Below are 72089 nucleotides of genomic sequence, written 5' to 3' on the forward strand. Positions count from 1 at the left end.
GTGTATGAGCAGGCAGTATATGGTACACACAGTGTATGAGCAGGCAGTATATGGTGCACAGTGTATGAGCAAGTAGTATACAGTGTGCACAGTATATGTGCAGGCAGTATATGGTGCACACAGTGTATGAGCAGGCAGTATATGGTGCACACAGTGTATGAGCAGGCAGTATATGGTGCACAAAGGGTATGAGCAGGCAGTATATGGTGCACACAGTGTATGAGCAGGCAGTTTATGGTGCACACAGTGTATGAGCAGGCAGTATATGGTACACACAGTGTATGAGCAGGCAGTATATGGTGCACACGGTGCATGAGCAGGCAGTATATGGTGCTCACAGTGTATGAGCAGGCAGTATAAAGTGCGCACAGTGTATGAGCAGGTAGTATATAGTGTGCACAGTGTATGTGCAGGCAGTATATGGTGCGCACAGTGTATGAGCAGGCAGTATACATTGCGCACAGTGTATGAGCAGGCAGTATATGGTACACACAGTGTATGAGCAGGCAGTATATGGTGCACACAGTGTATGAGCAAGTAGTATACAGTGTGCACAGTATATGTGCAGGCAGTATATGGTGCACACAGTGTATGAGCAGGCAGTATATGGTGCACACAGTGTATGAGCAGGCAGTGTATGGTGCACAAAGGGTATGAGCAGGCAGTATATGGTGCACACAGTGTATGAGCAGGCAGTTTATGGTACACACAGTGTATGAGCAGGCAGTATATGGTGCACACAGTGCATGAGCAGGCAGTATATGGTGCTCACAGTGTATGAGCAGGCAGTATACAGTGCGCACAGTGTATGAGCAGGTAGTATATAGTGTGCACAGTGTATGTGCAGGCAGTATATGGTGCGCACAGTGTATGAGCAGGCAGTATATGGTGCACACAGTGTATGAGCAGGCAGTATACAGTGCGCACAGTGTATGAGCAGGCAGTATATGGTGCGCACAGTGTATAAGCAGGCAGTATATGGTGCACACAGTGTATGAGCAGGCAGTATATGGTGCACACAGTGTATTAGCAGGCAGTATATGGTGAACACAGTGTATGAGCAGGCAGTATATGGTGCACAAAGGGTATGAGCAGGCAGTATATGGTGCGCACAGTGTATGAGCAGGCAGTATATGGTGCACAAAGGGTATGAGCAGGCAGTATATGGTGAACACAGTGTATGAGCAGGCAGTATATGGTGCACAAAGGGTATGAGCAGGCAGTATATGGTGCACACAGTGTATGAGCAGGCAGTATGTGGTACACACAGTGTATGAGCAGGCAGTATATGGTGCACACAGTGTATGAGCAAGTAGTATACAGTGTGCACAGTATATGTGCAGGCAGTATATGGTGCACACAGTGTATGAGCAGGCAGTATACAGTGCGCACAGTGTATGAGCAGGTAGTATATAGTGTGCACAGTGTATGAGCAGGCAGTATATGGTGCGCACAGTGTATGAGCAGGCAGTATATGGTGCACGCAGTGTATGTGCAGGCAGTATATGGTGCACACAGTGTATGAGCAGGTAGTATATAGTGCTCACAGTGTATGAGCAGGCAGTATATGGTGCGCACAGTGTATGAGCAGGCAGTATACAGTGCGCACAGTGTATGAGCAGGTAGTATATAGTGTGCACAGTGTATGTGCAGGCAGTATATGGTGCGCACAGTGTATGAGCAGGCAGTATATGGTGCACACAGTGTATGAGCAGGCAGTATATGGTGCGCACAGTGTATGAGCAGGCAGTATACAGTGCGCACAGTGTATGAGCAGGCAGTATATAGTGTGCACAGTGTATGAGCAGGCAGTATATGGTGCGCACAGTGTATGAGCAGGCAGTATATGGTGCACGCAGTGTATGTGCAGGCAGTATATGGTGCACACAGTGTATGAGCAGGTAGTATATGGTAGTGTATGAGCAGGCAGTATATGGTGCGCACAGTGTATGAGCAGGCAGTATACAGTGTGCACAGTGTATGAGCAGGTAGTATATAGTGTGCACAGTGTATGAGCAGGCAGTATATGGTGCGCACAGTGTATGAGCAGGCAGTATATGGTGCACGCAGTGTATGTGCAGGCAGTATATGGTGCACACAGTGTATGTGCAGGCAGTATATGGTGCACACAGTGTATGAGCAGGTAGTATATGGTGCTCACAGTGTATGAGCAGGCAGTATATGGTGCGCACAGTGTATGAGCAGGCAGTATACAGTGCGCACAGTGTATGAGCAGGCAGTATACAGTGCGCACAGTGTGTGAGCAGGTAGTATATAGTGTGCACAGTGTATGAGCAGGCAGTATATGGTGCGCACAGTGTATGTGCAGGCAGTATATGGTGCACACAGTGTATGAGCAGGTAGTATATGGTGCTCACAGTGTATGAGCAGGCAGTATATGGTGCGCACAGTGTATGAGCAGGCAGTATACAGTGCGCACAGTGTATGAGCAGGTAGTATATAGTGTGCACAGTGTATGAGCAGGCAGTATATGGTGAACGCAGTGTATGTGCAGGCAGTATATGGTGCACACAGTGTATGTGCAGGCAGTATATGGTGCACACAGTGTATGTGCAGGCAGTATATGGTGCGCACAGTGTATGAGCAGGTAGTATATGGTGCTCACAGTGTATGAGCAGGCAGTATACAGTGCGCACAGTGTGTGAGCAGGTAGTATATAGTGTGTACAGTGTATGTGCAGGCAGTATATGGTGCGCACAGTGTATGAGCAGGCAGTATACAGTGCGCACAGTGTATGAGCAGGCAGTATATGGTGCGCACAGTGTATGAGCAGGCAGTATATGGTGCACACAGTGTATGAGCAGGCAGTATATGGTGCACACAGTGTATGAGCAGGCAGTATATGGTGAACACAGTGTATGAGCAGGCAGTATATGGTGCACAAAGGGTATGAGCAGGCAGTATATGGTGCGCACAGTGTATGAGCAGGCAGTATATGGTACACACAGTGTATGAGCAGGCAGTATATGGTGCACAAAGGGTATGAGCAGGCAGTATATGGTGAACACAGTGTATGAGCAGGTAGTATATGGTGAACACAGTGTATGAGCAGGTAGTATATGGTAGTGTATGAGCAGGCAGTATATGGTGCGCACAGTGTATGAACAGGCAGTATACAGTGCGCACAGTGTATGAGCAGGCAGTATATGGTACACACAGTGTATGAGCAGGCAGTATATGGTGCACAAAGGGTATGAGCAGGCAGTATATGGTGAACACAGTGTATGAGCAGGCAGTATATGGTGCACAAAGGGTATGAGCAGGCAGTATATGGTACACACAGTGAATGAGCAGGCAGTATATGGTGCACACAGTGTATGAGCAGGCAGTATATGGTGAACACAGTGTATGAGCAGGCAGTATATGGTGCACAAAGGGTATGAGCAGGCAGTATATGGTGCGCACAGTGTATGAGCAGGCAGTATATGGTACACACAGTGTATGAGCAGGCAGTATATGGTGCACACAGTGTATGAGCAAGTAGTATACAGTGTGCACAGTATATGTGCAGGCAGTATATGGTGCACACAGTGTATGAGCAGGCAGTATATGGTGCACACAGTGTATGAGCAGGCAGTATATGGTGCACAAAGGGTATGAGCAGGCAGTATATGGTGCACACAGTGTATGAGCAGGCAGTATATGGTACACACAGTGTATGAGCAGGCAGTATATGGTGCACACAGTGCATGAGCAGGCAGTATATGGTGCTCACAGTGTATGAGCAGGCTGTATACAGTGCGCACAGTGTATGAGCAGGTAGTATATAGTGTGCACAGTGTATGTGCAGGCAGTATATGGTGCGCACAGTGTATGAGCAGGCAGTATATGGTGCACACAGTGTATGAGCAGGCAGTATACAGTGCGCACAGTGTATGAGCAGGCAGTATATGGTGCACACAGTGTATGAGCAGGCAGTATATGGTGCAGTGTATGAGCAGGCAGTATATGGTGCACACAGTGTATGAGCAGGCAGTATATGGTGCACAAAGGGTATGAGCAGGCAGTATATGGTACACACAGTGTATGAGCAGGCGGTATATGGTGCACAAAGGGTATGAGCAGGCAGTATATGGTGAACACAGTGTATGAGCAGGCAGTATATGGTGCACAAAGGGTATGAGCAGGCAGTATATGGTACACACAGTGTATGAGCAGGCAGTATATGGTGCACACAGTGTATGAGCAGGCAGTATATGGTGAACACAGTGTTTGAGCAGGCAGTATATGGTGCACAAAGGGTATGAGCAGGCAGTATATGGTGCGCACAGTGTATGAGCAGGCAGTATATGGTGCACACAGTGTATGAGCAGGCAGTATATGGTGCACACAGTGTATGAGCAGGCAGTATATGGTGCACACAGTGTATGAGCAGGCAGTATATGGTGCACACAGTGTATGAGCAGGCAGTATATGGTGCACACAGTGTATGAGCAGGCAGTATATGGTGCACAAAGGGTATGAGCAGGCAGTATATGGTGCACACAGTGTATGAGCAGGCAGTATATGGTACACACAGTGTATGAGCAGGCAGTATATGGTGCACACAGTGCATGTGCAGGCAGTATATGGTGCACACAGCGTATGTGCAGGAAGTATATGGTGCACACAGTGTATGAGCAGGCAGTATATGGTGCGCACAGTGTATGAGCAGGTAGTATACAGTGCGCACAGTATATGTGCAGGCAGTATATGGTGCACACAGTGTATGAGCAGGCAGTATACAGTATGTGCAGGCAGTATACAGTGTGCACAGTGTATGAGCAGGTAGTATATAGTGTGCACAGTGTATGAGCAGGCAGTATATGGTGCGCACAGTGTATGAGCAGGCAGTATATGGTGCATGCAGTGTATGTGCAGGCAGTATACAGTGCGCACAGTGTATGAGCAGGTAGTATATAGTGTGCACAGTGTATGTGCAGGCAGTATATGGTGCACACAGTGTATGAGCAGGCAGTATATGGTGCACACAGTGTATGAACAGGCAGTATATGGTGCACAAAGGGTATGAGGAGGCAGTATATGGTGCACACAGTGTATGAGCAGGCAGTATATGGTACACACAGTGTATGAGCAGGCAGTATATGGTGCACACAGTGTATGAGCAGGCAGTATATGGTGCACACAGCGTATGTGCAGGAAGTATATGGTGCACACAGTGTATGAGCAGGCAGTATATGGTGCGCACAGTGTATGAGCAGGAAGTATACAGTGCGCACAGTATATGTGCAGGCAGTATATTGTGCATACAGTGTATGAGCAGGCAGTATACAGTATGTGCAGGCAGTATACAGTGTGCACAGTGTATGAGCAGGTAGTATATAGTGTGCACAGTGTATGAGCAGGCAGTATATGGTGCGCACAGTGTATGAGCAGGCAGTATATGGTGCACGCAGTGTATGTGCAGGCTGTATATGGTGCACACAGTGTATGTGCAGGCAGTATATCTTGCGCACAGTGTATGAGCAGGTAGTATATGGTGCAGACATTGTATGAGCAGGCAGTATATGGTGCACACAGTGTATGAGCAGGCAGTATATGGTGCACACAGTGTATGAGCAGGCAGTATATGGTGCACAAAGGGTATGAGCAGGCAGTATATGGTGCACACAGTGTATGAGCAGGCAGTATATGGTACACACAGTGTATGAGTAGGCAGTATATGGTGCACACAGTGTATGAGCAGGCAATATATGGTGCACACAGCGTATGTGCAGGAAGTATATGGTGCACACAGTGTATGAGCAGGCAGTATATGGTGCGCACAGTGTATGAGCAGGTAGTATACAGTGCGCACAGTATATGTGCAGGCAGTATATTGTGCACACAGTGTATGAGCAGGCAGTATACAGTATGTGCAGGCAGTATACAGTGCGCACAGTGTATGAGCAGGTAGTATATAGTGTGCACAGTGTATGAGCAGGCAGTATATGGTGCGCACAGTGTATGAGCAGGCAGTATATGGTGCACGCAGTGTATGTGCAGGCAGTATATGGTGCACACAGTGTATGTGCAGGCAGTATATGGTGCGCACAGTGTATGAGCAGGTAGTATATGGTGCTCACAGTGTATGAGCAGGCAGTATATGGTGCACACAGTGTATGAGCAGGAAGTATACAGTGCGCACAGTGTATGAGCAGGTAGTATATAGTGTGCACAGTGTATGTGCAGGCAGTATATGGTGCGCACAGTGTATGAGCAGGCAGTATATGGTGCACACAGTGTATGAGCAGGCAGTATATGGTGCGCACAGTGTATGAAAAAGTAGTATACAGTGCGCACAGTATATGTGCAGGCAGTATATGGTGCACACAGTGTATGAGCAGGCAGTATACAGTGTGCACAGTGTATGAGCAGGCAGTATACGGTGCGCACAGTGTTTGTGCAGGCAGTATATGGTGCACACAGTGTATGTGCAGGCAGTATACAGTATGTGCAGGCAGTATATGGTGCACACAGTGTATGACCAGGCAGTATATGGTGCACACAGTGTATGAGCAGGCAGTATACAGTGCGCACAGTGTATGAGCAGGCAGTATATGGTGCACCCAGTGTATGTGCAGGCAGTATACAGTATGTGCAGGCAGTATATGGTGCACCCAGTGTATGTGCAGGCAGTATATGGTGCAGCCAGTGTATGTGCAGGCAGTATACAGTATGTGCAGGCAGTATATGGTGCACACAGTGTATGTGCAGGCAGTATATGGTGCACCCAGTGTATGTGCAGGCAGTATACAGTATGTGCAGGCAGTATATGGTGCACCCAGTGTATGTGCAGGCAGTATACAGTATGTGCAGGCAGTATATGGTGCACCCAGTGTATGTGCAGGCAGTATACAGTATGTGCAGGCAGTGTATGGTGCACACGGTGTATGAGCAGGCAGTATACAGTGCGCACAGTGTATGAGCAGGCAGTATACGGTGCACACAGTGTATGTGCAGGCAGTATATGGTGCACCCAGTGTATGTGCAGGCAGTATACAGTATGTGCAGGCAGTATACAGTGCACACAGTGTATGAGCAGGTAGTATACAGTGCGCACAGTGTATGATCAGGCAGTATATGGTACACACAGTGTATGTGCAGGCAGTATATAGTATGTGCAGGATGTACATGGTGCGTATAATATGTATAGGTATATGTGCTGTATATATTATATATAACCATATATGTGTACATGGTGTATAGTACTGATATATATGATGGCACTTTCTATGTTTATTGTTCCTGTTGTGAATATTTTAGATGTGTATTATGAGTTCTCTGTGAATATATATGTGCCGGCAGTATATGCTGTATGCAGATGGACACATTCTTCTATGGATGTTTATTATCAGTTCTCTCTGTGGTTTCCTGTTTGTCGCCATATATACATGACACCTTACAGGGCCCATTCATGCAGCGATATCTCATCTCATTTTGCTCTTCTATTTCCTTCCTCCCATAGGTGAGATAAGATATTGTGACATAAGGGGGCTTCAGATGAGATGAATGAGGGTCTTTACAAGGTCAAAAGGATCTGGAGGTCACTCAGCAGCTATTAATACCGCTATGGATTCCTCGTCCGCCCCTCACTTTACGCTCCTCATTGATGTCTGTCAGTGCAGGGATATTATACCGGAGGACGGTCAGGGACGGTATGAGACAAAGTGGGGCCCCAAGTGCTGACATATTGCACATCACACAGAAACATTTCGGTTGTATTTACATGCGCGGAGTTCAGGCCGTTAAGTGTGATCGTCAATACTGAAGTCATCCGACGCTCCCGGCCTCTTTCCACCGGCTGAGGAAATATGATGGGGACAGAACAATCACTAATGGATCAATCTGTCCCCATACAGTATCATGTTATCAGCAGCACGTCTACAGTTTACACCGGGCGATATGCTGCTGAGAACAATGATTTCTGTTCCGGCATAAACAATCCAATCACTGGATGAATAGGCAGCATTTTGCTTGCTTAGTATAGTACACCCCATAGGGCTCCACATACTATAATGCTTCCTAAAGTCCTCCATATAGTATAATGCAACTCATAATCCTCCTTATAGTATAATACACTCCTCATAGTACTTCCTATAGTATAACGCAGCCACCATAATCCACAAAAAACAAAAATTGAGCCCCCATATAGTACATGCAGTATAATATACAGCCTACAGTCCTTGATAGAGTATAATGCAGCCCCATAGAGTATAATGCAGCCTGTGCTTCAGTCATCTCATGAGAGAGGATCGGAGCACTGAGCACTGACACTCAACTCTGACTTACAGCAGAGCTGGAGCTGAGTGTCATTAGCAAATTGCATCTGATGTGATACGCTAGTGTGACCCTGGCTTTAATGATAATATTCTTGGTGGTCTGGTGTATCTTCAGAGTTTATGATAATTTTCCTGGTGGTCTGGTGTATCTACAGGGTTAATGACAATATTCCTGGTGGTCTGGTGTATCTACAGGGTTAATGACAATATTCCTGGTGGTCTGGTGTATCTACAGGGTTAATGATAATATTCCTGGTGGTCTGGTGTATCTTCAGAGTTTATGATAATTTTCCTGGTGGTCTGGTGTATCTACAGGGTTAATGACAATATTCCTGGTGGTCTGGTGTATCTTCAGAGTTTATGATAATTTTCCTGGTGGTCTGGTGTATCTACAGGGTTAATGATAATATTCCTGGTGGTCTGGTGTATCTTCAGAGTTTATGATAATTTTCCTGGTGGTCTGGTGTATCTACAGGGTTAATGACAATATTCCTGGTGGTCTGGTGTATCTACAGGGTTAATGACAATATTCCTGGTGGTCTGGTGTATCTACAGGGTTAATGACAATATTCCTGGTGGTCTGGTGTATCTACAGGGTTAATGATAATATTCCTGGTGGTCTGGTGTATCTACAGAGGTAATGATAATATTCCTGGTGGTCTGGTGTATCTACAGAGTTTATGATAATATTCCTGGTGGTCTGGTGTATCTACAGAGTTTATGATAATATTCCTGGTGGTCTGGTGTATCTACAGGGTTAATGATAATATTCCTGGTGGTCTGGTGTATCTACAGGGTTAATGATAATATTCCTGGTGGTCTGGTGTATCTTCAGAGTTTATGATAATATTCCTGGTGGTCTGGTGTATCTACAGGGTTAGTGATAATATACCTGGTGGTCTGGTGTACCTACAGAGTTAATGGTAATATCCCTGGTGGTCTGGTGTATCTACAGAGTTAATGGTAATATCCCTGGTGGTCTGGTGTATCTACAGGGTTAGTGATGATATTCCTGGTGGTCTGGTGTATCTACAGGGTTAATGATAATATTCCTGGTGGTCTGGTGTATCTACAGGGTTAATGATAATATTCCTGGTGGTCTGGTGTATCTTCAGAGTTTATGATAATATTCCTGGTGGTCTGGTGTATCTACAGGGTTAATGATAATATTCCTGGTGGTCTGGTGTATCTACAGGGTTAATGATAATATTCCTGGTGGTCTGGTGTATCTTCAGAGTTTATGATAATATTCCTGGTGGTCTGGTGTATCTACAGGGTTAGTGATAATATACCTGGTGGTCTGGTGTACCTACAGAGTTAATGGTAATATCCCTGGTGGTCTGGTGTATCTACAGAGTTAATGGTAATATTCCTGGTGGTCTGGTGTATCTACAGGGTTAGTGATGATATTCCTGGTGGTCTGGTGTATCTACAGGGTTAGTGATAATATTCCTCGTGGTGTGGTGTATCTACAGGGTTAGTGATAATATTCCTGGTGGTCTGGTGTATCTACAGGGTTAATGATAATATTCCTGGTGGTCTGGTGTATCTACAGGGTTAATGATAATATTCCTGGTGGTCTGGTGTATCTACAGAGTTAATGATAATATTCCTGGTGGTCTGGTGTATCTACAGGGTTAGTGATAATATTCCTGGTGGTCTGGTGTATCTACAGAGTTAGTGATAATATTCCTGGTGGTCTGGTGTATCTACAGAGTTAATGATAATATTCCTGGTGGTCTGGTGTATCTACAGGGTTAATGATAATATTCCTGGTGGTCTGGTGTATCTACAGAGTTAGTGATAATATTCCTGGTGGTCTGGTGTATCTACAGGGTTAATGATAATATTCCTGGTGGTCTGGTGTATCTACAGAGTTAATGATAATATTCCTGGTGGTCTGGTGTATCTACAGGGTTAGTGATAATATTCCTGGTGGTCTGGTGTACCTACAGAGTTAATGGTAATATTCCTGGTGGTCTGGTGTATATACAGGGTTAGTGATAATATTCCTGGTGGTCTGGTGTATCTACAGGGTTAATGGTAATATCCCTGGTGGTCTGGTGTATCTACAGAGTTAATGGTAATATTCCTGGTGGTCTGGTGTATCTACAGGGTTAGTGATAATATTCCTGGTGGTCTGGTGTATCTACAGGGTTAGTGATAATATTCCTGGTGGTCTGGTGTATCTACAGAGTTAGTGATAATATTCCTGGTGGTCTGGTGTATCTACAGGGTTAGTGATAATATTCCTGGTGGTCTGGTGTATCTACAGGGTTAGTGATAATATTCCTGGTGGTCTGGTGTATCTACAGAGTTAATGATAATATTCCTGGTGGTCTGGTGTATCTACAGGGTTAATGATAATATTCCTGGTGGTCTGGTGTATCTACAGGGTTAATGATAATATTCCTGGTGGTCTGGTGTAGTTACAGGGTTAGTGATAATATTCCTGGTGGTCTGGTGTATCTACAGAGTTAATGGTAATATTCCTGGTGGTCTGGTGTATCTACAGGGTTAGTGATAATATTCCTGGTGGTCTGGTGTATCTACAGGGTTAATGGTAATATCCCTGGTGGTCTGGTGTATCTACAGAGTTAATGGAAATATTCCTGGTGTTCTGGTGTATCTACAGGGTTAGTGATAATATTCCTGGTGGTCTGGTGTATCTACAGGGTTAGTGATAATATTCCTGGTGGTCTGGTGTATCTACAGAGTTAGTGATAATATTCCTGGTGGTCTGGTGTATCTACAGGGTTAGTGATAATATTCCTGGTGGTCTGGTGTATCTACAGGGTTAGTGATAATATTCCTGGTGGTCTGGTGTATCTACAGAGTTAATGATAATATTCCTGGTGGTCTGGTGTATCTACAGGGTTAATGATAATATTCCTGGTGGTCTGGTGTATCTACAGGGTTAATGATAATATTCCTGGTGGTCTGGTGTAGTTACAGGGTTAGTGATAATATTCCTGGTGGTCTGGTGTATCTACAGAGTTAATGGTAATATTCCTGGTGGTCTGGTGTATCTACAGGGTTAATGATAATATTCCTGGTGGTCTGGTGTATCTACAGAGTTAATGATAATATTCCTGGTGGTCTGGTGTATCTACAGGGTTAGTGATAATATTCCTGGTGGTCTGGTGTATCTACAGGGTTAATGATAATATTCCTGGTGGTCTGGTGTAGCTACAGGGTTAGTGATAATATTCCTGGTGGTCTGGTGTAGTTACAGGGTTAGTGATAATATTCCTGGTGGTCTGGTGTAGTTACAGGGTTAGTGATAATATTCCTGGTGGTCTGGTGTATCTACAGGGTTAATGATAATATTCCTGGTGGTCTGGTGTATCTACAGAGTTAATGATAATATTCCTGGTGGTCTGGTGTATCTACAGGGTTAGTGATAATATTCCTGGTGGTCTGGTGTATCTACAGGGTTAGTGATAATATTCCTGGTGGTCTGGTGTAGTTACAGGGTTAGTGATAATATTCCTGGTGGTCTGGTGTATCTACAGGGTTAGTGATAATATTCCTGGTGGTCTGGTGTATCTACAGAGTTAATGATAATATTCCTGGTGGTCTGGTGTATCTACAGGGTTAATGATAATATTCCTGGTGGTCTGGTGTATCTACAGGGTTAATGATAATATTCCTGGTGGTCTGGTGTAGTTACAGGGTTAGTGATAATATTCCTGGTGGTCTGGTGTATCTACAGAGTTAATGGTAATATTCCTGGTGGTCTGGTGTATCTACAGGGTTAATGATAATATTCCTGGTGGTCTGGTGTATCTACAGAGTTAATGATAATATTCCTGGTGGTCTGGTGTATCTACAGGGTTAGTGATAATATTCCTGGTGGTCTGGTGTATCTACAGGGTTAATGATAATATTCCTGGTGGTCTGGTGTAGCTACAGGGTTAGTGATAATATTCCTGGTGGTCTGGTGTAGTTACAGGGTTAGTGATAATATTCCTGGTGGTCTGGTGTAGTTACAGGGTTAGTGATAATATTCCTGGTGGTCTGGTGTATCTACAGGGTTAATGATAATATTCCTGGTGGTCTGGTGTAGCTACAGGGTTAGTGATAATATTCCTGGTGGTCTGGTGTAGTTACAGGGTTAGTGATAATATTCCTGGTGGTCTGGTGTAGTTACAGGGTTAGTGATAATATTCCTGGTGGTCTGGTGTAGTTACAGGGTTAGTGATAATATTCCTGGTGGTCTGGTATATCTACAGAGTTAGTGATAATATTCCTGGTGGTCTGGTGTAGCTACAGGGTTAGTGATAATATTCCTGGTGGTCTGGTGTAGTTACAGGGTTAGTGATAATATTCCTGGTGGTCTGGTGTAGTTACAGGGTTAGTGATAATATTCCTGGTGGTCTGGTGTAGCTACAGGGTTAATGATAATATTCCTGGTGGTCTGGTGTAGCTACAGGGTTAATGATAATATTCCTGGTGGTCTGGTGTATCTACAGAGTTAATGATAATATTCCTGGTAGTCTGGTGTATCTACAGGGTTAGTGATAATATTCCTGGTGGTCTGGTGTATCTACAGGGTTAGTGATAGTATTCCTGGTGGTCTGGTATATCTACAGAGTTAGTGATAATATTCCTGGTGGTCTGGTGTAGCTACAGGGTTAGTGATAATATTCCTGGTGGTCTGGTGTAGTTACAGGGTTAGTGATAATATTCCTGGTGGTCTGGTGTATCTACAGGGTTAGTGATAATATTCCTGGTGGTCTGGTGTATCTACAGGGTTAATGATAATATTCCTGGTGGTCTGGTGTGACCTAATACTTCTCATATCACAGTGTTTGCAGCAATTCTTTCTGTGCAGACAATGCAGACTGATACATTGTGTCCGCTCTGATATTATGGAGCTGTCAGGATTTGTGCAGCTGTTGTACGGGGGCCACAAATGTAGCTGTCACATTATCTGTCTGTAGGTTTTTACAGGCTGTCACTTATGACCTTGACTATAAGTTCGAGCTGAGAGCACGAAGGGGTTAATATACAATCTTTTCTGTCGCCCTTGTCCCCGGGATCTATGGATCACTCCTTTGTATACCTTGTATTTGGGATTACGAGGGAAATTTAATTTCTAGGAACTTTATCGGGTTTAAAATGGGGCAAAATCCGCAGCTTTGTGTAATCCGTACTTAGTGTAACGCGGAGCGCCCTCACCCCATCTCTGTCTGAATGCGGCCATACAAGACCCCTGTATGCGAGACGACGCCTCCACAACAGCATGATATCACGTCCCCATCCTTGCCATTTGTCTCTATTGCCTAATTTTTTTTTAATTTCACTTATTTTTTTATTAGATGGCAGAAATTTCTCTTGGAAACCATCAGCAAGCAGGTCAGCAGGTCAGCTTTTATGATTTGATGTTTTTATCGTTTATTTTGTCTTATTCATTTTTCACTGTAGCAATAGCCCTCAAAACACCATGGGGGCGACGATCAAACAATACCGGGGTTTGTTTACATGGTTATTTTTAGATGTTTTATTTGTCAATATTTTTTTGTTATTTATTTATTTTTTTTAAATTGGTAAACGAATAAACAAAATGAAAAAAAAAAATAACGCATGGATGTATTCCCACAAGTTAATAGTCACTGTTACCACAGCGCAAAATAGTGCCGCCAAACCATATGTAAAGATTTTAGATGCATTTTTTTTGCTGCAGTTTTACCATCAACTTTTTGAATTTGCAGCCGCTTTATTGCGCTGTGCACACGTATGCAGAAATTTCCTGAGAAAAACCCGACTCCTTCCCAGGAAATCCGCAATTTTTGTTTTGTGTTTTTATTGCATTTTTTGTGCTTTTTTTTTTTTGTTGTTGTTGTTGCGGATTTTTCGCTTTTTTTTTTTCCGCAGCACTTGCTATGGCGACAGCGTGCCCTTGCTGAGTTAGTAGCGGGGTCTTACGGCGTCCAAAGGGGTAAGATGCAGCGCGCTGAACGTCGCTTTGGCCTTTGCCATATCTGTTTATCGCCATCCATCCGACGCGTCCATCACTCGCTCACATCAGGACGCCGTAAGGGTTTATACGTGCAAAGAATTTTACAAAAATTGCGGCAATAACGACAACAATACTGCGACACGTGCAAAGCAATGTGATGAGCTCACGATCCAGAGAAACGATCCAGTCTATAGATAATGATACAGTGATATCTGTAAAGCGCGGCGGGGATCTATAATAATAAGTCCACAAATATCTATATATCCATCTGCCATGGTTGGGCCTGGCTACCCTTCCGGTGCCCTCTGTGCCCTCCATGTGCAGCCTGCAGTGTGTACGTGGGGGGAGCAGCGTTCTCACACGGTGATTGGCGGATTAGGGGTCATTTGTGATATAAGAATGGATGGAAATGAGCATTCCGTGCTTTACATTCCATGGCAGCTGCTGGCCTCGGATTTCAGCTACTTACAACTTGTGACCAATTAAAAAATAATGGTACCTTAGTGCATGGACCCAGTGTACACCCCCAACCAAAACATGAGTGACTCCAGCTCCAGTCCAGACCAGATGATTGGGATTTCACTTATCCCCTCCATGTGACCCCCCCCACTATACAATGACCTAGAATGAGCCCCGTGGACTATATAAGGAGCCGTCCACCACCGAGAAGACAAAACGAGTCATAGGCACCGCCAAGCTACAACATGGGACTGTCTGACAGCGAGAAGGCCGCCATCTCTTCCCTATGGGAGAAAATCGCACCAGAGGCCAGTATACTGGGGGCCGAATCCATGAGCAGGTAACTATCTTAGAGGGCTTCTGTACCCCAGGACCATGGAGATGTCGAGAGGGTCACCCTTCTTCTTCACCTTACATTGCCTCCAATAGGGTGTGATTAGGAGGGTGGTGGGCAGTGAGGAAGAAGACGTGGAGGCTTTAGTGTCTCAAAAAAGTGGAGGGTACACTTTTTTTTAGTTATTATCTGAAGGCACTGAGTTATTATCTCACAGTTTGACAAACAAAGTCAAAGCTCTGAGATAATAAGGCAGAGACTAATATAATGCAGTAGAGTCTGATGTAATAAAGAAGGTTGAGATGATAAAGGAAAGTCATATAGAAAAACTGCAAGCTGAGATAATGAGGCAGAGACTATATAATATGCCATGGTTAGATAATTATACATAGTCTATTTAATACATAAGGGTGAGATAATAAGGCAGCGTCTATAAAATACAGCAGGGTGAGACAATAAGGACAGAGTCTATTTGATAAATCAGGGTGAAATAAGGTCTAGCCTATATAATACAGCAGAGTGATATAATAAGGCTGAGCCTATGTGATACGTGAGGGTGAGATAATAAGACTGATTGTATACAGTACGCTAGGGTGGGATAATAAGGCTGAATCTATATAACACATAAGGGTGAGATAATAAGGCAGAGTCCATATAATACAGCAATAATAAGGATTAACCTATATAATACAAGACTGTGAGATAATAGGGCTGAGCCTATGTAATACACCAGAGTGGGATAGTAAGGTCAAGTCTATATAATACATAAGGATGAGATAATAAGGCAGAGTCTGTATAATACATAAGGATGAGATAATAAGGCAGAGTCTGTATAATACAGCATGGTGACATAATAAAGCAAAGCCTATATAATACAAGACTGTGAGATGATAAGACTGAGCCTATCTAATACACCAGAGTAGGATAGTAAGGTCAAGTCTATATAATACCTAAGGAAGAGATAATAAGGCAGTGTCTGTATAATACAGCATGGTGAGATAATAAGGCAGAGTCAGATATATATCATATAAGGCTGAGATAATATAGTCGCGCTCATTTCTTCCTAGTTTCTTTTTCTCTATTTGTTGCTCATGGGTGCCGCTATCTCACTTATCCTTAACCCTTTCATGTGTACAGTAATTCCTTTCTTCTTTCTTCCTAGGCTTTTCCAGAACCACCCGGATGCCAAGTCTTTCTTCAGCCGTTTTGACCTGACTCCTGGTTCTCAGGATCTCTTAACCCACGGAGGAAAGATTTTCAACGCTCTCGGAGACGCCTCCAAAAATCTGGACAGTTTGTCCAAGTACCAAGACCTCCACACCAACAAGCTGAAGGTCACCAGAGGGCACATGAAGGTGAGGGGCACGACTCCATGTATTCACGGATGTGCAAAGCGCCAGAATTGGTGCAATAGATGTTCCTTTTCTGTGCGGCTGCGGGCTGCAATTTTTAAGCTGGAGGTGGGCCAAAGGGGCAATATCCATGGCCCCTTACCAGCCTGAGAATACCAGCCCTCAGCTGTCAGCTTTAGCAAGGCTGGTTGTCAAAAATGGGGGCCTCCACGCTGCTTTTTAAAATTATTTAAATAATTAAAAAATACGCCGTGGAGACCCCCCTATTCTTAATAACCAACCTTGCTGAAGCTGACAGCTGAGGGATGCAGCCCCCGGCTGTGAGTTTTGCCTGGCTGGTCCCCAATTGTAGCAGTGCTGACCCCCCGATTGTATCAGTGATGACCCCCTGATAGTGGAAGAGAAGGACAGGACTGTAGTCGTGACCTGTATTCCGGTGGCAGCTGTGTCCAGTCCTTCCCCTACATGAAACAATACTCTTCTCCTCAGCATACCTGCATCTCCAGATCCATCTTCACCCGGGCACTTCCCAGGCCATAACGGTCCCTCTTCTAGGCGACCCCCATCAATGGAGACACAGTCCGAGACAACTTAGGATTTCGCGCGTTACATCCACAGTTGGTACATCATAACATTTACTTCCTTCCTGATCTTTCCCTTGCTTGCTGTCACTTCTGTGCAGTACACGCCCAGACCGGACCGTACTAGCCTGCTTCCCAGTTCCTTCCTGGCCTGACCTCACTATAATGACATTTCCTTCAGCCTGTTTCGCCCCAGACACGAATTCACCAATCACTAGATCTGGTGGCCCCCGGTGAAGCATCCGGCCCATCTGTACCAATCTCGTCGAAGCTCCAACTCCTTTCTTTTCTTTAGTCCAGCCAACTTCTGCCTTAAAAACATTGGCCCAGGCGATGAGACGCCACATCTTCCTTTTCCTGTTCTGACCCACTGCTAAGACCTGCAGTGGCCATGGGTAACGTGGGCAATAACGACTTAATATTACATGACTGCCAAGCTTTCCGGGCCTATAGCCCATGTGGACACTTGGGCGCCCTGGTACCGCAGACAATTATCATAAAACACATCTGTAAACATAAGACAATCAGAGGGAAGGGGAGCATGAAAGACATCATATCTTACCCCCTTACAATTGTACCAGTGCTGACCCCCTGATTGTATCGGTGCTGACCACCTGATTGTATCGGTGCTGACCCCTTGATTGTATCGGTGCTGACCCCCGATTGTATCGGTGCTGACCCCCTGATTGTATCGGTGCTGCTGACCCCCCTATTGTATCGGTGCTGACCACTTGATTGTATCGATGCTGACCCCCCGATTGTATCGGTTCTGCTGACCCCCCGATTGCATCGGTGCTGACCCCCCCAATTGTATCGGTGCTGACCCCCCGTTTGTATCGGTGCTGACCCCCGATTGTATCGGTGCTGACCCCCTGATTGTATCGGTGCTGACCCCCTGATTGTATCGGTGCTGACCCCTTGACTGTATCGGTGCTGACCCCGATTATATCGGTGCTGCTGACCCCCCGTTTGTATCGGTGCTGACCCCCCCCCCCGATTGTATCGGTGCTGACCCCCCGATTGAATCGGTGCTGACCCCCCGATTGTATCGGTGCTGACCCCCTGATTGTATCGGTGCTGACCCCCGATTGTATCGGTGCTGACCCCCTGATTGTATCGGTGCTGACCCCCTGATTGTATCGGTGCTGACCCCTGATTGTATTGGTGCTGACCCCGATTGTATCGGTGCTGCTGACCCCCCGATTGTATCGGTGCTGACCCCCGATTGTATCAGTGCTGACCCCTTGATTGTATCGGTGCTGACCCCCCCGATTGTATCGGTTCTGCTGACCCCCCGAAACAATCAGTGCTGACCCCTTGACTGTATCAGTGCTGACCCCCGATTGTATCGGTGCTGACCCCCGATTGTATCGGTGATGACCCCCTGATTGTATCGGTGATGACCCCGGATTGTATCAGTCCTGACCCCTTGACTGTATCAGTGCTGACCCCCGATTGTATCGGTGCTGTCCCCCTGATTGTATCGGTGCTAACCCCCGATTGTATCAGTGCTGACCCCTTGACTGTATCAGTGCTGACCCCTGATTGTATCGGTGCTGACCCCCAATTGTATCGGTGCTGACCCCGATTGTATCGGTGCTGACCCCTTGATACAGATCAGTGCTGACCCCCGATTGTATCGGTGCTGACCCCCTGATTGTATCGCTGCTGCTGACCCCCCGATTGTATCAGTGATGACCCCCTGATAGTGGAAGAGAAGGACAGGACTGTAGTCGTGACCTGTATTACTGCAGCAGCTGTGTCCAGTCCTTCCCCTACATGAAACAATACTCTTCTCCTCGGCATACCTGCATCCCCAGATCCATCTTCACCCGGGCACTTCCCAGGCCATAACAGTCACTCTTCTAGGCGACCCCCATCAATGGAGACACAGTCCGAGACAACTTAGGATTTTGCACGTTACATCCACAGTTGGTACATCATAACATTTACTTCCTTCCTGATCTTTCCCTTGCTTGCTGTCACTTTTGTACAGTACACGCCCGGACCGGACCGTACTAGCCTGCTTCCCAGTTCCTTCCTGGCCTGACCTCACTATAATGACATTTCCTTCAGCCTGTTTCGACCCAGACACGAATTCACCAATCACTAGATCTGGTGGCCCCCGGTGAAGCATCCGGCCCTTCTGTACCGATCTCGTCGAAGCTCCAACTCCTTTCATTTCTTTAGTCCAGCCAACTTCTGCCCTAAAAACATTGGCCCAGGCGATGAGACGCCACATCTTCCTTTTCCTGTTCTGACCCACTGCTAAGACCTGCAGTGGCCATGGGTAACGTGGACAATAACGACTTAATATTACGTGACTGCCAAGCTGTCCGGGCCTATAGCCCATGTGGACTCTTCGGCGCCCTGGCCCAGTCTGACTAAACTGCTCTTCATCACTAACCTTAACTCTCAGCAGCCCATCCTACAATTAACCCTTTAAGAACCTCCTATCAGGCCCCACTAGTATGCCCCCATCTAGGGGCCCACAATGTAATTACAACTACCCGGTCTATAGAGGACCTATATACTAAGAGTGCCCTCCTCTAATGTCCCAAGGAGGATACACTAACTTTCCCTGACTGTACATATACAAAGAACAAATAATATATATGCAATAATATAATACAGGAATACAAAACAATATATACAGTTCTTCTATACAATGGTAACACATTCAGGTGGCAATACCATAAACAATGAGCGGTAATACATAGTTATACATGTAGCAGTACCGCAGACAATTATCATAAAACACATCTGTAAACATAAGACAATCAGAGGGAAGGAGAGCATGAGAGACATTATATCTTACAATTGTACCAGTGCTGACCCCCCGATTGTATCGGTTCTGCTGACCCCCCGATTGTATCGGTGCTGACCCCCCGATTGTATCGGTGCTGACCCCTTGATTGTATCGGTGCTGACCCCCCGTTTGTATCGGTGCTGACCCCCGATTGTATCGGTGCTGACCTCTTGATTGTATCGGTGCTGACCCCCCGATTGTATCGGTGCTGACCCCCCGTTTGTATCGGTGCTGACCCCCGATTGTATCCATGCTGACCCCTTGATTGTATCGGTGCTGACCCCTGATTGTATCGGTGCTGACCCCTGATTGTATCGGTGCTGACCCCTGATTGTATCAGTGTTGACCCCTTGACTGTATCAGTGCTGACCCCCTGATTGTATCGGTGCTGACCCCCTGATTGTATCGGTGCTGACCCCCGATTGTATCAGTGCTGACCCCCGATTGTATCGGTTCTGCTGACCCCCAGATTGTATCAGTGCTGACCCCCTTTTGTATCAGTGCTGACCCCTTGACTGTATCAGTGCTGACCCCCTGATTGTATCGGTGCTGACCCCCTGATTGTATCGGTGCTGACCCCCGATTGTATCAGTGCTGACCCCTTGATACAGATCAGTGCTGACCCCCGATTGTATCGGTGCTGACCCCCTGATTGTATCGGTGCTGCTGACCCCTCGATTGTATCAGTGATGACCCCCTGATAGTGGAAGAGAAGGACAGGACTGTAGTCGTGACCTGTATTACTGCAGCAGCTGTGTCCAGTCCTTCCCCTACATGAAACAATACTCTTCTCCTCGGCATACCTGCATCCCCAGATCCATCTTCACCCGGGCACTTCCCAGGCCATAACAGTCACTCTTCTAGGCGACCCCCATCAATGGAGACACAGTCCGAGACAACTTAGGATTTTGCACGTTACATCCACAGTTGGTACATCATAACATTTACTTCCTTCCTGATCTTTCCCTTGCTTGCTGTCACTTTTGTGCAGTACACGCCCGGACTGGACCGTACTAGCCTGCTTCCCAGTTCCTTCCTGGCCTGACCTCACTATAATGACATTTCCTTCAGCCTGTTTCGACCCAGACACGAATTCACCAATCACTAGATCTGGTGGCCCCCGGTGAAGCATCCGGCCCTTCTGTACCGATCTCGTCGAAGCTCCAACTCCTTTCATTTCTTTAGTCCAGCCAACTTCTGCCCTAAAAACATTGGCCCAGGCGATGAGACGCCACATCTTTCTTTTCCTGTTCTGACCCACTGCTAAGACCTGCAGTGGCCATGGGTAACGTGGGCAATAACGACTTAATATTACGTGACTGCCAAGCTGTCCGGGCCTATAGCCCATGTGGACTCTTCGGCGCCCTGGCCCAGTCTGACTAAACTGCTCTTCATCACTAACCTTAACTCTCAGCAGCCCATCCTACAATTAACCCTCTAAGAACCTCCTATCAGGCCCCACTAGTATGCCCCCATCTAGGGGCCCACAATGTAATTACAACTACCCGGTCTATAGGGGAAACTATATACTAAGACTGCCCTCCTCTAATGTCCCAAGGAGGATACACTAACTTTCACTGACTGTACATATACAAAGAACACATAATATATATGCAATAATATAATACAGGAATACAAAACAATATATACAGTTCTTCTATACAATGGTAACACATTCAGGTGGCAATACCATAAACAATGAGCGGTAATACATAGTTATACATGTAGCAGTACCGCAGACAATTATCATAAAACACATCTGTAAACATAAGACAATCAGAGGGAAGGAGAGCATGAGAGACATTATATCTTACAATTGTACCAGTGCTGACCCCCTGATTGTATCGGTGCTGACCCCCGATTGTATCAGTGCTGACCCCTTGACTGTATCAGTGCTGACCCCCGATTGTATCAGTGCTGACCCCCTGATTGTATCAGTGCTGACCCCTTGACTGTATCAGTGCTGACCCCCGATTGTATCGGTGCTGACCCCCTGATTGTATCGGTGCTGACCCCCGATTGTATCGGTGCTGACCCCCGATTGTATCGGTGCTGACCCCCTGATTGTATCGGTGCTGACCCCCAAATGGATTCAGTGCTGACCCCTTGACTGTATCAGTGCTGACCCCCGATTGTATCGGTGCTGACCCCCTGATTGTATCGGTGCTGACCCCCGATTGTATCAGTGCTGACCCCTTGACTGTATCAGTGCTGACCCCCGATTGTATCAGTGCTGACCCCCAGATTGTATCAGTGCTGACCCCTTGACTGTATCAGTGCTGACCCCCGATTGTATCGGTGCTGACCCCCTGATTGTATCGGTGCTGACCCCCGATTGTATCAGTGCTGACCCCTTGACTGTATCGGTGCTGACCCCCTGATTGTATCGGTGCTGACCCCCTGATTGTATCGGTGCTGACCCCCGATTGTATCAGTGCTGACCCCTTGATACAGATCAGTGCTGACCCCCGATTGTATCGGTGCTGACCCCCGATTGTATCGGTGCTGACCCCCTGATTGTATCAGTGATGACCCCCTGATAGTGGAAGAGAAGGACAGGACTGTAGTCGTGACCTGTATTACTGCAGCAGCTGTGTCCAGTCCTTCCCCTACATGAAACAATACTCTTCTCCTCGGCATACCTGCATCCCCAGATCCATCTTCACCCGGGCACTTCCCAGGCCATAACGGTCACTCTTCTAGGCGACCCCCATCAATGGAGACACAGTCCGAGACAACTTTAACACTTTCTCTACTTAGGATTTTGCACGTTACATCCACAGTTGGTACATCATAACATTTACTTCCTTCCTGATCTTTCCCTTGCTTGCTGTCACTTCTGTGCAGTACACGCCCAGACCGGACCGTACTAGACTGCTTCCCAGTTCCTTCCTGGCCTGACCTCACTATAATGACATTTCCTTCAGCCTGTTTCGACCCAGACACGAATTCACCAATCACTAGATCTGGTGGCCCCCGGTGAAGCATCCGGCCCTTCTGTACCGATCTCGTCGAAGCTCCAACTCCTTTCATTTCTTTAGTCCAGCCAACTTCTGCCCTAAAAACATTGGCCCAGGCGATGAGACGCCACATCTTCCTTTTCCTGTTCTGACCCACTGCTAAGACCTGCAGTGGCCATGGGTAACGTGGGCTATAACGACTTAATATTACGTGACTGCCAAGCTGTCCGGGCCTATAGCCCATGTGGACTCTTCGGCGCCCTGGCCCCGTCTGACTAAACTGCTCTTCATCACAAACCTTAACTCTCAGCAGCCCATCCTACAATTAACCCTCTAAGAACCTCCTATCAGGCCCCACTAGTATGCCCCCATCTAGTGGCCCGCAACATAATTACAACTACCCGGTCTATAGGGGACCTATACACTAAGACTGCCCTCCTCTAATGTCCCAAGGAGGATACACTAACTTTCCCTGACTGTACATATACAAAGAACACATAATATATATGCAATAATATAATACAGGAATACAAAACAATATATACAGTTCTTCTATACAATGGTAACACATTCAGGTGGCAATACCATAAACAATGAGCGGTAATACATAGCTATACATATAGCAGTACCGCAGACAATTATCATAAAACACATCTGTAAACATAAGACAATCAGAGGGAAGGAGAGCATGAGAGACATTATATCTTACAATTGTACCAGTGCTGACCCCCTGATTGTATCGGTGCTGACCCCCGATTGTATCAGTGCTGACCCCTTGACTGTATCAGTGCTGACCCCCGATTGTATCAGTGCTGACCCCCGATTGTATCGGTGCTGACCCCCTGATTGTATCGGTGCTGACCCCCGATTGTATCAGTGCTGACCCCTTGACTGTATCAGTGCTGACCCCCGATTGTATCGGTGCTGACCCCCTGATTGTATCGGTGCTGACCCCCGATTGTATCAGTGCTGACCCCTTGACTGTATCAGTGCTGACCCCCGATTGTATCAGTGCTGACCCCCAGATTGTATCAGTGCTGACCCCTTGACTGTATCAGTGCTGACCCCCGATTGTATCGGTGCTGACCCCCTGATTGTATCGGTGCTGACCCCCTGATTGTATCAGTGCTGACCCCTTGACTGTATCGGTGCTGACCCCCTGATTGTATCGGTGCTGACCCCCGATTGTATCAGTGCTGACCCCTTGATACAGATCAGTGCTGACCCCCGATTGTATCGGTGCTGACCCCCTGATAGTGGAAGAGAAGGACAGGACTGTAGTCGTGACCTGTATTACTGCAGCAGCTGTGTCCAGTCCTTCCCCTACATGAAACAATACTCTTCTCCTCGGCATACCTGCATCCCCAGATCCATCTTCACCCGGGCACTTCCCAGGCCATAACAGTCACTCTTCTAGGCGACCCCCATCAATGGAGACACAGTCCGAGACAACTTTAACACTTTCTCTACTTAGGATTTTGCACGTTACATCCACAGTTGGTACATCATTACATTTACTTCCTTCCTGATCTTTCCCTTGCTTGCTGTCACTTCTGTGCAGTACACGCCCAGACCGGACCGTACTAGACTGCTTCCCAGTTCCTTCCTGGCCTGACCTCACTATAATGACATTTCCTTCAGCCTGTTTCGACCCAGACACGAATTCACCAATCACTAGATCTGGTGGCCCCCGGTGAAGCATCCGGCCCTTCTGTACCGATCTCGTCGAAGCTCCAACTCCTTTCATTTCTTTAGTCCAGCCAACTTCTGCCCTAAAAACATTGGCCCAGGCGATGAGACGCCACATCTTCCTTTTCCTGTTCTGACCCACTGCTAAGACCTGCAGTGGCCATGGGTAACGTGGGCTATAACGACTTAATATTACGTGACTGCCAAGCTGTCCGGGCCTATAGCCCATGTGGACTCTTCGGCGCCCTGGCCCCGTCTGACTAAACTGCTCTTCATCACAAACCTTAACTCTCAGCAGCCCATCCTACAATTAACCCTCTAAGAACCTCCTATCAGGCCCCACTAGTATGCCCCCATCTAGGGGCCCACAATGTAATTACAACTACCCGGTCTATAGGGGACCTATACACTAAGACTGCCCTCCTCTAATGTCCCAAGGAGGATACACTAACTTTCCCTGACTGTACATATACAAAGAACACATAATATATATGCAATAATATAATACAGGAATACAAAACAATATATACAGTTCTTCTATACAATGGTAACACATTCAGGTGGCAATACCATAAACAATGAGCGGTAATACATAGCTATACATGTAGCAGTACCGCAGACAATTATCATAAAACACATCTGTAAACATAAGACAATCAGAGGGAAGGGGAGCATGAAAGACATTATATCTTACAATTGTACCAGTGCTGACCCCCTGATTGTATCGGTGCTGACCCCCCGATTGTATCGGGGCTGACCCCCCCATTGTATCGGTGCTGCTGACCCCCCCATTGTATCGGTGCTGACGACCCCCCCATTGCATCGGTGCTGCTGACCCCCCCATTGTATCGGTGCTGCTGACCCCCCCATTGTATCGGTGCTGCTGACCCCCCCATTGTATCGGTGCTGACGACCCCCCATTGTATCGGTGCTGCTGACCCCCTGATTGTATCGGTGCTGACCCCCAGATTGTATCAGTGCTGACCCCCCGATTGTATCAGTGTTGACCCCCCCATTGTATCGGTGCTGACGACCCCCCATTGTATCGGTGCTGACGACCCCCCGATTGTATCGGTGCTGACCCCCAGATTGTATCACTGCTGACCCCCGATTGTATCACTGCTGACCCCCCCGATCTGCTTCCTTCCAGCTCCTCGGAGCCGCCATCCAGGAGGTGCTTGCCGCTCACTATCCCGGAGACTTCAACCAAGCCGCCTGGGAAAAGTTCCTTGACGAAGCTTCTGGAATCATGGTGACCAGCTAGTCTCAGAAGACCCGGCTGCGACATTGGTCCAAGTCACGACGTCGTCAGTGCGATCCTTAGACTCTCCATCCTGATCCCCCATCCACAGAGTAACCTGCCACGGACTGACCCCCTGCATCCTCTTGTTAGACTCCTGAGCTGGAATAACGAAGGGTTATTTGCTTTTTTTTTTTGTTGAAAAATAAAATTACATTTCAAAATTAGCAGAAGATGAGAAGTTTTTGTGAACCGCAGCGGGGCCCGGGGGGTGACTGCGACGGCCGAGACCCTTGTCATATGCACTAATCATGGAGGATGAGGAGTCGCCTTATGGAGAGAGCTGGTGGGGCGGCTTTACAACGGACGGTTCCAGCCTGTGGGTCTACAGCTTTTGCAAAACTAAACTACAAATCCCAGCAAGCCCCAACAGCTGTGAGTTGTAGTTTTGAAAAAGCTGTAGGACCATGGGTTGGAGAGGAAGCCGCCATAGCAAGGCTTCCTGGGAAAAGTATGCAAATAAGCTCCTTACTAAGCAGAAAGTCTGGTGCCACCTAGTGGCCGGAGGCATGCAGACGTTAGACCTGATGCACATGAGATGTATGGGGGCACAATGCAGACCAGACCTTACAGGTCAGATTCCATGTGGAGACATTTTTCCTGTTTCATATGAGAAAAGACCAGGACAGAATATAGAGGTGGAGCAGCACTGAATGCGGGCATCATACACGGCGATGCCAAATTCTCCACTTTGGCTAATAGAGAGCAATGTTACATTATTTGCCAACTTTGCCTAGGACTTCACTGTTGCATTTGTCTTTTTTTTGTCTTTTTGGTGTTTTTTTTACTTTGTGCCAAATTCTTTTAATGAGCGCGTTTTTCATTCTACTTTGTTCGCCTTCTCCAGTGCCGGCATCGGGGATTTTTTTTTTCCAGCTAATTCATCAGTTTTTAAACTTTTTAAAAAGCTGCAAAATACTGATGTAAAATCCTGACCAAATACTCATAGTGTGAACGAGGCCTAAGGCTACTTTCCCAAAATCAGTTTTTTACGCTGCGTATTTTTTAAAAAAAAATTGCAAGAAACCTATTTTACTTAACAGGTGCGGAAAATCTGCAACATCAAAAAGTCACCAAAAAATAATTGTGGGAACGTGGATCATCCGAAAATATCGTACCGGTTATGCTAATCGCAGACTGATCAGAGTCTGATCATAGTGTGCGCCAATCTTCTCAGAGGTGGAGGGAAAAAAAAGGTTTCTCCATCTTCTGCATAGTGTCAGTACGTGAAAATCAGATTTCATCCGGGTGCAGTCTGATGTTTTCCCGGGGCGCAATGGCCAAGTCTGATTATCGCCGGTAACCAAGGCGTGCTGCGATTTATTACTCGGACCGGATCAGACTAAGGAAAAATGTGAACATGTGCACAGCCCCATAGAATAACATGGGGACGGACGAAGGTTACCATGTTGTTGAGGAGGATTTGCAATAGAGTCCTTGGGAATGTAGCTGTCACGTTCACATGTTCAGTATTTGGTCTCTCCAAAACCAGGAGTGGTGACGTGTTTCTATGCTACTTTTCCTCTGATTGTCCCAGCTCCTGACCAAAGGCTGAACGTGTGAACGTGGCCTTAGGTTCCTCAGTCTGTCCAGGTGAGTTTCTGTATAATCCCAGGTGAGCTGATCACTTATCCCTAGAAGGGCCCATTACTCCTTATATAAGAGTGATCAGTGGGTCTTCAGGGCAGAGCTGAGGTTTGCAAGGACAATGTCCGGGGTGAAGAACACCATCCGTCTTCTCGTAGACCCTGCAAAGAAAGACTCCATTGGCCTGTCTTACATTGTCTGTGTTATTCTGGAAGGTTTGGCCGGAATTCCTAAATCTGAGGTTTTTTGCCTGCAGGACTCTCCCAGGCGGGGTCTGTATGATATCACCTTCCACGATGGAAGTAATTGTCGTAGTTTCCTTGCCTGTCTGAAACGCCACAAGAGGAAGTCTGTTTTGGAGCACATCAAGTTTTTCCCACTTTTTGGGATGCGAGAGAGGCCCATGATTGTGCACCTGTTTAACCCCTACGTCGACATTGAGGAGGTGATGACCTACCTGGAGCAATACTGCGACTCTGTACGTGGTGGCGTCAAGCAGCGGAATGTCTATGGTATCTTTAACGGGAAGTACAAGTTGTGGGTCTGTCTGAAGTTTGAGCCAGTCTATACATCTGGGATAAAGCACCCCCCAGCAAACTTCTCCATTGCGGGTACACAAGGTTTCCTGATGTATCCTGGGCAGCCAAGCTCCCTCAGGAAGCTCCATCCCTCTGGGCATTGTCCTTTTGAGAAGATGTGTCATAGCGGTGGACAGCTATTTCATGATGGTCGTTACCCTAACGAATGCGATATATGTGGACCGGTGGGGGATCTGAGCCTTAATGGGGAGGACGAAGCCATGCTGGAACATGAGACTTCAATGGAGGATGAGAAGAGGGTGAAGACCCCGGAGGCCCACCCGACTAAGATCAGCAGACATGATGGTGTACTGGAGATGGTTGCAGAAAGGGAGACCACAGCTCACTGAGGACTTGATCGATGATGAGGATGGTTGATCCTTCAGGTAAGAATACGCTTAAGTATCATAGGATTGATGAGAAGCAGCCAATGCAAGAATTATGGTTGGAAGAAGGGTGTGTTCTGTTTTACCGAAAGGTTTCTAGAAGCCTAGAAAGTAATTTGGATAAGTCTATTGGGTCAGTGTGGGAGTATCGGGTGGGGGTTGGGGGGGTGTGTGACTCCTGACATATATATATATATATATATATATATATATATATATATATATATATATATATATATACACACACACACACACACACACACACACACACACACACACACACACACACACACACGTTGATTTTATAGTATTTGGGCCTGAGCTGCAGTACCAGGCATTGCCTCTAAAAGACATATGGCGCTGTGCTTGTCAGAGCCACACAGCCCTTCAGTCTGCTGATTGGGTGCTGGTTTCAGAATTTGACGCACACTGATCTGCTAGATATGGCTGCCCTGTCCTAAGGATAAGCCAGCATCGTCTCGGGCTAGGTTCACATTAGCGCTTGAGTCCACAGCGTATCATCAGCATGTAAAAAATGCATGTTTACCCAGCATTCTTTATGCGCATCATCTTGCGCATGACAGAAAAAAGTGCTGCGTGCGCATGCTTTTGTATGTGTTTGTGTAGTTCATGCGGATGTGTTCGATACGACATCAGACAAAAATGGGCGTCTCAAGGGATTTCTAGTTACATTTTGAACACCTGCATACACGTCCTTGCATCCCATAGACCATAATGCATTTTTTTTTTTTTTCTACGTGCGCATATTTGACAGCTTTTGACGCCTCAAAAAATGCAACATGTTGCGTTCGCTGCGCCCCGCCGTACACCGCGAAACGGCGGTCCTTGCGTACACCATGTTAAATATATGGAAGCATGCAGATCTACGCGGATAAAACGCTGCGCAAATGTGAAGCCAGCCTTAGTGCAGGGAGACTCCTCCGGAGCGTGCTGTGCGGATAGATGTAAGGTTTTTTTTTTTTGTTTTTTTTCTGGTCTTATTGCATCGTCCTTTATCAGTCATCTGATTATTGCTTAATTGTGGGGCTTTTAATTTCCTCTTTATTTGGTGCATTTTTTTGGTGACTGTGTGAAGCCGCCTTTCTAAATAGTACAGAAAAGCTTTAATGGTGGGGTGTTATTTTTTATTTTTTTTTATTTAAACTTTCCAAGCAAAGTGCATGAGAACTGCACCGCCTGTGGTATGAAGATGCCACTGAACTGTGCAGTTTTGGGGGTTCGGGTGAGTTTGACTCCCCACATAACCGCTAGAGAAGGGGGGGGGGGGGGGGGAATATATATTTTTTCGCAACTTTAAAAAGTAGCTTCACATCTGCACCAGAAACTAATCAAATAAGGGGAAAAGGTGTTAAAAAAAAAAAAAAAAAAAAATGGCTGTGGCAGTAATCAGGATTATTGTATAGCTTGATGCTGACACCTGTGGGAAACAGAACAGTGTTTCTGCAACGTGTGAACACTACCTGACAAAGTCTGATGTGGTATAGTGGAGCCACATAAAGATGAGAGTTCTGGCGGCTCCGACTGTGAATGAAGGAGCAAAAAATAATCCCCAGGTCCCAACTAGAGATGAGCAGGAAGCACAGATGACATCCCACCGGCCTTGTGGGGTCAAAAGCTGCCGGGGACCCCAGATGGTAAGAGGTCTGCAGCCCCCCGCGTATCACTGACCTGAACCAGAGACCCGGGAATTGATCCGCTCATCTCTAATCCTGGGTTTGGGTCTACACCCTGCAGTCTCGGGCATCTGAATGCCCCTCGCTGCCAGCGCCCCTCTGACAACTCCTCCTGTCGGGGGAGAAAGAAATGGTACATGGTAGGGGCAAACATCGGTCTCTCCCCTTGTCTGTCCTGTAAAGTCACAATGTGCTTCACACCTGATCGTCATGAGGCCTGGATGGCGCAGAAAGCCCAAGGCGAGGCCCAGGCGCTGTTAGGACACGAGGCGTGTAGGAGAAGTTGGTATAACTTAAGCATTTTAAACCCCTTCTTGCCCCTCAGTTTATGCTCCAGGGTCTGACATTCTCAATTATTCAGCCGCCATATATCCAGACCGGATTGCATCTTCCTTCCTAATCAAGTGCCTGGAGCCGGCCGGGAGTAAAAGCACCAAAAGCGGCAACATTTTTATGCAATTATGGCTTCCATTAAAAGTAAAATACAAAATCTGCACCACCAGAACTGTCAGACTTGTTTTACTCTCACCTGACCCTTTTCTCCCTAAGTTCGATCTTGCAGACTAGTAGGATCCACCATGACTGCCTTTGGGCCGCGTACACACTAGACTATATAGAAGGGTCGCCGGACAGTCTGTGTATGGGGGGCGCCGGCCGGCAGATGGGTCTACCTGTTGGTAGCGGAGGGTGATCGATGGCACTGACATCTGGTACATTTTGTCTCCTTAGGGTCTTTCATGTAAAGTTCCCTCAAGATGGAAGAGCTGGAAAATCTCTGGAGTTTTGACAGATGAAAAATTTACTGATTATTTTTGTTTATTATGATAAAATGTGTCTTTTGCTTTTAATTTTCAACATTCAGCTTGGACCTCTTGGTGATTTTGTGTTTAAAAATAAAAACCAGGAGTTGCGCTATAACGAGTCTGGTGTACATGTTCTTGTACCTTTTCACCAGGAAAATAGGCCAGATCTGTCTCTGATAAATATATATCTATTTTTTATAGATTTTGCACACTGAGAGTGGGAAGGTGCGCTGAACTCACCAGCCACACCAGGGGTGCACAGATCTCCTGTGCTTGGTTTGAACATCCGTTTTCAACTATGGTACAACTTAACAGGTCACAAAGTTTTCATGTAGCGGTATGATCTGTTCATTCCATCCCACCCCTCCTCCCTCCATTGTGGTTGTGTCCTGGTGCTGTGCAGCTGGGGTTTTATGTAATGCATTCCGAGTAGTATTAGGCGCTCCCCTACTAAGAAAGGTAAAATAAGTTAATCTATTTTGAGACTAGCAGTGACTAAATGAGACCTTCTATAGTGTCCTCCTTTATACACTGCTCAACATTGAAACTGCAACACCGAAAAGGAAAGTCGTGGAGGAATTTGGTCACTCAGGATTTTATTTGGGGGGTATCCGGCTACAGAGGCGCTGAATACAAATGCATTTCACAATCTTTATATCTTTAAAATTAACTAAAAAACCGTGTGGCATTTACTTCACAATTCTCAAATACTTGATCCTTAGTTTTGGTATCACATAATTTATCGTGATTTTATGTTTAAGTTTGTGGGTGTGAAAGTGAGAAGTTCATGCAGACTTTTTCAAGGCACTAACAAAACTTTGGGTTTTAATGGATCTCTCTGAAAATGTAGAATCCTCCTCGTGTGTCATTATGGATTATTCCTTACACAGCGGAGTTGCTTGGCTTCTTCCCCTGTAAAGTCTGACCGCTCTATGGGAGAACAAGGCAAATGTTCTAATTATGTTCTAGTGCCACAAAATGCGATCCCCTGAATAAATGATGGTGAATCTGTCCTGGGAACAATACTTCTGGCCATTGTAACCTTGGGATCCTGCATTTTCACCAGTTTTGCCCTCTGCAGGCCCTTATCTCCTAATTATTGGTGTAGACTAGCTGCCATGGTGTCTTCCATACACAGCACACACAAACATTGGGGGGCTCCTGCTCTCCTGTCTTTATGCAGCACATGCAAATCATGGAGGACATTACACAGCAGCACAGGGCTGTACAACTGGGAATCCATAAGGCTCTGGGGTGAGCTATAAAGAAGCAGCAAAAATCTACTGCAGTATTGAGCACTGTATCTGGGGTTCTGAGGTGAGATAGAACGCTTACTAGAAAGAATCAACAGAATAGAGGACCTTTTAACAGCGGTATTGAGCAGTGTAGCACAGACTCCATATCTGAGGTAAGAGTAAAAACGTACTAGAAAGGATAAGCAGTATAAAGCACACTATACAGCAGGAACAAGCAACGTAGCTCTGGTACAGATGAAATGAAACACTAACTAGAAAGAATCAGCAGGATAGAAGACATTGTACAGCAGTATTGAGCAGGGCATCTCTGAGGTAATATTGAAAACTTGCTACCCTCCAGCTGTTATCTTTGACAGTAGGAATCGATGCAGTCTTAGGCTTGAGTTTTTACAGGTGACACTAATTATATTTTAGTGTCTTGCGTGAATATACTGTTGGGGTTCACGGTCTCTTGTAGGCCTTAGGTAGCGTTCACACAGCCAATACAGTTTTTGTCCAAACGTGCAGTTTTTATTGCTTTACACAGCACCAAAACAAAGTCATAACTATAAATCCTGACCTTGTCCAGGTAATAATAAACAGGACAGACCCTGGCTAATCATACACTGCTGAGAAGCTCCAACTTGGTTAAATAAGACAGTGGTTGCTGTGGACAATAGCTGATACTTGCGGTTCTCTGCACATGGCCCTTCTCAGAGAGGGTTTCTGTCCTGTCTATCTTTTTAGCAGCTCCAAGACGCATCCAGTCTGGTGCACTCAGTCTGTGCATTCACCTTTTGCTCCAACCAGCATCCAGACACTCCCTCAGGAAACTGCCACACGATGAACCTACCCAAAATATGTTGCATTTCCTGCCTCAGCTTTTATACCAGCTTTGATAGTCCCTTCTGATTGGCTGTGATATATCATGTGATGTGATAGCTGCAAGGCATTACTACGTTCAAGTAATTGTTCTCTGGTGGACGCGGGCGGAAGATGTCATCATCTCTGCGTGTGACAGGTAAGTGACGACCGCTGAGCGTCGCTGCTGAGATCTTCCTGTGTGGCAGCTCACTAGCGACCACTTAGCGATGCACCAGCGATCCTGACCGGGTCATATCGTGGTCGGGATTACTGGTGCATCGCTAAATGTAACGGGGCCCTTAGGGTGAGGTCACACGCAATGTACGCTGCCTGAGGGCAAAACTCTGCAATATGAAATTGTCACATGATTTTGTTTCAGAACCGTCTGGCTTTTGGCAGCATAAGTGGCAGTATATGGCTGCACCTTCACATCATGTAATAAGCCTCAAAGACCCTCAGCAGTACCCTGTAATGAGCCTCAAGGACACATCTGTAGATGTTTAAAGGTGCGCACACTCTTTGTGATCGAATATTCACATTGACCCTTATTTCATGTCATGGAAGTTGTTTACAACATTTTTGGATGCTTTTCCTAAGGACTTGGAAAGGTCATTGCCGCTCAGTACTTTCCTCTATGAAAATATCTTCGTCTTGTATATTTTCAGAAGAAAATCACATTAAAAAAAGGAGTGGAGATAACGTTGCAAAAATGATTGGTGTTTTTGATTACTTATTTCCTCTTCAAGCAATAATCTCCTGGGTTTTTTTTTCTTTGTCCTTAAAATGTTCTGATTTATTTTTGTCCCTTCACTATTGGAGGTAGGCAGGTTCTTAGCATGATTTGAACATTAGGCAAGATCTGTAAACTTTTGATTGCCAGTTGTTTGCAACATAACCACAAGGAGGAAGGAAGAAATATTTGAAATTCATTTATCAAAAATTTTTAAAAGAAAAACGCACTCTGTTCATTATATAGTAGTAACCAATCATAGTTTTGTTCTATACAGTCTTTGGTGAGATATCAATGAAAAAATCCAAAGGAGCTTAGTGGTGATTTCAGACCAGTCCTCTCACAATACATCGACAGTTATTTTTCAAAATGCATAGATGTTACTCAGAAAAGTAACTTATTTTAGACTGATAATCAGTTTTTTGGTCAGAGGACAGGAACCGCGATGGGGGTGAAAGTCACCCTCAGTTTTACTAATTTGTGCATGTTGGACCGAGAGAGAGTGTACATTTTTGCAGTGTCATCTGGTATTATACAAGTGGTATATATGTATGTAGGAGGATGGACCCGGCTAGGTCAGCTTCTTGCATGCCTGGGCTGGAACTATCAGGGCTGTCACCAGTGTTGCCTGGTGAAGGGCCTCCTGTAGGACTTTCTGACCAATGCAGGCCTTTGCACTTGACTATAGGGAGCGGGTGGATATAAAAGGAGCAGAGCGTGTGAAAATGGGGCTTCTGGCGGGAAAACAGTACACACTGAAGGAGAAAGTTGACTCCATCTCCGCTGCTTCTGATCAACCAGCGGGCTTACTCTGCAGCCTGTCTGCCCTTGCGCGCACGGCTTGTGCACCTACAAGACTGAAAGACTGAGCACCTCACAGACTCTGACACTCAAGAGCCCTGACTGGTCAGCACCCCTTATGACTACTGATGTGCTGCACCGTGCCGACCCTCCACCCCGGAACTTTGTTTCACACTCGCTGAGCCAAGTCCTATCCGTCACATAACACCATGTTCCAGGACTGAGGGATTACGTCGGGACGAGCCAGGCCATACCATTGCGGTACAGAGACAATGCCTTAACTTCATCCATGATTGCTTCTGAGATGTCTCACGGCACCTGCATCGCCATCGTGGGATGTCTCAACCTCCGCCATCCAGAAGCTACAGATTGATAAGTTGAATAGTTTCGTGCTATTTGTTAAGATTGTTTTATCCACTGTTCCCCCTTCTGCATTTGTACTGTATCATTACTGCAAACTCCCTGCGTGGACTATTGACTGTACACTACTTTGCATAAAGTTCCCGTTAACTCTTGCTCTGCCTCCTGCTCGTCACTGCATCCCGCATTCCTGCTCGCATCTAACATGCAATACCCCAAAGTTGTGGAATTCATTAATATTTTGAGTTAGATCACCCCTTTGATTGTTTTGCTCCACTTTAATAATTAGCTTTCAGAAGAATTCCTGAGAGGTTGAGAAAATCATAGAGACAGTAATTGGCATATTGTAAGAAATAACCCAGTAATTGGGGGATCTTTGCTGGATAAACCTGGGATTGTCTTCTGGAATGCACCTGATGTGAAAGATATGAATGTAAGGAGCTACATCAGGAATAAGAAGAATGGGAATTTGGGTGTTTTAAGGGCTTCTTGAATTGTTCAGAATGTAAGACCTTTTTGGAGGTGACTTTTAATCACAAAGAAATCGTTAGGAAAGACTACAAATTCTGTTGAGCATAGTATCAAAATCTATACTGAATGTGATAGTATCAATGTTGCATACTTTTGGATTGTCGTCTTTTGACCCTACACGTCGCAAATAAAAACACTGTACTAATATACAAAAAAAATGTTTTATGACATTTGTTATAAATGTGCCATTGCTTATTGGCACATTTTACTGAGATGCACAATATGAACCATTGGGGTATGTCTTTCTGAGGTATAGCATTGGTTACTGGTTGGGGTGTCATTATCACTAATTTAGGTTGAAAAGTGATTGTTGGATTTATCAGTTATTTACCAGGCTCTTATCCCACAAGATCTGAACGCAGATTGTTACATGAAATGTTTTCTTCAAAACAACTAGTTGGGTAATATGGGTGAATATTTTGAAATTTTCTTATGTAGGGTGTAGCAAAGCCAGGTAGGCTAGAGTTAAGTCCTAGCATTACATGTCTTAATTAGATGCACCTTGCTAGCTTTGACTAAGAACCAGGACATGTGTTCACCTAGGAGCTCTCAGTCTGATGGGAATGTTGAGCAAAGTAGAGTGTGTTGACGCTAGTGAGTGACCAGCCAAAATGTGAGCTGTTGGTGGGAGAGAGACAAACCAGAGGCTCTCTCTGTTGATGTCACTGATTAGCTAGGAAAGCTGAGCAATCTGTATGCTGGAGCTCAGGCTAGAGGTGATACTGAGATAGATAGGGCCATACCTTACAGAGAGGACTGTAATTTGTTTGGGTGAGCCGGCACTGATATATATGTGTCTGCTGAATTAACTGTTTGGCCACTTTCACATGGTCAGTATTCGGTCAGAATTTTATATCCATATTTGTAAGCTAAAACCAGGAGAGGAACAATCAGAGGAAAAGTATAATAGAAACATGTCACCGCTTCTGTATTTATCACCTACTCCTTGTTTTGGCTTACAAATACTGATGTAAAATACTGAACATATGCCTTTATTTGCTGTTATACCTTTGTGCCTAGAAGAAGCTATTTTGGACCGTATTGCCTGTATGAACGCTACCTAATGCCTATCTGAGAGCATGAATCCCTACAAGGGGTGTTGGCAAACTCGTTACATGCAGATTGGTATAAACAGCATAAAATATGTATAAATTATAGAATACTACATAAATATATAGTATTTGTTATGGCTCATGTAGTGGGGTGCTTGTCAGTGTGAGCAACACGGACTGAAGGCGTTAGTGGAATCGGATAGACCAAATGGCATGACTAACAGCAAGGAGCAGTAGAGCTGGATATTTTGGATAATTGGGGCTGCATATGCTGAATGATATATGGCTCCATGAAGCAGGAGATATGGACAGACACTTTGGGGTTCCAAAGATGAACAGTAGAGGACTGAATATCAAGAGGCATAGTTAGTATAATTGCAGAAGAGCCCACTGATAGCAGAGCAGGTTTACTGGCTACGACGCATGTGGTAGCAATGTGCACTAGTACCTGAATACTCACGCAGCATGCAGCCACCTGTTTGTGATTTAAAGAAGCAAGACATCAGCTGCGTGCACTGTATTACCATGATAACCCGATGCACACGAGAGCAAATAATACTGGCTACATGAGACAGAAAATGAGCAGACTGGAGCCAGGACAGGTGAGTAATAGTATTCATAGGGTGTAGAGATATAGACTTTTTCATTGGGGGTTTGATACTTCCGATTTATGATATTTTGAGGATTTCAGTTTCTACTAAAAATCCAACACAACGGTCGTCCCTCCATTATTTCTCTACCCAGTCCGCGCAATCATGAGGTTCTCTAGTAGCTGTGAGTATATCATCTTGTCTGTCTTCTCCTTACAGAAGTAAAAGCTTAATGTAATCTGAGCCATTTTATGGGATAATTTTCTGCACATTTTGCGGATTTCCATCACATTTCATAAGCTCTGAATGTAATTACCCAAACTCTCTATCGCTTCCACGGAATATCAAATGACATCTGTGACAGATATCGAGAACACAATTGCCAGTCATATACACTTCCACATGTTAAAGATATTTAAATCTGCAATTATCCTCTCCATGTTCTATGATATGACAAAGTATTAGTACCCCCCCTTCCATATATCCCTTATCTCTGACAATATGTCACATTCAGCAGTTTCTGATCATTAAGCAAAATGTTATAATAGTCAAAATAATCTCAAAACACAATTTATTACATACAACTGCATGGTTAGCCCAAAACCACATCCACCAAACCTTTACTGGCCCTTTATGGCGCCAACAAGTGGAGCCTGGAAGAGTAACTCTACTTTAAAAAAAAAACGTGTGATATGCCAACATTTTTAATTGTTTGAGATCAAGGTGCTGAGACCCTTCGGTGATCAATGACCCAAGGGGCAGAATTGCTACCCAATTGCCCTTCACTGATTTACACCTGATCACCGTGGGTCCTAGCAATCAAGAATCTTAAAGTTTTGTTGGATCCTTCTGATGAAAATAAGATTGTCAAAAGAAGAGATGAGAGTAACTTCTGAAATTCCTTTCGGGCAGCTTCACTCAGATTCCTGGTGCATGCGGGAGGCCGGGGTGTCCACTAGCTCGGTTGCCTCCTTCTGCTGGGCCGGCTCCATCGTCTCGCTGTCACTACTGGAACATGGGGTGCGCTGGTGTTCTTCCTCCTGCCAACCTGTAGGAACAACTTACAGGCTCACTGGTTCCTCGGGGTGAGTAAGCGGTGCTTCATCCCTCCGGGTCTCCAGCACGGCCGGTGCTGTGGGCGGACGCATCTCCGGTCTGTCATCTGGCTCCGGTTCAGCAGGCCCAGCTGTCATGAGTTCCATCTCCTGCTGCGGGTCTTTGCCTCAAGTGAGTGCCTGGTACTCCTTCATTTGTTCCCAGTTGCGGGTAAGACGTTTTGCCTCTTCTTCACGTCGCCATCGCCACTCAGTTCGCATGATGCCTCTGCAGCCGCACCGATACATCGTGTCAGACGTCCCATGTCTTACTGACGCCAGACAGCTGCACTGAGCACTTTCTGCACGGCCACTCCCGTTCCAGGGCGGGGCTCTCTCCGGCCTCTCCACCCATTTTTGGGCATTAGATGGGAAAGGGCGAACGTCCGTCTGCACATACCACTCCTTCCAGGGGCGGACCCGACATTGTTGACAGCTCTTGTTTGGCACCTTCCAGATGCTGTCACACCCTCAAAGCGCACCTTGTTGACAGGGACAGTCCTTTTTGGCGCCACAGCTCTCCATCTTGGCAGTCGCCATCTTGGGGTCCACAGGATCACTCTCCAGCTCTTCTTCAGTCAAATCCGGGGCTTTAGTCACGTCCAATTTGAAATATTTTTTGTCACATTCTTCAATCTGTACATTACAGGTCACAGCATTCAGTTTCGCTCTTGCCATAAACTTCATCTCCACTGCGCTCTCACCGCCATATGGGGCAGCGAGATCGTAACGACTGCGCCACTTGTAATAATACAACCAGAGGGTAGACTCATCAGCACGTTCCGTACTCACTGTGCTGGCAGCGGCTTCTTACCTGGTGTGTCCCACATTCTTCCTGGGGTTCAAAGGACTGGAGGCAGAGCCCAGGATAACTTCAAACAATACAGATTTATTCTCTTCAGGACACAGCTCATCCAATACACCATTAGCACACTTGACACGGTACCAGCAATACATTTTCTTCAGCTTTCCCTAGCTTCTTCAGCTACACCAGAATGGACCACAAAGCCACTACAGGACGAGGAGCCCGGTGAAAACGGCACTTAGACCTCTCTCCCTGGAACTGACTTCAGTCCAGACACGGAAATACTCATCTACTAGGTCGTCCACCCCCTTTTAGTTATCCTGCCCAAGCACTCTCTGGTTGCCCACTCGACTACTTAGCACCCAGACTAAGGCTAGTTTCACACTAGCGTTTTGGAGCGCAGCGACGGCCTGCGCACGGCCGCCGCTAAGCCCCGACCCCTGCCGCGCCCCCGCCGGTAGCTCCGCCCACCGGCGCATGACGCTGCATGCGCCCTGCATCCCCTATCTTTATCACAGGGGGCGCAGGCTGTGCGCAGTATGCGTTTGGCGGCGCATGCGCCTTTTTGATGGTGCGCCGACGCAACCAAACTGCAGCAGGTGCACCGACGGTGCACCGACCTGCGCCGCCAAACGCATACTGCGCACGGCCTACGCCCCCTGTGATAAAGATAGGGGACGCAGGGCGCATGCAGCGTCATGCGCCTGTGGGCGGAGCTACCGGTGGAGGTGCGGCAGGGGCGGGGCTTAGCGGCGGCCGTGCGCAGGCCGTCGCTGCGCTCATAAACGCTAGTGTGAAACTAGCCTTAGGCTAACATTTCCTCAGTAACTTCTTTACTGACTTCTTCACTGCTGCAGATGCAGCTCAGTGCTCAGTGCCCCCATCTAGTGTCCTTTTTCCTAACTGCACTGTCCCTAACATATATACGTATCATACACAGCTACGTACATACGTCACAATAATATATATACATGACACATACAAATATGGCAATCATATACAGGTAACTAGTATCAACATTTACAGGGCTAGGCCCTGACCCTCTAAGGCTACTTTCACACATCAGGTTTTCGGCGTCAGGCGCGATCCGGCGTCGTGCCGGAATGCCGGATCCGGCAAATGTTTTGTAAAACCTGATGTGCCGGATCCGGTTCTCTGCCGGATCCGTCTTGTTCTTGACAGACAAAACCGGATCCGTCTCATCCGGTTCATCCGTTTTTCGACGGATTACGCCGGATCCGGTTTTTAAAATTGACCCTCAAGGCAGAGTACACTGGCAGGATGACAGAGTGTGAAAGATTTGTGCCCTAACCAAACTTGTGTACCTTCTGTACCAACAGTATATACCTTTGCCAACCAAAGTTGGCTATCTTGTCATGGTCTACTATTTTTAGCTTTAGGACACAGGTGTGTACCTGGTTGTGTTTTATGCAAAGTATTTCACCTTTTAACAAAAGTTGTGTACATTGTTAGGAAATCACCAACAATAAACACAACTTTTTCGGTGAAATACTTTGCTTCAAACACAACCAGGAACACAACTGTGGCAAAAAGCTAAAATTTACCCACAGTTATATACCTGGTTTTGAATACCTTTTTACCTTTGAAATACCCTGTATTTAACCTTTTTTTTAAACATAGTTCGCCGCAGAAAGAAAAGACAGACAACCATTGTGAAACGATAATTTAACTTTTATTTAAAATTTTTTTTTTTTGTAAAATGTTTTTAAAGTGCAAAAAACTTTTTTAATAAAGGTTTTAAACCCAATGGGCATTTTTATTAAAAAAAACAAAATTACAAATCTGTGTAGTGTGGGGTGGAAATACTGCTGGAGGGGCTGCGGGACACTTCGACACTGGGTGTGTGGAGAGAGGACTGGGATCGTGGTGGGGAAGGAACAGTTAGAGGTGAAGGTGTGGAAAAAGCTACAGAATGGGTGGACATGTGGGAGGCAGAAGAGGTGGTGGGCGGTGGAGTGGAGGGTTGGGCAGGGACTGTAGGAGCAGATGATGTTGATGGCAAGTTGTATGGGGAAGGAGTTTGGTACGGGGAAGGAGTTTGGTACGGGGAAGGAGTTTGGTACGGGGCAGGTTGCTGGAAGTGGGGAGATGTCTGGTACTGGGGAGGTTGCTGGTACTGGGAAGGTTGCTGGTACTGGTGAGGTTGCTGGTATGTAATAGGAGGGGGAGGATGGAAAGTGGCTGGAGGGGGTGCAGATGTAATAGGAGGGGGAGGATGGAAAGTGGCTGGAGGGGGTGCAGATGTAATAGGAGGGGGAGGATGGAAAGTGGCTGGAGGGGGTGCAGGTGGAGGAACTACAGTGGTGGGAGGTGGAGGTTGGGAGGTAACCTGCTGTAGAGCACCGTGGCACGAATGCATTACATGCATCTGCTGGGTAGGAGATAGTGTTGCCATGCGCTCCACAACAGACCTGAAAAAGGTGTGGTTTGGCGAAGATCTTGCTTCTGAATGCATGGTTTGCAGAAGTGTCTTCACCTCCAGAATGCTGGAGTTGATCTGCTGAAAGCCTGCGGAGATTTGCTCTGACAAGACTTTGAGACAGTTCTGGAAAGATGCATTCAGATGCAAGAACTCTTGTGCATAACTCTTTTCCTGACCCCTCTGCCGCTGCCGCCCAGTACCCGCAGGTGTACTAGAGGTGGCAGGGGCAGAAGGGTGGGGTAAAGGGAAAGCGATCTCCTCACCAGCAGCTTCATGTAATGTAGGCGGCCACGATGCTCCTGTGCTGGTGGATGGGACAGATGGGTCGAATGTGTGGGAAGGCTGGGAAGGTGCAGATGTACCGGGGCGGTCGAAGTGTCCCTCGGTGCCGGTCTCCTCAGGGATCGCCTCAGAAGGGTCCAATCGTGCAGGCTCCCGAGTGCTGCTCACCGTGCTGTGGAATAAAGAGAAAAAAAAACAATTAAAATAGTGACATGGTATGGCCCTGGCTGAAAAAAAAAAGTTACATCTAACATTTTTTTTCACATGTGGTGTGTAATATTTACCTTCTGGTGAGCATTGTTTCCCGGAGGAACGACAGGGCTTGTGCGTACTTGTACTTGCTCCTGCGTCCTCCAGATCCACTCGGGGCCCGCATCTCTTTATTGAACTCCTTCTTGAAACGATCCCTCACAGACCGTCACCGATTCACAATTCTGTTCCCTGAAACGAGAAAGGACAAAGTGGTTAGTATACAACATCAGTGTTTCACAAACTCCAGTCCTCATGGTCCCCAGGGGTCATGTTTTCAGGATTTCCATAGTAAATAGAAATCCTGAACACATGATCCGTGGGGACCACGAGGACTGGAGTTCGGGAAACACTGGTTTACATCAAGCAACCGGTACTGTATATACTTACGCTCTTTAATCTGGGCCCGAGCTTCGAGGTCCTCCCAGCGGCCCACAAGGAGCGAACAGATTTCCTCCCAGAGTCGTCGGGTAACGATCAGGTCAGCGTGGCGGCGGTCAGCCATATTCCAGAGCGGCTCCCTTTCTCTGACGAGATCGATGAGGTGGTCCACATCAATCCCTCCATCCTCACCGTCAGAGTCGGGAGCACGCTGTGAAGGCTGTGAAAGAAAAAGACAAAAATAACATAATTAGCCTCCACAAAAGAAATGAAATAAAAAGTGCAAAAAAACAAAGCAAAAATATTTATACTTACACGCTGGTGACCGCCGCGTTGCTGTCGCCGACGACCCTGGGAGGCACTGCGAGGACCTCTTGGCCGAGCACCAGATTGGGAAGACTAGAGAAGAAAACAAAAAATGTTATGTCTTTGGATGTAGGCATTTGTTTGCTGTGTGTGGTCTGCAGAACATTGTTTTCTATGTGTTGTGTGTAGTGTGATGTTGTGTTTCTGCGTTTGATGCAAAAAACTTACCAATTGTGAGCCCACTCCAGGTGTCTGTCCACCCCTTCCTTCTTCTTCTGGGAGCTCCTCTTCATCTTGTGATTCCTGTTTTGAAATAAAAGGCAATGAATACACATATATTACAGAGATGATGGATTTTGGAAATAAAAACTTACCGTCAAACGCTGACGATGCGAGGGAGGGCTCCCAGAAGAAGATGTGCTGTCCTGTTGATGGCCAGACTCCATGGCTGTGGGTATTGCTGCTGCCAGTGATGCCATTTCTGCTGCTGCTGCTGCATCTCTTTGGCGGCTGTTGAATAAAGAGAAACAAAGGGCCAATGAATATCTTGATATTCCATGGCCCTTGTTTGGAGGAATGGGGGATTTGATAATTACCATCTCTCATCTGCTGCTGGACTCCCCTCCCGTTCAGCATGCTGCTCCATTTGGGGTGGTGCTGATGGTGCTGCTGCTGCAGATGTCTGCTGCCTTCTCCTGCTCCTGGTTCTTGGCTTGGGTGGCATGTTGGGTGTGGCTGAGGGTCCCATTGTCTTGCTTTTATATATCTCCTGTGGGCAGAGCTACTGAGCATGCTCAGACCAAAAAACCGGATCCGGCGCATTGCGGCGCTCATAGGCTTTCATTGTGTGAAAAAGCCGGACGCGCCGGATCCGGCGTGTCCGGCTTTTTCGCCGGAGACAAAAAACGTTACAGTAGCCGTTTTTTCCAGACGCCGGATCGCGACACATTGCCGGATCCGGCGAAAACCGGATGAAACGCATGGCCATCCGGCGCGATCCGGCGCAAATGCAAGTCAATTGGGGGGAAACCGGATCCGGCATTGCATTTCGCCGGATCCGGTTTCTGTCAAAAGCGCCGGATCGCGCCTGACGGCGAAAACCTGATGTGTGAAAGAGGCCTTACAGCAACAACCAGCTCCAAAGCCAGGGAATTGTGCGTTAAGGTGAGCTGTTGGACTGCAGAGGGCCCATATATTGTTGTTATATTGTTCTTCCATAGGGGCCCTTTTCTGTCTGGGTCCCCTAGTGCCATATACTGAAGCTTGTACAGGTGAAATCATAGGACATACTGAATCCAACATGCCCACTCCTACTTTTCCAGAAGAGTTGAGCCCATATACATTAAAAATAGGCCGGTACGTACAATATTGAGCTTGGCGGATATTTATCTAATATGTATTGCCACCCAAGAGTGAAGACGGGCAGCCCTGACCTCCCTGATGGTTTCCACATTCACAATAGTCATCATTTACACGTTGGCTCCTAATTTCCCTTTGGCCGTCAGACCCTGGGAGGTGACTGCGGCATCCATGAAAAACTGCGAAACGGAGAGGTTCCTGGTGCGAAAGGGTTACTGACAGGAATGTGAGCAGCCGACAGTAAATGCCTCTCAGACCGAGCCGCAGCTGTGATGGAAGAAGAACCGCAGGCTCTAAAGGACAAAACCGTAAATTCATAGGGAGAGAAGAGAGAGGCGCAGACGACAGGGAGGACATCTTCATACCGCCAAACGGCAGGGAAGAAGGCGGCTGTAATCTCTGCCCTCACCAACACGCCGACCCTGACACTCTCCGCCTGCGGAGCGACTGCTTTGTAAGGTTATGTTCACATGTAGCATTTTTGGCAGCGCTTTCTTTGCAGCGTTTTTATATGCAAATATTCAGCTGCGTTTCACACTACCAGCGAAGTCAATGAGATTTCAGAAATCTCATGCACACACATTAGTTTTCTTTCCTGACTGTTCTGTGAAAGAGCTTCGTTTTTGCAAAATGCAGCATGTCACTTCTTTTAGCGTTTTTGCACCCATTGAACGCAATGACTAGGGCAAAAAAATGCTGCAATTAGAATCAGATTTTTTTTTCTATGAACTAAACTTTTTCAGCATGAACAAGAAACTAATGTATCCTGGAAAAAGACAGAAAAAATGTACAAAAAAACTAAGCAAAACTTGCTTTTTGTAAGCCGCTTTAATGCAGCTTACAATTGGCATAAAAAAGCTGCAAAAATGCAAAGTGTGACATAGCCTAAGAAGTCACAGAGTAAAGTAAAACTGTCTCAGTTACTCATAACAACCAATCAGAGCTCAGCTTTCAATTTACCAGAGAAACCAATCACAGCGCAGCCTTCATTTTACAAGACTTGTTTTAAAAATGAATGCTGATTTGTTGCTATGGACACTTTTTTCTTTTAGTCTTTTCTATGGGATGACCTACAAAAATTGTCCCCTTTTCCCTTTTGTAGTTTGTACAATATGACAATTATCATGCCTCATACATCTTTGCTTTTGTTGCTCATAGAAACCAATCAGAGCTCAGCTTTCATTTTTCCAGTGTAGCCAATCAGAGCTCACCCCCATTCACATGGCTGTGCAAGGGAACTGCAACTCAACTTCAAGTATCTGTGTACAGGGGGAGAACTACGCCAGCACTGTATCTCCTTCATACAGAGAATCGTTGGAGGTGTCAGAATCATTCACAGGATCGATGGGGGGTCTCAGGATCATTCACAGGGGTAGTGGAGTTGTCATGATCACTGTCAGGGTCAGTAGTGGTGTCATGATCATTGGAAGCATCGGTGGGGGTGTCAGAATCATTCTCAAGATCGTGAGGGTGTCAGGATCATTGTCAAGATCGGTGAGGGTATCAAGATCATTCTCAGGATTAATGGAGGTCTCGGGATCATTCTCAGTATAGCATGGGGTGTCGGGATCATTCTCAAGACCGTTGGGAGGGACAGGATCATTCCCAGGATCACTGGGGGTGTCAGGATCATTCCAAGGGTTCATGGCGGTGTCACGATCTTTCTAAGGAACTGTGGAGGTGTCAGAATCATTGTCAGGTTCGATGGGGGTGCTAGGATCATCCTCAGGATTGATGAGGGTCTCAGGATCATCCTCAGGATTGATGAGGGTCTCAGGATCGGTGGGGGCATCATGATCATTCTCAGAGTTGGTGGAGGTGACATGAACATTATCAGTGTCGGTGGGGGTGTCAGGATCATTCTCAGAATCGATGGGGATGTCAGGATAATTCTCCAGATTAGTGGGGGTGTCAGGCTCATACTCAGGATTGGTGGGGGTGTCAGGATCATTTTCAGGATCTGTTTGGGTGTCAAGATCATTCTCAGGATCAATGGGGGTATCAGGATAATTCTCCAGATCAGTGGCGGTGTCAAGATCACTCAAGATCGGTGGGTGTGTGAGGATCATTGTCAGGGTCTTGAGAAGTCTGATCATTCTTAGGATTGGTGGGGGTGTCAGGATCATTCTCAGAATTGTTTGGGGTGTCAGGATAATTTCCAGGATCGGAGGGGGTGTCAGGATCATTCTCAGAATCAATTGTGGCACCCCAGGAGTCCGGTTGCCACAGTGGCATTGCCTCCCTCACAGGGGGTGATGTCATGCTTGGAAGCAAGGAGGGTTCCCCTTGCCAGGTAACACCAGCATCCAACACTTTTCCTGACTTCAGTCCAGAAGGGGGAGCTCGAACACCTGGTTTCAGGAGAGCTTCCCTATAAGTTATGGCCTGGAGGTGGGGTTAGTCAGTCTGTGAGAGAGTGAGAGGAGGGAAGTCAAAGAGAACCTGGGAGTGGAGCTATGACCAAGATCACCCCAGAGCTGAGTGCTAGAAACCGGACGCCGGAGTCCGTGTCTGCGTGGGTACAGATGTCCCAGCAGCTAAATCTGGAGGGCAGGGGACTGCAGGTTTCCTGGTCCCATCAACCACCTGTCGACACAGCAGCACCCTAGTGCCCAGAGCCGCCACGAAGGAGCGACACCTGTAGTAGGCTCAAGCTGCCTGCCATGCGGGCAAGGACTTAAAGACAAGGAGGAGCAGAGGCCCAAGCATAGCTTTAGGCAGCCAAGACCTCAGAAGACAGCGCAATAGGAAGGCCTCCAAACCCATCTGGTTTAGGGTAAACTAAATTGCTTCCAGGCTGCCCAGATCTCCATACCAACTGTTATCCATGCCCTGGTCTGCACTTCAAATCATCATGTAAAGGTAAAGGAAACTACAACCCTTGTGTCTTCAGTCATTCCCCACTCCCTCAGTCCTGCACCCCAAGGTCCACAATCCCTTGTCAGAACTTTACCGGTAGCCCTGTGGGGAGCAGAACCATCCCAGCTGCGTCACTATCGGCCCCAGTGGTCTCCTTAAGCAGCGTCAGCCATCCATTGCTGAACACCACTATAAACTTTCGCTCAGCATTTCTATTACACGCCCAGTGCCACGGACCGGGTCACTGCTGCCGTGACATCCCCTGAAGAACTGTCTGTCCCGGACTGAGTGCCCCACGGTCCTGGTGGGCGCCGCACAATGGGGGTGTCAGGATCATTTTCAGGATTGTTGGGGATGTCAGGATCATTCTCAGGACCGATGGGGGTGACAGGATAATTCTCCAGATCAGTGGGGTGTCAGGATCATTGTCAGGATTGTGGGGGTGTTGAGATCATTCTCAGGGTCGGTGGGGTTGTTAGGATCATTCCCAGGGTTGGTGTACGTGTCAGGATCTTTCTAAGGATCTGTGGAGGTGTCACATTCATTGTCAGAATCGATGGTGGTGCCAGGATCATTCTCAGGTTTGGTGGGGGTGTCAGGATCCTTCTCAGTGCCGGTGAGGGTGTCAAGATCATTGTCAGGATTGATAGGGGTGTCAGGATCGTTCTTAGGATCGATGGGGGTGTCAGGACAATTCTCCAGATCAGTGGGGGTGTCAGGATCATTCTCAGGATTGGAGGGATGCCAAAGGTTGGATACCATAAATCTTAAAGTGAAGGAAGTTCCTAGCGATTTGCCATCACGTTATGAGATAGGAAAACCCCTTTAATAGAGGGGGTGGTTTACTGTCCTGTCTCTCTGTCCTGACTAGAGTGGATTGCTGCTACAGAGAACGTCCCTCACCCTTGGGGATCCGTCCTGTCCTGCAATATACAGAAGATTCATTGACTAGACACTGCACAATGCTTTGCTTCACCTGCGGGGGCGCTATTGTCCACCAAAGATCTGCTCCTGGAATGAGCACTCATGGGGCATTTTTACTTGTGGGGCCACTCAAAGGGGATTATTACTAAAGGGGGCATTCAACAAGTATTATTAATCAGGTACTCGTGGGGGATTATTACTCCATGGGGATTATTATTGTAGAGGGCACTCAGGGAAGATGATTACTTAAAGGGGCTGTCAGAAGAATCATTACTTGAAGGGAGCACTGAGTGGGCAATTATAATGGGGGGGTACTATTATTTGAAGGGGGCGCCGAGGGGAGATTATTGCTTGAATTAGTGATAGCAGCAGGATGGAAAGAGTAACCCAAGAGGTGAGTGATGCTGGAAATATTAGAATTTTGTGGAAATATAGAAATAAAAATGCTCCCCTTACCGGTCACCTGTCCTGCAGCCCGCCGACTGGGGCCTCCCAAGAACTCAATTATAAAGTTGAGTGAAGAGCCAGAGGATTGAGGACAGGATGGCGGCCTGTAGCGAGAGAGGAGAGCATAATAAGAAACATTGAATTCACATCGAAGAACATCAACTGAATCTGACCACTGTAGGGTCACTGTATGGCGGTAATATTGGTCTTTTCTATAGGGATTTCTTTTTTCATTTCTACCAGTTTGGTTGCGTTATTCAGTGACTCTTTAGTGGTATATAGCATATGATGTGGAGGCGAGTAGCGGAATTATTGGTAATGTTAATCTAATTCTGCCTAAGTATTATAGTCTTTAGTCCCTATGTAGCGGTAATGTTACTGGTCACGGTCTGGCGGTATTACTTCGGCCTAGTCTAGTTGTATTATTAGTGATAATGGCCTTAGTACGGTGTTTTGTTTCTGTGTAGGTAATACCTAGTCCTGGTATAGTAGTGTCAGTGTTATATGATATATGGACAGTATGTAAGTGGCGCTTTGGGGAAACATGTCCCTTGGGGCTTAGGCTTCTGGTCTTTTCACAGCCATATTTAACTGCTGATCACTGGGGTACAATTTGTTCTCTACCTATCGGGAAGGGACTCCTCTAACAAGAAGGGATTGTCCAAAGTGGAGACCCCCTTTAATTAAGGGGATTTTCGTTCCGCCGCGCACATTTCTATTTTGTGTGATTTTGCGCTTTGGTTATGGTAATTCCTCTCTGGATTTATAGAGTATGAAACACACATAATCCCTGATCAATATGAAGAACCATACGACCTTCATAAATATACAAGCCGGTTACTTTACTCTCCGGACCCAGAGTATATTTTATCTCGATTTCTGTAAAATCAATAGAAACAAACGGGCCTTTTATTTGCTGATGCGATGTCCGTTCTCAGCCTGAGGGTCCTCTGAGAACAAGCCGAAGAAAGGGTCAGACATGAGAGCGTGATGTAATTCACAGGGTCCTATCAGTATGGATCCCCAGACAGCGAGACGTGCCTTCGCTGCCGCCACCAAACCTGTGCCCGACCTCTACACAGACAGGATGGGGAGCAGCTAAAAGGCAAGGAGAGGAAAGACCTCCACCCTGCTATGAATTATCTGCTATAAGGAATTTTTCTCCAGTCACATCCAAAGCTAAAGTAAAAATTCTGCTTTTTCATACCAAATGTTGGTGCATTGTGGGGGGGATGGATGGACATCTAGTTTATGTGAGATTGGGCTGGATGAGTAGGTCTAATGCAGCATAGTCGCACCAGGACAATATAGTTGGAACAACAGAGTCCGATGCAGCAAGACTGAAACTGGAGGAGTAAAACTGGAACCAATGAAGCAGCGTAGACGTCGCAGTAAATGGTATAGCAGTGTTGGACATCATCATAATAGAGTGATGAAGAATCAGACAAGCAGATCGAAGTGACATTGGAGGTTCCAAGGCAAATTTGATCCAGAGTTAGCAGAGTTGTCTCACTGAGGAAGCAGAATTTAGCCCAGTGATAATGTAGAGCTAGCTTTGCTACAGAGTCCAGGCTGAACTCTCCTGCGATGTCCAGTATAAGACAGCTGAGAAGTCCAAGAGGTTCAAGAACTAGGAAGCAATCCACATTGGAAGAATGGACTCCAACTATCTAAATACTCAGGCAATGCCCTGCCACCTGAGCCAGCCTATAAGGCCGGGGAGTGTGACCCCCACTACAAAGAAGTATCCGGCAGAGGCAGCAAGGTAAAGACTGCATTGATAAACTTGGAAAACATTTATATATTTTATGTGCACCATTAGTACCACAGCTTTACAGACATCATCACTGTCCACATTGGGGCTCACAATCTACATTCCCTACCAGTCTTTGGAGTGTGGGAGAAAATCGGAGAACCCGGAGGAAACCTATGCAAACTCGGGGAGAACATACAAACTCCTTGCAGATGTCGTCCTTGGTGGGATTTGAACCCAAGACCCCAGCGCTGAAAGGTATCCCTTGTCAAAGGCATCAATACCGAGTATGACTATTGTAGAGCAAACCTATGATCTAACGGAATAGTGCGGAGAAGGAGAATGGAGTCTTCCCTCTCTTAATGCAGCTAAACCAAATTTTTTGCTATTGACTAGGGTGGGAAAGAAGAGAGGGAGTCTAGATACTAAAGAAATAGCCTCAAAGCACAATGCTGCCTCCACCATGCCTCACTGTGGGTATGTTGTTCTTCCGGTGATGCGCATTGTTGGATTTGTGCAACCTTTTGGAATTATGACCAAAAAGTTCCACCTTGGGCTCATCAGATATAACACATTTCCCACATGCTCATGGCAGACTTGATGTAGGTCTTGGCAAAAGATAGCTGGGCTTGGATACTATTCATTGTAAGAAAATGTTTCCTTCTAGCCACTGTCATAGGGGATATCGCAACAGAGAGAAGTCGGAAGACCTCGGCGTCTGGTTTCATGAACTCCTGCACTGGTTAGAAGTACTTCACCATCATATTAAACTGTGCAAGTTTTTTCCTTGTTAGCAGTGCAAGGGTTTATCTGTTCAGTTGAATCCCCTGGAGCTTGAGTTGTCTCAGCTGTTCAGTGTTGCTGGCTCTCCTCTGCTTTTATATGTGACAAATAACTGGCATTTTAACAAGGATGTGCGGACTTTTATTTCACAGTATCTCTATTGCAAAGCTGTGATGTCCTCTCACTATCAAGATTCATCCCAGATTGGCTGCTAATCTCCCTGCCTCGGCTTTTATACAGACTATGACAGCCCCTCCTTATTGACTGCGCTAGACCATGCTATGTGATAGCCTAAACACATTATGGGGAAGCCCATGTGGTAGCATTTAAGGACATGTGAGCTTTCGGTGGCTGATGCAATCTTCTACTTGGTGTAAAATGGACATTTTTGGGGGGTTATTTGCACAAATAACACATTTTTTAAATTCAAATTCAAGTTTCCAAAATATTCAATTTGCACTGAATCAAGTCAACTCATCTCTAGTAACATAGTAGAAAGGGAGGCTCCATCCAATATTGAGTGACATGTCAAAGATACTTGAAGGATATGTAGCATCTTACGGCCTCTTTATTAATTCCAGCATGTGCTGCGTTAATGTGGCGCCCCTGAGGCTCAGTCGCCACAGAGGTACTGCACCTTCTCCTAAGGTGTAGTGCCTCACCATCCAGGTAAGGTGGGAACTCCCTGCCACACTCCAACACCTGCATCCCACACACAGGATAGTTCAGCAGGGACACCTAGCAGCTTCAGGCTGGGGGTTAGCAGAGCACCCTTCGTGGAACCCTGCTTCGTAACACGAGATGTGCTGGGAGGTGGGTGGAGTTAGTATAAAAAGACGGGGAAAGATAGAATTACAGGTCAGTCCCTTAGGGGGCCGTCAGACACAGTGAGGTCAGCCTGTCGGGAGTTCAGGCGGAGGAAAGACAGTAAGTCGGGAGAGGCTGAGGACTGGTCTTAGTGGAGAGCTCCCGAAGAAAGAAAGAGAGAGAGAGACGTAGAACTGTAACCTGCATTTCCATAAGAGAGAAAGACAAGTATGGAACGAAGTGGAAGGAGAACAGAGAGGAGGAGTGGGTTGGATAGGAACCCTGCCTCTAGGTTCTCAGCGCACGGCCGGGGCCCGGTCCCCGAGGTTGTATGGACACTTATGGTTCTGCAGCAGACACCGGTAGAGTAGTTGGCTGTAAATGCACTACTCCCATCCAAGACTTGGGACACAACAGTGAAACGGATAGAGAGGCGGGATTCAGGAGAAGGGAGTCCCCGAAGCAGGCTACAGCTGTCTGTCATACAAGTGAGAGAGTTGTTAGGAACACCTGACAGGAGGAACTTCAGAGAACCACTGTGCTGGAGCTCTTCAAACCAATAGGCGCTATAGAGGAGTCGTTCAGGAAAGACACATGTTGGCAGGGTGCTGGCGGGGAGACCCCTATCTTGCCTGGAGGTTGGCTGGGCCTCTGTCCCGGAGGACACGGTACCGAAGCGGGCACCTGTGTACACTACGAACTGTGAGTAAAGCTTTGAAACTGCAAGTCCTGGTGTCCTCCATTCATTCCCGCATCAGCACCGCTACATTGGGGTTATCAACATCTACACCATTCTGTGCCCCTACTCCTCCATCACACCTATACACTGCCCTGGGACTACAGCTCCACCTGTGGGGAGCTACACCATCTTAGCTGCATCACACCATCAGTCCCAGTGGATCTGCAAGCAGCGTTGGCTTACAATCTTACTTGCCAAATACCACGGGTGGCGTCACAAACTTTACATTACAAACAAACACCACCACCATTGATATTGGGGCCCAGGGCCATGGACCGGGTCACTGCTGCTGTGACACCTCAACCCCCTGACACTGGCCCGGTACCGAGTACCCCACAGCCCTGGGTGAAGCCAGCGGGGGCGACCCATTAAAATAAAAAGTCTACAGAACAAACGTAAAAACATCTATTAAAAAATGACAATGGTTTGACACCGTCACCGATAGCGAAGGCGCTTCAAGCCTCTAACTCCAGTCTGTACAACCTGAATCCACATATGTAGAAGACTCGCCGTCCTTTCATTTTTGTCGCAAAAGGATTTTTGTTCTCCCGCCTATAAATCCTCTCAACATGTAAAATGTCAAGAACTTGGGTCATAAATAAAAATACTTTTTGCAGAACATTGTGAGAAATCTCCAGAAACTTCCATGAAATGGAACTTCAAATAGAAAAATACATTTTAGCCATGGTCACGGGGAAAGATGAATGAGACATTTGGCAGCAGAATCCAGCGGAGAAAGGAGCACATTAATACTTAAGAGGGGAAAGAAAAGCAATCGAGGATGGAAAAACTCCGCAGTTTGTTTCCTAATTTCAGTGTTATGAGTAATGGACCTTTTGGCAGCCGTCGAATATTTCTCTCTCTGTGATGGATACGTTTCATTATCCATTTCAGCCAGAATGGTTTATGGGGTTTGGAGAGAGGTTTTTCTTACATCAAACTCCTCTTGGTTCTTAAGGGGTTACACACAGTATCAAGACCCTAATTTTAGCTCCAAGACCCTAAATTCAGTACTAAGATCATAAACTTGAGTACCAAGATGGTAGCGAGCAGCTGTCCATAAAGGCAGCAGACGGTGAAGCTAGCGAAACTGCCAGAGGGAGAGAGTTTAGGACGTGGTGTCCCACCACATCTCCTCGGTCCGCCAAGTCCCTCATTTGTATATAAACATATAGAATGATTTCTTCAAAACCATTCAGCAGATATTTAAGCTTAATGTGAGGCACATTATACCAGGATATGGGTCATATATTACAAGAAGGGGCCGAAGATGGGGGACATTATACCAGAAAGGGGCCAAGCATGGTGGACATTATACCAGGGAGGGGCCCAGGATGGAGACATTATACCAAGATGGGGGATATATACTAGAAAATGGCAAAGGATAGATGACATCATACCTGGAAGGGGACCAGGTTGGTGGACATTATTATAAGAAGGGGCCACGATGGAGGACATTATTACAGCAAGGAACCAGGATGGTGGACTTAATTACAGAATCAGGGACACAAACACATGGAGGACGAACACATATGTCTTCACATGATCTGGAACGCTAGAAGGACCCATACCTTCGATGACCCTGTAGGCGGGGGAACACCACAGAGAAAACACCCATAAAAAATAAACTTTATTATTTGCTTAATTAGCTAAAATATATTACAAAAGAAAAAAAATGCTAAAAGCACCTATATGCCAGGTAGGTTTTTGAAAAAAATAACCATAAGTGAGAGTAATTTACCTTTTAATTATATATTAATGTCTAAAATAGTCCCTTATAGATGGAGGACCACACATATAGCATAATGAGAAGACAAAAAAAGAGCAAAACTTAACAAAACCACAGAAAACTGACACACATATAATGCTGAGCAGCCAAGAGCAATTTAAATTGCTTATAAAAGAACAATATTCTTTAATGCTACTAAATTGATTCAAGAAAAATACCTTGGTTTGAGCCTGATACACATATTTCTATGTAGGGATATTAGTCCCAATATGGATGTAAATATTCAGACTGACCCTCCCAAAGAAGGTATTCTTACGCCAGCCAGGTATCCCGTATACTGGGCCATATAAACTACTAGTCAGCCAAGAATTCCACTGCCTAGAAATTGTGAAATGACAACTATCTAAAAGCTTTCCCTACAGTGTATTAATAATAATTAATAATGATAAAGTGCCAATATGCAATTGTCCTAATAGACTAGAATGTCATGCATCTACTCAGCATCAGCATATACTGTAGAATGAAGGCATGCTAAATAGCCCACCTCTGCTGTATTAAAAGACAGAAAATGCTGCAGTTTCATTAATAGGAAAATAAATGATCCAAATTGCAGACAAAAACATGCCCCAAAAAAACCTTTTGTCAATATGGGGCACACTGACAATCAAGCCATTATGTCATGCTCCTATCTGTGCTCCCCTGATGAGCCTTTAAACTAAGAGGGGGGGTGAAATGCGTAGGGACGGGACGATGACATTGGGACATTATTCAGATAAGTAACCTACAAACGTTTTTTTGGGGGCATGTTTTTGTCTGCAATTTGGATCATTTATTGTCCTATTTATGGAACCGCAGCATTTTCTGTGTTTTAATACAGCAGAGAATATGGGCTATTTAGCATGCCTTCATTCTATATGCTGATGCTGAGTATGTAGGGGAAGTGGGCTGACACACGGACCTGTCTGTGGAGAGAGAGTAAGGTGTAGCGAGGTTTGGGGTAGACTGTTAGAGTGATAGATGGGAGACAGCTGGAGGTAGAGATGGAGGGTGTAATATTGGAGTTTGACCACAAGAGGGCAGTGGAGAGCTGTGAGAGCAGGAATAAACACCAGCTTATGGCTTAGGAAAACCCACATAGTCTTGGGGGGCGGGGTTGCGGGAACTCGAGAGGGGAATCCCCAGTGAGAGAGGGGATAAAAGGAAGAGAGAAAGTTCCAGAAGCGTTGTCCCGAGGAGTAGCACAGGAGACAGGAGATCGGTGGAGAAGGAAGGACAGAGGAGAAGCTCCGGAGGGGACTGGCAGCTGAGACGGTTAAGGGGGGTGGCCCCAGACGACAGAAGCCGCAGACTAGGACAGCCTGGGGTACCACAAAGATGGACGGACTCGGGCAGGCGAAGCGCTACAGTGATAGGCCTAGGGCAGCTGTAGTGACGGAGCCGCGAGGCTCTCACGAGAGAAAGAAGGAAGCGAAGGTACCAGGGCCTGTGTGCGGAGAGTGTAAACTGCTGTCATGTGTTGCTGAGGTCGTAGTGATGACGGCCAATAAAGAAGACTTGTTGGACGCAATTCTGCCTCCAAAATAAGGAAGAGGAACAGCATCCGGTCTGGGTGAAAAATTGTATCAAAAATTTATTCTGCCAGTATAAAATACAACGTTTCGGCCATATTGTGGCCTTTTTCAATTCTGCCTCCGTCTCGAGTCTGTTTGCAGCAAGAAGCGGACCACCCCCCTGTCGGTTACCCTACCTGCAAGTAGATGCATGACATTCTAGTCTATCAGGACAATTGCATATTTGCACTTTATCATTATTAATTATTATTAATACACTGTAGGGAAAGCTCTTAGATAGTTGTCATTTCACAATTTCTAGGCAGTGGAATTCTTGGCTGACTAGTAGTTTATATGGCCCAGTATACGGGATACCTGGCTGGCGTAAGAATACCTTCTTTGGGAGGGTCAGTCTGAATATTTACATCCATATTGGGACTAATATCCCTACATAGAAATATGTGTATCAGGCTCAAACCAAGGTATTTTTCTTGAGTCAATTTAGTAGCATTAAAAAATATTGTTCTTTTATAAGCAATTTAATTTGCTCTTGGCTGCTCAGCATTATATGTGTGTCAGTTTTCTGTGGTTTTGTTAAGTTTTGCTCTTTTTTTGTCTTCTCATTATGCTATATGTGTGGTCCTCTATCTATAAGGGACTATTTTAGACAGTAATATATAATTAAAAGGTAAATTAATGGTGGGCAGTAATTATTCTCACTTAAGGTTATTTTTTTCAAAACCTACCTGGCAAATAGGTGCTTTTAGCATTTTTTTCTTTTGTAATATATTTTAGCTAATTAAGCAAATAATAAAGTTTATTTTTTATGGGTGTTTTCTCTATGGTGTTGCTAAATAAGTATACCCAGTTTAATAGAAGTGTTTAAGGAGTTTTGACATGTTGGTGTGGGCCCAGGTCCAAATTTTGCACCTGGCCCATTGGAATCTAGTTACACCACTGGTAACAAGACCATAAACTTAGCATTGAGGCACAGTACCAAGAACACAAACACAGTACTAGGACCCTGAACCATAAACACTCTTAAGCTCTTACTGCATGTCTTAGTTGTAGATATCTGAAGAATTGTAAATTACCCTAGTTGAATTCCAGTTTCAGGTGTTCAAAGGAGCAGAAGTGACCATAAAAAACCATAGGCAAACCTCAATCCCTGTTCTGTTTTTTTTTTTCAAATTCCCAAACCCTTCCAGAAGTTGCATTTCCCTCAAACAAGAGTTGTTCCAAGTAGGAGAACATTTCAAGCAATCAATCATATCATTCCCAGTAATGTCTTATAAGTCTGGGTCGCCCTCCCAGGGCCGTGGGGTACTCGGAACCGGGCCGGTATCAGTGGGATGTGTCACAGCAGCGGTGACCCGGACCGTGGCCCTGGGCGCCCAAGTAATAGGAAGATGACTGGTGGAATGTAGTTAGATGAATAGTTTGTGACGCCACCTGTGGTGTTCGGCAAGGGAGGTGTTAAGCCGACGCTGCAGTCAGATCCTCTGGGACAGATGGTATGGTGCAGCAAGGATGGTATGGCCCTCCACAGGCAGGGCTGTTGTCCCAGGGCAGTGTAGATGTGGAGACACTTAGGTGGTGTAGTGTCCGGCGCAGGGGATGTAGCAGTGCCAGGCGGACGGACGCGGGAAGGAATGGAGGACGCCAGGGCATGTAGTTCCAAAGCTTTACTCACAGTCTGTAGTGCCCACTTCTGTGCCGTGTCCTCCGGGTCAGGGACTCAGTCAACCTCCAGGCAAGATGGAATGCTCCCTTCCACACTCCGCCAACATATGTGCCTTTCCTGAACGTCTCCTCTATAGCGCCTTAAGTGTGAAGTACTCCCAGTACTGAGTTACACTGGAGTTCCTCCTGACAGATGTTCCCAAGAACTCTACTTGCACGGCAGACAGCTGTAGCCTGCTTCGGGGACTCTCTACTCCTAAGTCCCGGCTCACTATCCGTGTTGCTGTTGTGCCCTCAAGTCTTAGATGGGAGTAGTGCATTTACAGCCCACTACTCCACCGGTGTCTGCTGCAGAACCATTAGTGTCCATACAACCTCGGGGACCGGGCCCTGGCCTTGCGCTTAGAACTTCTAGGCAGGGTTCTTCCTCTAACCCACGTCCTCTGTGTTCCCTTTTACTCCTACGTTCCGTACTTGTCTTTTCCCTTCTATGGAAGCTCAGGTTTTGGTTCAATGTCCTTCTCCTTCTTTCCTTTCCCGTGCCAGCTACCTCAGGTCACTGAGGCAGCTGCAGCACTCCTTCCTCCATCCCTCTTCCAGGGATCCCCACTCCTCCCGAGTGGCTTCCTATTCCACCTCTGAACTCAACTGAACCTCAATCCTGGAACCGTCCCGCTCTTTTATATGTATCCTAAAGTCCACCCACCTCCCAACACGTCTAGTGTTCCAAGCAGGGAACCACCAAAGGTGCTCTGCCTCTCTCTAGGCAAAGAGCCGCAATGTGGCTGTGCTGAACTACTCTATTGTGTGGGGTGCGAGTGTTGGAGCGTGGTCAGGAGCCCCAACTTACCTGGATGGTGGGGCACCACACCTTAGGAGAAGGTGCAGTACCTCTGTGGCGACTGAGACTCAGGGGCGCCACAAGTCCGCCATGTTTTATGTACAATATAAGGGGGGTAGGGAAGTCCCCAGAGGTGTCCTCACATTTATGAGATTTAAAGAGGTCTAGCAAATTAGCCTCACCCTCAAATATTTCAAGACTACAGTCTCCGTCTCTTGAAGCCCTACCAAAGCCCATTCTGTAAAATGTTGGAATTGGGACACTAGAAAGTATCCCCAAGGTATGTGTGGAGAGCTGCACCTCCTTGATCCTTGGGTAGTTGTAATTTTTTGTTTTATTCTTGGAATACCCCATTTCCAGACAAGGTGTGAAAATATTATGCATTTTCTTAAAACAATAGTTAGGTATTCAGACAGGAGAGTTGTGAAGGGCATAAAAAATGCAGGACATAAGACACATTTTGACGAGATTGGTTCTGCCAGGAGCCGATAGTGGCACTAACTTTATTCCTTGATCTCATTACCAGGGTGTTCAGATGTAAAGGGATATAACCATTAGTCTCCTTTGTAATGAAGATACCAAGGTATTTGAATTTCTGTACTATTTGAATTTTTACGATCGCATCCATCCTCTTCATATCCCTCCTATCCAGGGGGAGAAGCGAGATTTATGACCAGTTTATAGTTAGCCCCAAGAAGTGAAGTTCCCACATTTACATATTTTTTCCATTACAATGGCAAGAGAAGTACCATAGTTACTAATGAATGCTAACAGGTCATCAGCATACAAGGCAACCCTTTCTTCCATATTTCCATATTTAGACCCTCCTAGCCCCAGGTTCTTCCTAATAATGCAAGCCAAAGGTTCAATTGCAAAAGCAAATATTAGCGGAGAAAGCGGACAGCCCTGCCTCAGGCCCCTAAAAAGTTCAAGACTGTAAGAGATGTCCCCATTGGCCTCACTCTCATGGACGAAGCTTTATATAGTCGCATAATCCACTTAATAAACTGAGGAAAGCCCAGATATATTATATTAGCATTCAGTGAAAGAATAGCCTTATGACTAGAATCTGCTTGTGCTGCTGGATACATAGTCTCCGTCAATTAATGACTGTAGATTTTGAGGGCATGAACCCCGCTTGAGCAGGGTGGATTGCCGAGGCGAAAACCGAACTCAGGCGTGTGGATTTTGGAAAGTTTTTTAACATTGGAAGTCAACTCATTATCAAAACAACGCTCTAACTCCAAAATCCTAAACACAGGATTAGGACCCTATACAAAGTACCAAACCAGATGTATCAAGACCTTAAACACGGTACATGCCTGCAAGCTCAGTCCCGAAATATAGTACCAAGATATTAAACACAGTAATAATCCATAATCCCTAAACACAGTACCAAAACCTACAACTCAATACCGAGACCCTAAGCACAGTACCAGACCAACAACTCAATACCTAGACCCTAAATACAGTAACAAGACCTACAACTCAATACCAAGGCCCTAAATACAGTAACAAGACCTACAACTCAATACCAAGGCCCTAAATACAGTAACAAGACCTACAACTCAATACCAAGGCCCTAAATACAGTAACAAGACCTACAACTCAATATCAAGACCCAAGCACAGTACCAGACCAACAACTCAATACCGAGACCCTAAGCACAGTACCAGACCAATAACTCAGTACCAAGACCCTAAACACAGCACCAGACCAATAACTCAGTACCAAGACCCTAAACACAGTACCAAAACCTACAACTCAATACCGAGACCCTAAGCACAGTACCAGACCAACAACTCAATACCGAGACCCTAAATACAGTAACAAGACCTACAACTCAATACCAAGGCCCTAAATACAGTAACAAGACCTACAACTCAATATCAAGACCCTAAGCACAGTACCAGACCAACAACTCAATACCAAGACCCTAAACACAGTACCAGACCAATAACTCAGTACCAAGACCCTAAACACAGTACCAGACCAATAACTCAGTACCAAGACCCTAAACACAGTACCAAAACCTACAACTCAATACCGAGACCCTAAGCACAGTACCAAGACCTACAACTCAATACCAAGACCCTAAACACAGATCCAGACCAACAACTCAATATCAAGACCCTAAACACAGTACCAAGACCTACAACTCAATACCAAGATCCTAAACACAGTACCAAGACCTACAACTCAATACCAAGATCCTGATCAACAACTCAATACCAAGACCCTAAACACAGTACCAGACCAACAACTCAATACCAAAAGCCTAAACACAATATCAAGACCTACAACTCAATACCGAGACCCTAAACACAGTACTAAGACCTTAAACACAGTATCAAGATCTTAAGCCCAGTACCAAGACCTACAACTCAACACTAAGACTCTAAACACAGTACCAAGACTTATAACTCAATATCAAGACCCTAAATGCAGTACCAAGACTTACAACTCTTTACCAAGACCCTAAACACATTGCTAAGATCTTAAACACAGTATCAAAACACTAAACATACCACCAGGACCTTAAACACAGTACTAGGATCCTATTCGGTACAAAGACTTAAGAACACATTACAAAATACCTTCCGGACACTTTAACATGCCCCTAAACGCTGTACCAAGAGCTTAAAACCAGGACAACTAACCCTAAACACATCCCAAGACCCTGAGCAAAGTTAGAAATCCCCCAAAACAGTAAAACAAAGTAAATTAAGTAACCTAGTTAGCCAGGCCGAAAAAAGACATTTGTCCGTCCAGTTCAGCCTATATTCCTGTACTTGGATCCTAAATGCCAAGACCGGAATCATAGTACTAAGATCCAAAACGTTGTACTAGGAACTTAATCAATATGAGAATCCCTAACACCGGACCAAGTCCATAAATACAGTTCTAGAATCATTACCACAGTACCAGGATTCTATAAACAATACCCTAGAACTGTACCTTAAACGCGGCACCATGCTGCCAGTATTCATCGTCTCCCCATTATAGTTTACTGGGGCCCCAATGGGAATCCAGGGAACCGGCTGGGCTGCACGTACTTTCCAGCAACTACTCTGTTACTCCCAGGATTGTCTCATCACAGATCCCACATAGAGGGACAGTTCATGCAAATTTTCATTAGAATGAGCATTTATGGGTAATCTTGGGGTATTTCTCAATGGAACAATTTGGGGTCTAAACTGTATTGGTAGCAAGCAGTATGGCCGATATTACAGACCCCATGTGGGTCAGCACTTAATTTTTCTAGACTGATGAATGTAAAAAGGTGTTTCTAGGATCAGAAATAGATGCCTGCTTTCTTTCAAAAACAGCGCCACCCCAGTCCTTGGGCAGTGTGTGGTATTGCATCTCAGCCCCATCTCCTTCTGCAGTGACCTGTACCGGTATATTTCTGCTTTTCATTCCTTCAGATTTTTTCTCTTATAGAATGATGTCTATTTCTAAGTTCCCTTTGTAATTCCTTTGGAGGCGTCTTCTAACCAATGATGAGGGTCGTGTGTCCCGGCCACTTATACGGTATTACACAGTCGTTCAGGCTGGGGCGTGCGGCGCTTTATGGTAATCCAGGGGCTTTCACAATAAGCGTTGAATGAAACCAATGGAATTTATTCACCGGGGAAATCAGAAAAATTGTATTAAGTGGAATCGAATCTGCTGTGAAAATCCCAGGAGGCCGCGGCGCTGAGTAAGAGACAGAAAATACAGAAATCCCGTCATTTCATAAGATCCCTGCCGGAACGGCGATGGCGGCACCACAATGTATTACTGTAAAAGTCCTGGACTATAGTGGGATCAAGTAGAACTCAGCCTCTGTTATATGTGTGGTGTAACCGTTCATCCCAGGTAGAAAAGGAAAACCTTGCTCTTGGCATCCGCTGATTGTGGCGGCCACAGTTTCCATATGTCCACCTGGGAGCTGAAAGTCATGGGGTGCACTTACTTTCTACATGTACTTGTAACAAATTCTCTGCCATGCAGTGCGCAGATTCCTCCTTCATTCCCGCCATTTTTGTGTCTGGAGACTATGGCTGCTCGTCCCAGTGATGTCAGCACACGACACATCTTTTATGTCTACCATAACCTTGTCGCTCACTGGTCCTTAAAAGCTTCCCCTGGCGTTACTTTCCGGTTTCCTCAGAAATCTCATCAGCGTGACCTTGGCTTTCTAGTCTGCATAAAACTCTTCATAATCCGGAGAGAGAGAGAGAACAGGCGAGCGATGATTAACTAAGAAGTAACTTTGGAAATAGTTTTGTATAGAAAAAAAATCTACTGTTGTGAGTACACAGCTCCTATGCAGATATATGTGTCATGTGATATCAGTACCGATGAAAACTTATAAGAATGGGCAGTGTGACGGTGTGTGCGACCAGTGGCGTATCTAGGCTTCCTGGCACCCGGGGCAAGAATTCGGTTCGGTGCCCCCCCCCCCCCCCCAAGTACATATGCGACTTGCACAATTAGCCATGTACCCACGAGCTGCTCTCCGTAATCCTCTCAATGTTCAGTAAAAAACTGTAAGCAGGAAGAGAAGCTCGTTGTCACAGGACCATACCTATGAAAATCGCATATGAGTGAAGTGTCCATGTGATGACTACTGGAACCTGCAGAGCTGAATCCTGACATTGCAGCTTCTGAATTCTCACAACGAATGCACTGCACACTTTTAGGATTCTCCCTTGCCGATGTACAGTCATGTCAGCACAAGTATGTGATTTATATACTTCTGGCCACATTCCGACTAGACGTGCCCGGCCTCGCTCCGTTCATTTTCATTGAGTGAGGCCACACACGTCTAGTCAGCATGTGACCGCATGTATGTAAATTACCGGCACAAGAGAATCCTGACAGCGTTCAGTGAGCACTGTGAGAATTCAGAAGTCTGCAGTCACATAGAATGTCTGCAGACTCAGCACAGACCTGGAGAACCCCTATAATGTTCCTAACAAATAAAAACATGAGAATAAGTCAGTATCACAAATAACATTTACATCCAGGTACCTTATAGATGACGTCTCTGCAGTCAGTCACCTTTTCTTCTTCCTGTCCAGACCCCATGATGAGTTTTCTCATCCACAGGGGCCTCTGCAGATTTCCATCTTCTCCGGTCTTCTGCAGCAAATCTCCACACGATGCCCTTAAAGATAGAAGTGTCATTATAATGCTCGTGAATTCCCAGATCCCGTGTGGTCATAAATAATAATTAATGACAAATGGACCATGATAGTGGGGGAGGGGCTGCTACACATTTTGCATTGAGGTTCAATAACTTCAATTGTTCTGATTCTGATGCCTGATTTATGTTTGTTTGAAATGTGGCGTATGATCATCTATCTATTATCTATCATCTATCTATTATCAGGGCGGCACGGTGGCTCAGTGGATAGCACTGCAGCCTTGCAGCGCTGGGGTCCTGGGTTCAAATCCCACCAAGGACAACATCTGCAAGGAGTTTGTATGTTCTCCCCAGTGTTTGTTCAGTCATTCCAAAGACATACTGATAGGGAATTTAGATTGTGAGCCCCATCGGGGACAGTGATGATAATGTGTGCAAATTGTAAAGCATTGCAGAATATGTTAGCGCTATATAAAAATAAAGATTATTATCTATCTATCTATATATTATCTATCTATATACAGTATTATCTATCTATATACAGTATTATCTATGTATCTCTCTAGTCTATCTTTCCTTGGCTTTTCCAGGTTACCAGAGGACAGGTCTCTACAGTAATCCCCATTTTACTCTAGATATATCTATAAAGCAGTAACACTGTAAACCAGCAGCGACACTCTCTGTTGCCCGGAATCTCCCATCTATTATGACTTGTGCCATTGAACAATATTCGTTTGTCTTCTGTGTATCAAATTCTCCAGAAATTCAATTTCCATGTGGGCCCTTCATTACACTCACAGCCTGGTTATCACATGTAATTGGGGCTGGTTAATTATGGGCAGACATCACAATGACAAAATTACTGTCTGATTTCTGCTCTCCTCATTAGGGAGACCTTTGTGTTGTGTTACTTTGCTCAGAATGTCAAATTTCCCTCATATTACATCTGCAATTTCATTACTTCCAACAAAGAAAAATGTCTGCAGCTACTCGTGTACAACGATCTGTATAAAATCCAGATGGCAGCCCCATGTCATGTGAGATAAGGAGTCTAAGCAGTTATCTGTATAGCATGCCGCAAAGGTGACACATATACAGTGGCATGTAAATTTGTGCACCCTTGGTATATTTTCATCTTTTACATTTTAAAAATTACAAAAAGGAAAATGGACCCATTTAAAAGTTTGGGCACCCTGCATGGTTGCTACCTAGTAGTGCCCCCTTTTTGCAAGTATCACAGATTTTTGTTAACACTCTTTGTAGCCAGACAAGAGTCTTTTCATTTCTTGTGTGAGGGATTTTCCTCCGTTCTTCCTTGGAGAATTCCTCCAGTTCTGTGAGATTCCTGGGGCGTCTTGCTTCCTCTGCTATTTTGAGGTCTCGCCACAGATCATCAATGATGTTAAGATCAGGGGACTGTGAGGGCCATTGTAAGACCTTCAGCTTGTGCCTTTTGAGGTCGTCTATTGTGAATTGTGACGTGTGTTTAGGATCTTTATCCATTTGTAGAAGCCATCCTCTTCCTCTTCCTCTTTTCACCCTCAGTGTTTTACAGATGGTGATATGTTTGCATCAAGAATTTGTTGAAATTTCCTTGACTCCATTCTTCCCCCTTCCCATGAAATGTTCCCTGTGTCATTGTCTGCAACACAGCCCCAAAGCATGATTGATCCACCACCATGGTTATTGATTGGCGAGATGTTCTTTTCCTGAAATTCTGTGCCCTTTTTGCTCTACGCACACCTTTGATCATTGTGGTCAATGTTTTCTATTTTAACCTCATCAGTCCACAGGACTTGTTTCCAAAATGCATCAGGCTTAATTAGATGTTCTTTTGCATACTTCTGACCCTGATATTTTTTGGTGAGGACGCAGGATAGGTTTTCTTCTGATGAATTTTGCATGAAGGCCATATTTTTTCAGGCGAGCAATGTACTACAACTCCAGAGTCTGCTAAATCTTTCTGAAGGTCTTTTACAGTCAAGCAGGGATTCTGATTTGCCTCTCTAGCAATCCTACAAGCAGCTCTCACTCAAATTTTGCTTGGTCTTCAAGACCTTATCTTGACCTCCACTGTTCCTGGTAAATGCCATTTTTTAATTATATTTCGAACTGAAGAAAAGGCAACTTAAAAACACTTTGCTCTCTCCTTATACCTTTCTTCTGCTTTGTGGGCTTCTACAATCTTCATTTTCAGAGTGCTAGGCAGTTGCTTAGAAGAACCCATGGCTGTTGTTTTTTTGGCACAAGGTTAGAGGAGGCTGGGATTTTATAAAGCTGGGAAATTTGCATCACCTGACCTTTCTTAACGATGATAGTGAACAAGCCATAACCCTAACAGGCTAATTAAGGTCTGACACATTGGTCAAATTTATCTGAGCACACACATCTCCAAGGGTGCCCAAACTTTTGCATCTGCCAATGCTCCTTTTTATAATTTTTAAAATGTAAATGATGGTGTCACGGGGTCCTTTTCTGGTATCACACAATCAACAGAGCAAGCGAAGAGTGAACAATTCCAAGACCTTTATTCAGGCAAAAATATGAAAAGGTCCATATTCAGTCCACCACACAAAGGATAAGATAGTCCAGAATAAGAATGCAGTCCAGTATCAAGATAAAATGTCCAGGGAAACGAGATTCCAAAACTCTAGCACCAGAGGATAAAATGGGTCCTTCTCTCTCTGAAGTGCTGTCTGAACACGATCCTGTCCACACCGGAACTGACCTGTCCAGCTGCTGTTCTTCCCCCCACCCCCTTCCTTGTCCAGGGGTAGTCAAACAAGTTGGGGCGGTTTCCAGGCCTCCCAGAGGAGAACAAAGGGCCTTAGGGATTAATGCACTACAGGGTGTCATCAAGAGACAGATACAGTGAGGCTGTAGACTTACAATGTAATAAGAAAAACACTATGAAAATGACTGAAATAGAAAAATAGGAATATACAAAAAATGATATCCACATAACATATCACACCATCACAACCTCTCCCCCCATTATAAGTGAGCACGCAATGAGGTCTACACAGACCTCTGGCCTGCTCACTTTAGTCCACATTGCTCAGTTATTTATAGTTCCTTGTACAGTGGCAGGGGTAGGTCGGTCTGGGGAGCCTATGGTTCTTCTTGTCGAGACAGTCCATCGGCGTTCTGGTGTTGGCTTCCCCGCTTGTATTGGATGGAGAAGCTGTAGGGTTGTAAGGACAAGCTCCACCGCAGCAATTTTCCATTGTCCCCTGATACGCGATTCAGCCATGTGAGGGGGTTGTGTTCTGTAACAATCGTAAAGTCTCTGCCATACAAGTATGGCTGCAATTTTTTTAGCGCCCATACGATGGCAAGGCACTCCTTTTCAATAGTGGCATAGGCAACTTCCCGATCCATTAGTTTCCGACTGGCAAAAGCAACAGGATGTTCTTCTCCGGCGGCGTTCACTTGGCTAAGTACTGCCCCAATCCCAAAGGTGGATGCTTCTGTCTTCACGAGGAACCTGCGTTTATAATCCGGGGCAGCCAAGACAGGAGCAGTGACGAGGGCAGTCTTTAATGCTGAAAAGGCATCCTCGCATGCATTCGTCGACGTCACATTCCTAGGCATGTTCTTGCGGGTCAGGTCGGTTAGGGGCTTGGCCAAGGTGCTGAAGTTAGAAACAAATTTGCGATAGTAACCAGCAGTTCATAAAAATGCAAGTACCTGCTTTTTAGTCTGGGGTCTACACTAGTTGCTAATGGCTTCCACCTTGGCAGGCTCAGGCCTTAGTGTCCCACCCCCTACTCTATGCCCGAGGCACTGCACCTCAGCCATCCCTATTTGGCACTTATCAGGGCGAATGGTCAGTCCTGCAGTAAGGATACAGTCCAGCACTATGCCCAAGTGTTTAAGATGTTCCTCCCAGGTTGTGCTAAAAATGGCGATGTCGCCTAAGTAAGCACAGGCAAAGTCCTGACATTGTTGTAACAGTCGATCCACCAGTCTCTGGACAGTAGCGGGGGCAGTTTTCATCCCAAAGGGCATTCCCAGGGACTCATAAAGCCCAAATGGAGTAATGAAGGCTGAGCGCTCCCGAGCGTCCTCCGTTAGGGGTATCTGCCAGTACCCCTTGCTCAAGTCTAACGTGGTCACAAATTGGGCACTGGCCAGACGATCCAATAGATCATCAATCCTGGGCATGGGATAAGCATCACTCTTGGTGGCATCATTTAGTTGTCTGTAATCAACGCAGAATCGTGTTGTACCATCCTTCTTGGGGACCAAGACGACAGGAGAGGCCCAAGAACTGTGAGATGGCTGAATAACTCCCAGTTGTTTCATCTCCTCCAGTTCGTTCTTTATCATGCCTTGAACAGCCTCTGGAACCTGGTAGGCAGCCTGCTGGATGGGGCGTTGTCCGGGGGTTTCCACATGGTGACTGGTGAGAGTAGTCTTCCCCGGCTTTAAGGAGAAAGCAGCAGCCCTCGGCCTTAGTACGGTGACAATATCGTCCTTTTGTATATCCGATAAATGGGAGCCCAGGGGCACTTGTTCCAGTGATCCTCCCACTTGGGCAACCTGGAGGAGATCTGGGAGATGCTCGTCGTCGATGGTATCACTAGGGGGGTGGCAGAGAGCTAGAACAGGCAGAGATCGGTCGTGGTAGTCTTTCAGCATGTTAATGTGGACGGTTTTCTGTCGTCGACCGCTAGAGTCCAGGGCAATAACATAGTTAGTGTCATTAATTTTCTTGACAACCTGATAAGGGCCTTCCCACACTGCTTGAAGCTTGTTGGCAGGGGAAGCAGTAATCATGAGCACTTGCTGTCCTTCCATAAATTCCCGGTTCCTGGCATTACGGTCATACCAGGTATTTGTCTGGACTGGGCCATTCACTGATGTTCTTTAGCGAAGGTAGCTAGCTGGGCGAGATGGTCTCTGAGCTCTAGAACATAGGGAACGATGGGCATTCCGGTATCTGAGATGTCTCCCTCCGAATGTTCTTTCAGAAGAGTGAGAGGCCCATGGACCTTCCGGCTAAACAGTAGTTCGAAGGGAGAGAACCCTGTGGACTCTTGGGGAACCTCCCGATAGGCGAAGAGGAGATGTGGCAGGTACTTTTCCCAGTCTTTTTCAATGTCAACAAAAGCCCTCAGCATATTTTTTAGGGTACCATTAAAGCGTTCACATAGTCCGTTGGTCTGCGGGTGGTATGGGGTGGTGCGAATGGCTCGAACACCACAGGTATGCCATAGGGACTGGACCAGATCTGACATGAACTGAGTGCCTTGATCCGACAATATTTCACTAGGAAACCCTACCCGGGTAAAGATGGTAACAAGGGCCTCGGCTACCTTTACTGCTGTAATACTGGACAGGGCCACAGCTTCAGGATACCTAGTGGCATAGTCCACCACATTCAGGATATATTTTTTCCCTGACCTGCTGGGGTGGGCCAGAGGACCTATGATGTCGATGGCTACACGTTGAAATGGTTCCTCAATTATGGGCAGGGATTGCAGGGGTACCTTATGTCGAGCTCCTGGATGCCGCATTCGCTGGCACACATCGCAGGTGCGGCAATAATGGGCTACCGACTGCGAGACGCCCGGCCAGTAAAAACTTTGGGTGAGTCTCTTTTCAGTCCTTTTTCTCCCTTGATGCCCAGCCAAGGGGATGTCATGGGCCAGTTGAAGTAGCTGTGCCTGGAACTTCTGAGGGACAATGAGTTGCCTGGTCGTTGCGTCAGGGTTGCCCTGGTCACTGCCCTTTGTTACACGATAATACAGTCCGTTTTCTCGAGTGAAGCCATCCCCTTTATCTCCCAAGTGCCCAGTTTCTGCCTTTCGCCTAAGGGCTGCTAAGGTAGTGTCACCCTCTATTTGTCTCCTAAACTCCTCTCTCTCCCAAGACTCTCCCAATGTAGTAGCAGCGAAAGTATTGCTTACCGACTCTGATGTGGTTCGTGGCGGTTGCTCCCCGGTGGGGTCCGGATGACGTAGTGCTTGAAGGGCCTGTAGTCGGGTGACTGCTCCCACAAATTGGCACTGTAACTCCCCAATGTCGTTCCCAAGGAGGATATCTGCAGGAAGTCCTCCCATAACTCCAATCCAACACAGTTTTTCTCCACAACCATAATCCAAACGCACAGAAGCTCGCTGTATATATTTGCGGGCACCCCCCGCCAGGACAATGGGAATTCCCAGACCCTGGTAAATTGCCTTGGGTCAGACCACACCGGGTTCAGCGATAGTCAAGAATGCCCCCGTGTCTCTAAATCCTGACACTTTGTATCCATCAATAAAGACATCCTGCAGGTGGAGTTGCCGTTGCTCTGAGTAGCTAAAGGACAGAGGCCGGAGTCCGTACACTCCAGGAGGGGTATCTATGGTGCCGTGGTCGGTGGTCCACTCTAGTGGGGGTGGTGGTAGCTCTTCCTCAGGTGTGGTGGAATGTACAAGATGCACTGGACGAGGTGGGGCTGCGTGGGGCTCTCTCCGAATCCTAGAGGGACAGCCAGACTGCAAATATCCAGGTTGCCCACACCCATAACACCTCCTCTCTGTGATACCCCCAGGTCGTGGTCGGAACTGTTGGGGCCTAGGATTGTGAGGCGTGATTGTCATCGGCTTGCGACTAGGTGGAAGGGCAGATATAATTGATTGGAGGGGGACGGGGCGCGGGAGCAGGCCGTGGTTCATTGTCCAGAAGCCTCCTCCAATGCGGCCGGATAATAAGGGCTTCATCTGCCAGGGCTGCAGCTCTATCCACGGTACACGGCATGCGCTCCCGGACCCATTCCCGTACCTCTGCAGGGCACTTGGAAAGAAATTGTTCTAGAAGGAACGCCTGTATAACATCTTCCACAGAAAAGGCGTTTTCTGCTTCCAGCCATCTCCGACATGCCTCGGACATCTTATGTGCATAGATCCTAAACGATCCCCCCGTGATATGCTATGTGGATATCATTTTTTGTATATTCCTATTTTTCTATTTCAGTCATTTTCATAGTGTTTTTCTTATTACATCCTCACTGTATCTGTCTCTTGATGACCCCCTGTAGTGCTTTAATCCCCAAGGCCCTTTGTTCTCCTCTGGGAGGCCTGGAAACCGGCCCCAACTTGTTTGACTACCCCTGGACAAGGAAGGGGGTGGGGAGAACAGCAGCTGGACAGGTCAGTTGCGGTGTGGACAGGATTGTGTACAGACAGCACTTCAAAGAGAGAAGGACCCATTTTATCCTCTGGTGCTAGAGTTTTGGAATCTCGTTTCCCTGGACATTTTATCTTGATACTGGACTGCATTCTTATTCTGGACTATCTTATCCTTTGTGTGGTGGACTGAATATGGACCTTTTCGTATTTTTGCCTGAATAAAGGTCTTGGAATTGTTCACTCTTCGCTTGCTCTGTTGATTGTGTGATACCAGAGAAGGACCCCGTGACACATAGGGAGCAGTATTATAATAGTTATATTCTTGTACATAGGGGGCAGTATTATAGTAGTTATATTCTTGTACATAGGGGGCAGTATTATAGCAGTTATATTCTTGTACATAGGGGGCAGTATTATAGTAGTTATATTCTTGTATATAGGGGCAGTATTATAGCAGTTATATTCTTGTACATAGGGGCAGTATTATAGTAGTTATATTCTTGTATATAGGGGCAGTATTATAGTAGTTATATTCTTGTGCATAGGAGCAGTATTATAGTAGTTATATTGTTCATTTAGTTGATCTATAAGGCAGTAGACCTCACAATCAGTCACTACTAGATTACCCTTTGGATAGGTTGGAGCAATTACAGCCACTTTAGCCCTTTTTAAACATTTTAAAACCTTACGTCTTTTCAGCTTTGTGCCATCTTTGTATCTTCTTGGCTTTTCCTATTTGCTTTTTTCATTGAAACAATCAGACCTTGGACTTTCTATATCCACCCGCTGTAAATCATGATAATTTTTGCCCCGGGTGACACTAATTTGGGATATTGACGTACTGACAACATTGCATGTAATGAGTCTTTCGTCATGTACGTATAGGGAGAGAAATATGAACACAATTACAGAAGAGCAGTGCTGGGATTTTATGTTTTTTCTTAATTAGTCCTAAACATGAATTGCCAGAAGCTGTTACCAAACGAATGAAGAATAATGCAATTTTATGGCCATGTGGTGCACATGGACCTTCTCACTCCTGCGTCGTCCTCTGACTCTTGACGGCTCCAGCGCATTCTACATGACGCTTGATGGTTTTATTTCCGTCAAATTCCAAGAACTCGGTTATTAAGTAGAAGTCCCCGCAGATTTAGTTGTAATTCTTTCTTGCACCAGAGAAGTTATTACATTGAGTCACTTTAGTTGGGGGTTTTAATGCCGGCAGATTGAAGTATCGTCATAATTGACAATGAGTCAAAACAATAGTCAGCGATAGCAGTGTCCCCGGTGGAGCAGGAAAGCATCATAGGTGCCGGAGAACGCGCCACCATCACATGCTCCGATGTATCCGAGAACTTTTACCCATACTTCCCAGGAATGAGGGTCTCATGCTGCACTGCAAAGCCCTAACTTCGTCCCCAGTCTGGTGTTTGTGCCCACACAGAAATAATCTCCTCGTGACACCTATTAGTATTTTTACATCGCATGATTCCCTTTTCATTGCACCCACTGTGCCCCCCACACATTATATAGCGTGCAGGTGCTGGGTATGTCACCACGGTACAGAGACAGGCCAAAAGTTAAAGGGTTTTTTTTACAGGGCTCTAAACCTCCTCACAGGGAGGAAACAGTGGGGGTTAAACTGGCAAAAGAATGATGAAATAACGGTTTGTGAAACTTAGGTAAAGTTATGAAACAGTCAAGGCAGATAATGGTAATTAACGGGTATTCGTGAAACTTATCAGTCTGAGGGAATCTTGCTTGAAGGGTCGTCTTCTCCAGCGTCGGCGCCGTCAGCAGCGGTACTTGTAGTCTCTGTAGTCACTGTATACGCTGTAGTCTCTGTAGTCACTGTATA

The 72089-nt window shown here is 46.1% G+C and overlaps 1 long non-coding RNA gene and 1 pseudogene across 1 annotated transcript; both read left to right on the top strand.

The window, feature by feature from the left end:
• The first annotated feature begins 14778 nt into the window (after window positions 1-14778).
• Window positions 14779-25837, top strand: LOC141059983 (hemoglobin heart muscle subunit alpha-type-like; annotated as a pseudogene).
• Window positions 25838-28143: 2306 nt separating this feature from the next.
• LOC141060077 (uncharacterized) lies at window positions 28144-30894 on the top strand. Its single transcript, XR_012222658.1, has 2 exons — window positions 28144-28282; window positions 30706-30894. It is a non-coding gene; the product is annotated as an uncharacterized lncRNA (long non-coding RNA).
• Window positions 30895-72089: the final 41195 nt, after the last annotated feature.

This window comes from Dendrobates tinctorius, unplaced genomic scaffold (assembly GCF_039654945.1).
Source record: "Dendrobates tinctorius isolate UK_male_01 unplaced genomic scaffold, ASM3965494v1 ptg000232l, whole genome shotgun sequence".
In the NCBI taxonomy this organism is placed as follows: domain Eukaryota; kingdom Metazoa; phylum Chordata; class Amphibia; order Anura; family Dendrobatidae; genus Dendrobates; species Dendrobates tinctorius.